The following is a 71,691-nucleotide window of genomic DNA, read 5'->3' as shown; positions in this document are numbered from 1 at the left end:
CGCTTTTGCTCTGGAGGAAAAAGATGCTGTTGATGTCAAGTTCTTTTGTTTCTTCATCATCTAAGATCATTCCACAGCAATGAAAAATTTGGACACAGTGACAGCATATGTAAAAAAAAATAGACCCTTAAAAATAAACTAATCACACATGGGGTAGAACTTCCACAGACAGACAGATAGATAGATAGATAGATAGATAGATAGATACCGCAGCTAGATTGAAGGTATAAAATATCCCAACCAACATGGGTACACCAAGTGACTGGGACAGAAGAGAGCCATAAGTTAGAAAAATAATAGAAGAGCATGTTCTCCCACACACAGAGCATGTGGATAAGCAGTAAAAACCAACAAGGATTTTTACACTGTAAGAAAATGAGTGCAGTGGAATAGTTCAGCTTCTAACCTATATTCCCTCCTGCCTTGACTGTTTCCAGTAACCACAGCCAATTCCACCGTATTAACTGCCTGCACTAAACCAAAATGCTATCTCTTACTCTCAGCAAAAGCCCATCATGTAGGCCTCCCCCAAACCCTGGCAGGCTTTAAAACATGTCAGTTTCGTCCTTCCTGTCCCCCTGTGACAGCTACACTTCTCAGTCACTTTGCAGTTGAAATGAGAAATAATACATGTCACCTCCAGATTGGGGCATTTAAAAGGTCCTGGGAGCGTCTCCACTCTCACTCTGTGCTAGAGTGGCCCTGAAAAGTCCTGTTGATGAACAGTAAAGATAAGATAAAAAGTGGGGGGTCCTGAGGGGAGCACTGCCATACACACCCCCTCCTCTGCAGACAGCAGCAGCTTCCACATGGACACAAACTAAAGTAAGGAAGCTAGATGGCACATGCCTTTGATGCCAGCACTCATGAGACAGAGAGACGAGGAGATTTCTGTATGTCTGAGGCCAGTCTGGTCCACATAGTGCTTGCCTAGCACAGGCAAGAGCCTGGCTTTGATTCCTAGCAGGGCAAAGGATAAAAATCAGTAAATAATAAGCTCTTAATACGCTAAATTGTTAAGAAAGGAACTTATGAGTTCATTCCTACTTTATTTGGGAGGGAGGAGGAGGTCATTGACGAGCTCAGAAGGGTGATACACCACCAGAATTGTCATGTGAGGAGTCATCTGGAAGACTTCATGAAATAGGCAGCTTCTGTGCGAGGCTGAAGAATGTCAAATAGAATGTGAAGAGGTCGCAGAGGTCACTAGGCAAGTGGCTGAAAAGGACATGGCAGATACACTTGCTCTCACTGGGAAATGTAAGGCTTCTTGTGGTACAGAACTCTGTAAAACGATGGTGATACACACTGAGTTCCATCTGATTGTTTTTCCAAGTGAGGAAGATCGAGCATGGTTTGTTTTTTTAGCAGACCATATTTTTAGTGGAGTCCATTATGAATCTTACATTTTTCAAGCTGTCTCAAAGCTTATTTTATGTTGACATATTTCAAAGCTTGCAAAATTCTTACTCAGGCGGAGATGGGGAGTTCAAAACGAAGGGAAAGTGCATAGACAAGAGCATTACTTCATAACCCATTTACGAAGAGAGAGCTGGAAGAAGCATCGTGGTGGAGCAGTACGCGTTACCAGCCCACTACGGTAAAAAAAAAAAAACAAAAACAAAAACAAAACAAACAAACAAAAAAACCACGTTTACAACAGACCCTGCCTGGGAGAACTTATGGCAAGCCATGTGGCCACCTTCTGCTCTGCCGCTTCCTCAGAACATCCCTCAAAACAAGTTACCAGGTCACCTGCCACTGGGAAGACTCGGAACCCGAGGCTACAGCAGGGACTCCTGAGAACTCATACCTCTATTCCAGCTGTGGTTCCACATACGCCAAGGCTGCTGTGGTTTGAATGAAAAATGCATGCCCCCTCCGTAGTCTCAAGCATTTAAACATCATCCCTGGTTTGGTGATAATGTTGGAGAGGTGTAATTTGTACTTGCTAGAGGAGGAGTGTCCCCGGGAGAAAGCTTTGAAATTAAAAACTTTCGCCACTTCCAGTTTGGTCTCTCTGCTTCGTGCTTGTATTTGAAGTCCTGAGCTCTCCGCTTCCTGCTACTGCCATACCTACTGAACACCGCCATGCTTCCCAGGCATGATGGGCTCTTAGCCCTCTGGAACTGGAAGCGCAAGTTTGCTCTTTCTTCTACAAATTACCTCAGTCTGGGGATTTTATCACAGAAACCGAAAACTAGCTAATACAAAGGCAAATATACACATATACACAAGCCTCTCGACTTGTTATGGTTTTTCAGTTTCTAATGCCTGCTCCTGATTCACTCATTTGATCATTTATTCCAACAGCATCCCAAGAGGAACCAGGGGCGTCACTTCCAGACGGAAGTACTTAAGAGCCAGCCTCACCTCCACTCTCTGTCTCCTGCGCTGCTCTGGACGTCTTCTGATAGAACACTGATCTGGCTGTTCCTTCCACTTGATCACCCTGGATTTTCACATAACTATGGTGCCAGGAAGAAGTTGTTCTCCCTACTGGGGAGAGTTTTCCTTAACCACGAACTAAGTCAATGAACAAAATCTATAACTAAGCCTGTCGGTCCTCACAACACTTACACGGAGGAGCACTATTACATACACAGGGAGGAAATAGTCCTTCCCAAGCCTGACAACTGGCAAGCTTGACTGTGTAATCAGAAGCAACAGGAGCAACTGTTTATTCCTGGTCTTCCATCCTGTTTCCAAGTGTATCTGACTCTGCTGTTAGCGGTGAGAGAGAACAGGGTAGGACCTAGAAGGTGAAATAGACTTCCCTTTAAAGACGTCAGCTCAGCAAATCAAAATACATGCTTATCATATAAAAGAACATTAGCTTTTATTCTCTAGAAGTTACACTGTTTTCATGAGCTCTATAAATCTATACATAATTTTTACCCAAACAGTAAAATACATTCATTGCAAACCCAGGTTGGCAGTTGAGGGTGACTAATGGAATCAAGAGTGATTAGCGGGGCCTTGATGGAGCCCTATCCTGCCTGAGTTCTCTGTTATACTTGACTTTGTTTTAGGTTGACTCTGATTTATTGGTAGGCATTGCTTTCAAAAGTGGAAAGAAGTCATTTGATTTTGTTTGGGGAAGAATTGCCTTGCAAAGCACACAGCAGTTCTGAGATATTTGAGCTGGCACTGTGTTTTAAAACATCACAGTGTTAAATAAACTTGACCTGTACCACTGAGGCATTCACTCTTCCCCAACTGTGCCATACCGCCAATGCAAACAGGAACGTGTGTCATATCATGACTTCTAGGAGTGAGAGTAACAGACTCTGAAAATAACTGGAACCCTCTCCTTGGGTGCCCAAATTTCAGAATCGTACCTCTTTTAAAGAAAAAAATCTTGCAATAAAAATGAAATTTTATTTACTAATTCCTCAGCAAAGTTTTTTCCCTGGAATTAGTCACTGGACAGTGAGTATTCATCAACAGATCTGGGCCTAGTAATAGCCTGGGGGGGTCTTATTGAATGTGAGGCAAAGTCTACAACAATTCTAAGAACCAGGCCTGGCTTTATGGGCAAAGGTGTTCACTATAATACTCTCCAGCAGTGTAGAACATGAGCTTCATAAGGCTGCCATAGGGCAGTAAGAAAGCTCAGCAACTGAGTCTTGAGCCCCATTTCAAATATTCTACAATATGTGAGAATTTTCCAAGAGAAAAAAAAGAATGGGGTAGAACAGATAATGATTTAAAGAGAAATATATGGTTCTTAAAAATCAAAAACAAACAAACAAAAAACTGGCATACCTGGTTTGTTGTGATATTTTTAAAAGAGGAAGAGAAGGAGGAGGAGGGAGAGATGGAAAGATAGAGATAGATGAGAGAGAGGGAGAGAGAGAGACAGAGAGAGAGAGATGGGGGGAGAAAGGAGGCCCTGGTGGTTACAAAAATCACATTGCTATGTTATGAGGACCAATAAAACTATTAGCTATTGGCCCAAAGCCAAGAATCCATTAATGACAGACTGGTATCTATCCAGGAATGTAAAATGTTTTACTAAATAAACAGGAGAGCAGGAAGCATTCCATTTCTGTCATTATATAAAACCCAAGTGTGGTTCTGCCCTGAAGTGGAGCGGCACACAGGCTGAATCAAAAGGCAAAGGCAAAGGCAGCAATAACTCTCCGGCACTAGAAGGAACTCAGACTCAAACCAGCCTGTGGTGTGACCTACAGAGCCCAGCAGAGCAGCTTACGGCCACCTTAGAGAAGACTGAGAGCAGCTTTGCAGAAGGAATCCAAAGAAGGAACTTGTCCAGAAGGAAGTGGAGTTAGCCACCTGGGATGATAGTTAGTAATTAAACTATAATGACTGGTATTTTTACAGCTTTGCAAGGCTGTGCAAACAAAAGATTAAGGCTAATTGAAATAGGAGTGTAAAATAACGATTACTATTTGTTACTTGAGGCTAACTATGAGTTTCTCGCACATAGCTAGGTATTTCTTCAGTGTAATGAAATCTTAGGAAAATTACCAGCAAATTCCCTGAAAGCATGAAATATCTAACAATAAATAAAGGCAATGGATGCCAACTTATCCTGACACTCTGGGACTCTGCATCTACCCAATGAATTTAGAGATTTTACCTATGGGCTGAATCAGTACTTATATAGTCGACAGGGGGTTGTTTTCAAACTGTATGTACTTAAACCACCCAAGACTTTTCACCAGGATTGAAAGTTTTATCTAGCAGAGGAATCCAGCTAAAAAAGGTCTCTCTCTGGGTTATACAAATGTAAGTGACATTCAAATATTTCAGACACATAGAATAGCTCCAAACAGGTCATTTTAACTCAATCATATTTTAATGAATAAGTGATGGCCCCTTGAGTGAATGAGTGATGGCCCCTTGAATGAATAAGTGATGGCCCCTTGAATGAATGAGTGCTGGCCCCTTGCCAGTTGTTGTCTTGCTTCTGGATCTGGTGAGCAATTTCCACATCCTCTGAGAGTCCTTTGGGGAGACCAAATAAATGTAAAATAAAATAAAATTAGACTCCTTAAAACAACTCAGATTGAGAGTTCCTGATGAGCCTGCTCATTGTCTGTGCAATTATTAGATCATTTTCAACTCCCGATGTCGGAGAAAGAAAGCTCAGCCACATACTCACCAGCGGAGAATGAAGTTGCGGCAGCCTTCAGATATGATGACAGGGACAAGCAGAAGACAATAGCTGCTACACGTCAAATTCAGCCATGGATATTTTCAGTATCATTTACACCTGTAGAGAACACAGACCCAGGCCAGTCCCTGGAGGACAGCAGCAAAGTGCACTAAAGGGTACTAACATCATCAGCACTCAGCCAAACCCTTCAAACACTATCCCCATCATAAAGTCATGTTGTTCAGACAAGACATGAACCAAGAGTTGCAGGAAAAATCCACTTTTGAAGCCCACATGCTAAACATGCCTTCTTAGCACGACAGTGACAGGTCAGCATTTTAACTGAAGGGAAGGGATTCTGAGTTAGTAAAAGTACTGAAATGATGCACAAGCTGAGTAAATGCATCAATTCTGAACTGAAGAATCCCTGTGAATTGTAGACCCACATTCACGGTTTCCAATACTCAGGATCTGTGTGGTTTGTTTGCTTTTGAGTGTTTGTCTGTTGGTGCGATCTAGACTTAGCTTTAGAATGAGTCAACCATAGTCTGCATATCTTTCATGAAAAAATGAAGAAAATCATACCAGCATGAGATTGAAAGGTGGTTCTTCGGCATTTCAATTGATTTTACTATTTAGTGAGAAAAATTTTTATTTTATTATTTATGGCATAAATGTTGAGGTCAGGGGAGCTTTTTGGAGGGAGGGGGCTGTGTGGCAAGTGCTTCTATTTTCTACTGATTGAACTGTCTTCCCAGGCATGAAATTTTCTTTTTATCCAGAATGACACCCTTGAGGTCAAAGAACACATTCATTGAATTCAACTACCATCTTTTTACATTGAAAATAAATTCTTCTCATACAATAGATTCTGATCACAGTTTTACCTCCCTTAATTTCTCCCAGATCTTCCCACCTCCCTACTTACTCAATTCCATGCTTTCTTTCTCTCTGTTTCTTTAGGAAATCTTTTTTTAAAAAGGAAAGACATGAGAAACACATACACATAAACACACACACACACACACACACACACACACACACACACACACACACAAAATCAGAAACCATATATACAAGGTAAGGAACAGTAAGGTTAAAGAAAAAGCAATATTAGGCAAAAAAAATCTCCAAAGATGTCACTGGGTTCATCTTGTGTTGGAGATAGCTTCTCTGTTAGGGATGGGAGTTTGTGTTCACAAGTCCCTCTCAACACTGGGACTCTAATTTGGACCTGTGCAGGCCACATGCATACTGCCACAGTCTCTAGGAGTTCATATGTGCATCAGTCCTGTTGTGTCTAGAAAACAGTTTTCTTGGTGTCACTCATGCCCTCTGGTTCCTACATTCTTTCTGCCTCCACTCCCACATATTTCCCTGGGCTCTGAGGGGAAGGATTTGATGAAGATATCCAACATAGGACTGAGTGCTCCAAGGTCTCTCATTCTCTGCACATTTTCCAGTTGTGGGTCTCTGTATTAGTTCTCATTTATTGAAGGAGAAAGCTTCAGTGATGATGGCTGAGTGAGACACTGACCCATGACATAGCAGAATGTCACGAGAAATCATTTTTTTAAATATGTTCCTTCAGAAGAACAACAGCATTTGGTTTCCCCCAGGCACACGGCCTATCTGGTCTCGAGTTTCTGGTTTCAGGCATGGGTTCTGTCTCATGGAGTGGCTCTTAAATCTAATGTGACAGAGCCGGTTACTCCCACAGGTGTTGTTGCACCGGTATCGCTCAGGCTGGCCACCATGGCAGCAGACTGCAAGGTTTGTAGCTGGGTTGGTATTCACCTTTCTCCTCTAGTTGCATGCAGAGTTCATCTCAGTACCATAAGCACTAGTCAGTGGGGGTGGAGGTTCTAGTTAGACACCACCTCAACTCCTCTGTGTTCAATGAGATATGCAAGTGTTGTCTTCAGTAATGGGGCCTTGCCATCAGTGTGTGGAGGGCAATCAATAGCCTGGACAACACTATGAGTTGTTTAGGGGCTTCCATGGGGCCCTTTGGCAAACAACTCAGTTAGATGTAACCATTCCAGGCACTGGGTGTTTCATTTAGTGGTGAAGGGTGTTGTTAGAGTTTTCCTGCCGGGCCCACAGTCAGGACAAATCTCTCTCATCCGCCAGTCCCAAGCTGCTTAAACCCGATCAAATAAACATAGAGACTTATATTGGTTACAAACTGTATGGCCGTGGCAGGCTTCTTGCTAACTGTTCTTACAGCTTAAATTAATCCATTTCTATTAAGTTATACCTTGCCACGTGGCTTGTGGCTTACCGGTACTTTACATCTTCCTTATCCTGATGGCGGCTGGCAGTGTCCCCCTCACCCAGCCTTCCATTTCCCAGCTCTATTCTCCTCCTTGTTAGTCCCGCCTATACTTCCTGCCTGACCATTGCCAATCAGTGATTTATTCATTGACCAATCAGCAACACATTTGACATACAGACCATCCCACATCACTTCCCCTTTTCTTTTCTTAAAAAGGAAGGTTTTAACCTTTACACATCTCCAAAGTCAGCTTGGTATAGCTGGGATTTTGGGCGTAGCTTCTCTTACTACTTCCTGTTGGAGGGGGGCGCTGTATCTTCTGGGGAAACAAAGAAAATTTTAGGATCATGGAGTAGTCTGTGAGGCTGTATCATCTGAGCCAGTTGCCTTGAAACGGTTCTGGATGTTGGATCATCTGAGCCATGGTGTCATCAGAGACCTTTCAGGTGGTCTTGGCTGGTCAAACCTGATGTGTCTTAATCTGGAACAAATCCATAGGGCGCCATTTGTTGTTAGAGTTTTCCTGCCGGGCCCACAGTCAGGACAAATCTCTCTCATCCGCCAGTCCCAAGCCGCTTAAACCCGATCAAATAAACATAGAGACTTATATTGGTTACAAACTGTATGGCCATGGCAGGCTTCTTGCTAACTGTTCTTACAGCTTAAATTAATCCATTTCTATTAAGTTATACCTTGCCACATGGCTTATGGCTTACCGGTACTTTACATCTTCCTTATCCTGATGGCGGCTGACAGTGTCCCCCTCACCCAGCCTTCCATTTCCCGGCTCTATTCTCCTCCTTGTTAGTCCCGCCTATACTTCCTGCCTGACCATTGCCAATCAGTGATTTATTCATTGACCAATCAGCAACACATTTGACATACAAACCATCCCACATCAAAGGGTATCTAGTTGAGGCTTTGACTCCTCCACCATTCAATGACTCCATTTAGATTTCTTTCATATATGCATATATTTTAAGGCATTCTACTGTAGTAGGTTTCCATAGTACCCCTCAAATGGCCCTAAGTGTTCATTGGCCCTCCCTGTATTCAATTACCATCTTAACTGAAATAGAAAAAAATAGAAGCTGTTCTACAACATTTAAAAGAAAAACAAACAAAAAAATGATTAAAATAATTAAAGGACCCTATGAAGATTGTACCACACCATAGTAATAGTCTCAAAACTAGTTTGCTGTCTACAACTGATACACAATACTGCTTGCTGGACAAATTCCTCATTCTATGTTTAAAGCAAATTTAACCTATTTCATACTGAATTGTCTCAAAGTCTACAACAGGAGTCTTGACTGAGTGGCTTCATCTCTATTTGGAAAACTCTACCCATAGTCTTTTTTCCTCAAAAAATCTGTATCTACTACTGGGAACAATCACAACCCATTTAACCCCAAAGTAGGAAGGGACATGTGACCAGTTCCTGTAACATCCATATAATGATATGTCCTCATGATTGTGTAAGAAATGGCTTCTTTGAAACTCAGAAGGAGAGGAAACATTTTTGACATGCTACCATAGTATAACATTGACATAATGGATAAAAGAAAAAAGATTAAGTTAAACCTGGAAAAGTTCTTGTTGAAGATGTCTGAGATTAGGGCTCAAAGCATCGTATCCATGTAAAATGAAAGAATTAAAACAGGAAAACAGGGGTTATAGATTTGGTAAAGGCCTAGAATACATTCCATTCTCTAATACCTAGGATATAGTTATTAGATAAAATTAGAACTATTTAAACAATTTCATAATATGCATCAAGAAGTCACTAAAATAGCATTGTTTAAATGGATTGTAATGCACGGTTATTTGCAATAAATTCAAAGTATGCAGGAAGCTGTGTGCACATGCTGTAGGTAGCAGTCTTTCTTGGGTCTTGGTGTTGTGTGCACACTCATACCAGCGACTGGAAACCAAATCCCACAAACAGATACCCGCTAACAGTGGGGAATGCCAGGGTGGGAAAGTGAGAAAGTCCTTAAGACTCTCTTAAATGGAGTTAAGACCTATTAGGTCAAATCCTGCTGGGTAAATAAACTACTCCCTGATGTCAGTTAGAAACTCTTGGAGGTGCATTAACTTTTTTAGGCCCCTAAGGTACCGTTTAGTAAATTACTATTCCAGTGAACTAAATGATACCCTAGGGGCCTGAAAGAGTTAATGCACCTTCAAAAATGTGTAATTTACTCTCTCTCACCAGTAGGATATCACACACCTGCACACCTCTGCCTCCCAGACTGAGTAAATTTAACACCAAGTACATTCCTTCCTCTCTTCGTTTACTCATTCACCGGCAGTTTCTTGAGGTCCGGTTTAGGTGAGGTGATTTTCCAGATATGGGAAAGCAGTGGAAAGTAGCAACAGATGTCACCAAGGTGCATTTGTGGCTGAGTGAAGAAGAAGGGAGGGATAGCCCAGTGGTACTTGCAATGAAGACAAAAAGCAAAGCAATGTGGTGGAAGGAAGCTAGAAAACAACCCTACAGAGCAGAAACTCTCCAGAGGAGCCCACACAAGCCTGATGGGAGAAGGACATGGACATGAGCATCTTTGGAAGCTGTTGTTAGGAACACCGCCATTCCCAGTGCCAGCAGACACATGAAGAACCTCCTCAGGAGCAGGATGGTTCGCACTCTTGGACAGAGGGGACAAGATTCAGGTGGAAAGTGGGGCCAGGCACATGTCAAGAGCTAGGACCCCTACTTCCAGTCCTGTTAGGTTCACTCTTAACAACAGGAGCCGTGGTGCCACACACGTGGAACACCAGCATTTGAGAGGATTAAAACAAGAATGTCCTGAGAGCAAGGCCAGCCTATGCCACTGAGATCTGCCTCAAGGATCCAGGAAAGGAAGAAATGATGGAAGGGAGGAGGAGATGGAAGAGAAAGAGGGAAGGAGGAAGGAAGGAAAGAATAGGGGAGAGAGGGAGGGTAAGAGGGGAGGAAAGAGGGATAATGGAAGAGAGAACAAAGGGAAGGGAGGGGAGGAAAAAAGGGAGGGGAGGAGAGGGAAGGGAGGGGGAGAGGAGGAGGAGAGGGAAGGGAGGGGGAGAGGAGGAGGAGAGGGAAGGGAGGGGGAGAGGAGGAGAGGGAAGGGAGGGGGAGGAGGAGGAGAGGGAAGGGAGGGGGAGAAGAGGAGGAGAGGGAAGGGAGGGGGAGAGGAGGAGAGGGAAGGGAGGGGGAGAGGAGGAGGAGAGGGAAGGGAGGGGGAGAGGAGGAGAGGGAAGGGAGGGGGAGAGGAGGAGAGGGAAGGGAGGGGGAGAGGAGGAGAAGGAAGGGAGGGGGAGGAGGAGGAGGAGAGGGAAGGGAGGGGGAGAGGAGGAGAGGGAAGGGAGGGGGAGAGGAGGAGAGGGAAGGGAGGGGGAGAGGAGGAGAGGGAAGGGAGGGGGAGAGGAGGAGAGGGAAGGGAGGGGGAGAGGGGGAGAGGGAAGGGAGGGGGAGAGGGGGAGAGGGAAGGGAGGGGGAGAGGAGGAGAGGGAAGGGAGGGGGAGAGGAGGAGAGGGAAGGGAGGGGGAGAGGAGGAGAGGGAAGGGAGGGGGAGAGGAGGAGAGGGAAGGGAGGGAGAGAGGAGGAGAGGGAAGGGAGGGGGAGGAGGAGGAGAGGGAAGGGAGGGGGAGGAGGAGGAGAGGGAAGGGAGGGGGAGGAGGAGGAGAGGGAAGGGAGGGGGAGGAGGAGGAGAGGGAAGGGAGGGGGAGGAGGAGGAGAGGGAAGGGAGGGGGAGAGGAGGAGAGGGAAGGGAGGGGGAGAGGAGGAGAGGGAAGGGAGGGAGAGAGGAGGAGAGGGAAGGGAGGGGGAGGAGGAGGAGAGGGAAGGGAGGGGGAGAGGAGGAGAGGGAAGGGAGGGGGAGGAGGAGGAGAGGGAAGGGAGGGGGAGGAGGAGGAGAGGGAAGGGAGGGGGAGGAGGAGGAGAGGGAAGGGAGGGGGAGAGGAGGAGAGGGAAGGGAGGGGGAGGAGGAGGAGAGGGAAGGGAGGGGGAGGAAAAAAGGGAGGGGAGGAGAGGGAAGGGAGGGGGAGAGGAGGAGGAGAGGGAAGGGAGGGGAGGAGGAGGAGAGGGAAGGGAGGGGGAGGAAAAAAGGGAGGGGAGGAGAGGGAAGGGAGGGGGAGAGGAGGAGGAGAGGGAAGGGAGGGGGAGGAGGAGGAGAGGGAAGGGAGGGGGAGAGGAGGAGGGGGAAGGGAGGGGGAGGAAAAAAGGGAGGGGAGGAGAGGGAAGGGAGGGGGAGAGGAGGAGGAGAGGGAAGGGAGGGGGAGAGGAGGAGAGGGAAGGGAGGGGGAGAGGAGGAGAGGGAAGGGAGGGAGAGAGGAGGAGGAGAGGGAAGGGAAGGAGGGAGGGACGAAGGAAGGAAAGATGTGAGGAGTCTGGGAAGCTGGGATAGCTGTAAATTTTCAAAACTAGAAAAGAAAAACAATGCCAGTGGAACTTGGGCAGAGCTTCCCGTGATGAAAAAATAACAAGCTACAGGCCGTTCTAGAAGAAAAGTTCACAATCATTGACAGTTTTAAAGAAAATCTGCACTGGGTAGGATCTTCTGTGTGAGACAGGGTTCTCTGGAGAGATGGAGCAAACAGTTGCTGTGGGGGCTTGGTGGGTCCCGTGTATGAACTTCAGTCGAAGTTCAGGCACGTGGCAATTCAATTCTACGGGTTATCTACTGGTAGAGATCTTTCATTGTTCAAGTGATTGTGTAAATCCTGCCCACTTGGTGGAGGCAATCCTAATTCAAAGATATTAATCTCACCCTAACCATAGCGGGTTAGCAGAAGGGAACATGAGGAGTAACCATGAGATACACTTCAGGATGCAGAGCAGGTGCTTTTTAAACTCACAGAATTCACACAAGTTCTAATCTTTTGAGCCTTCGTTTTTATCATCTGCAAAGGGTGCAATGATTAACAGCACTCACCATATGCTAGAGTCCCTTGGTGACACACGGGGGGCTTGCTCTGTGCCCGGGGCCACAGTGAGTGCCCAGTGAAGGCTAATTGTAGATATTCACCCAGAGTCTCTGAAATCCTGTCTGTTCTACTCCCAAACCCTTGACTCATTGTGTGTTTGTGTCCTTGCATAGACATTAGTGTGAGTGTGTGCACACGTATGGTTGAGCACAATAGTAAGGGAGGGCCACATCCATAATAAAATTCCCTTTAGCAGGCCAAGTAGTATTGGTGAAATTATTAAGGCCACTCCACGTAGTTAAAAGGAGATTTATTTAATGGCGTAACTTACAAATTAAGGGATAGGTAGGTCTCAGGGTCTGGGGAAGGTGTATCGCAGTCCAGCGGTGTTCTCTGGAGCTCTGCTTGGCCCACCTCCACCGTTCAGGGTCCTGGAACCAAGAGCACAGCCCATCCAGATCTCGGGTCTCCAGGCGTCTCCCTTGGCCCTGCCTTGTAGGCGTGACAGTTGCCGAAGTCTCAATGGGGGTTGGAACTTCCAGATCAAAGCTGGAATGGCTACCCACTACAAAGTAGCCAAAATCCTATTGTCCCATTCTGTTATAGGTGCTTCTTTGGGGGAAGGAGGAGCATGGAGACATCCTGTACACAGTTTCCTGCCCTTCTTCTTTCTCCCCTGCATCCCTCCTCTCCTGGACAGCCTTCATAGCCTCTTTTCTCTAAAGGTTTTGGGAAATTCGAAAGGCCAAAACAATTGTTTTAATTACCAGAAAAGCTTGGCTAGATTAAGTTTCTCAGTTGCTGAAGGAATAGGCTGAAGGTTTCTCTGACAGCTCTGCAAAGAAGTTGAGTCGTGAAGAACAGCTTTCTAAATATTTCTACCTAATCTCTAAAAAGCAGTTAGTAAATAGTAATTCAACCTTGCTGCTAAATACGCACATGTTTTATAGGCAGTCTCATTGTGTAACCTAACCACAACATACCCATAAAACCAGTATTTTGCTGTTAAAATATCACCAATAAACATGATGAGTTAAACCTTTCTGGTTACATGAGATATGACTGAATAACAACGGGGCACAGGTCTCTCCCCTCCGGGTCAGTGCATACTTTTCAGTAGCCAGTGCCTTAAAAGAGAAAAAGCTCTGGATGTCATGAGTAAATACACCCTTGCAAGTTGGGTCAAGTTGGGTCAGACGGGGAGCATTACCTGATCTAGCCTTGAAGCCAAAAGCGCCCACACACTGCAAGGATTGAATGTAATTGACCTGGCTTGCTTTGTTGAAGGCAAGGCAGCCTATTTAGAAAGCTGTTCCACTAAATGGGACAGCTTTCTAAACAGGCCACCCCATAAGAAAGTGAAAGGAAAGGGCAATTACTGGCCCAAATTGAGTATTTAACAACTGCCTGCAGGTAGGGTCAATTGAAGAGGCTACGGACAGCCAACTCATCACTAAGCAAAGATAATCTGATAAGATTTTTAAAAATACTCAAGCCCAGTTCTTTGAAGAAATGAGGGAAGGGGAAGGTATCTTGAGTGAGACTGGCTTGGCAGTTCAGTACCTCAGAAAAACATTGTTGCCTGCTAGATTAGCAAGGAGGTCCCGAGATCCTAAACCAGAAGGGGTTGCTTTGGGGAGCCATGTTTCAGCAACTGTGTCAGGCTCTGTGTGACTCTGAGAACTCCAGGTTTGTAGAGAGTAAAAGCCATAAACCACACATTCGAGCTTAAAGCCTTTTCCAGATCAGCTGCTCTGTGCATTCCCAATAATCCCCCAATGATAAAGGCAGTTCCAAGCCAATGCCCTGCACTAAACCACTCCTCTGTGAGTGATCACATTTCGAGTGCCAGAATCTCACAGTACAATCTGTCTAAGGTTAATATGTGTGCCTGTTTGGGCCCACGAATTCTTTTTTAACATTTAATTATTACTCTTGTTGGTTGGTACGTGCCACAGAGCACATGTAGAGGTCAGAGGACACCACCTTGCAAGAGTCAGTTCTCTCTTTCCACCATGTGAGTTTCCAGGGATCCAGCTCAGACCATCAACCTTGGTCACAAGCGCCTTTGCCCGACAGGCTGTCTAACAATGAATCTTTAGGGACACGATATCAAACATAGTCCAGGATAAGCAGCGATAAACAATTGTTATGAAACAAAAACAGTGTCCATGTTCACTGATTGGTGGCCAGCCTCACCTCTCACTATCACTGAAAAATAAGCCTTAATTTGCCTCATGTCTCTGAGTCAAACATACACAATTTCTTCTTTCAGCTCTGTGTAAACTACTTGATTGTTTATAGTGAACATAACACATCTTTATTGAAGAGTAAATGTATTCAATCATCATAACAAAGTAGACTGTTTACCTTAGCACACGTGGACAGAATGATAATGAAAGGAAATAAACAGCTTGTCTTAGATGCATGTGGATCTGATCTGTTGACTCTTACCTTTTTCAATATCAAGAACTTTTGATAGTCCCTAAAACCAACAAGCAAAGCAGCATTTGAAAGCCCCCTTTTAAAGGATGTATTCATTATTTTTAACTTTGTTATTTATTCTTTGTGTCTTTCACATCCTGCACCTCCATCCCATTCATTTTCTCCTCCCTTCGTGTCCACCCTCTGCCCTTGAAACTTCCCACCCCCCCAAATAAAATAAAATTTAAGAGGAAAAAAAGAAGAAGAAAAAGAAAAATCAATCTTGTCATGGAAGCTGTAGTGTGACAAAGTGTTATATTTCATATGTCTGGATGTTTGGCCTCCATGATGTCTAAGTACTCCCTGTATGTAGTGTGCACAGAGGCCAGAAGAGGAGTTACAAATGGTTGTGAACTGCTGTGTGAGTTCTGGGAATCGAACTTGGGTCCTCTGAAAGAGTAGTCAGTGTTCTTAACCACTGAACTATCTTCCTAGCACCTGAAAGCAATGCATCATTTTAAATTACTCGTTTGAGTTAATCGAATGGGACAACAATGTAAAATTCCAAGCCAATAAAAAAGCCAAAAGTTTTGATAAACTCTCACATATGTATCCATATGTTTATTAAGCTTTTGCAAAATACTTTTTAAAAAGAACTTGAAGAGCACCATTGTGACTTCAAAGTCCCCTCAGAAGAGCTCTGCCTGGGAGTAGCCAAACTAGCATGTTGACATCTAACGTAACAAAGTCAGCAGGCAGTCTTTGGATGGGCCACAGCATCCATGCTCTCCATGTAATGGGACCCACATGAAGAAAAGAACATAAAAAGAGTATTTACAAGCAGAAAGGCATAGTAATTAGCACCCCGAGGGAGTTGGATAATTTTGCTGTTAACCAAAAATATGTAATCCCCAAGATTTGGGGCTGATGAAATGACAGCGATGTTTAGATATTACAACACTTAATGGCTACACAGTCTTGAGGAAGCAGATATTCTCGTGCATTCCCTGGATGACCTGAAAAAATGAATTTCCTAGAGGGAAATTTTCTATTGTCTTAGAAAAGGAGGTCAGCACACCCAGAGTTTTTGTTCGAGAACTTCAACATCTGGCTGTTTTCTGCAGAAAATAGCTGTGTAGAGAGGAGTTTATGAAGATCTAAACAGGGGCTGTCCTCACAGATCTGTGATGATGGCAGAAACAGGATGTGACCTGGGGAGTTCATTAATGAACGCTGGGGGAGGAGAAGGGTACTGGGGAGATGGTTCCATGGTTAAGAGCACTTGTCCTTGCATAAGACCCAGATCTGGTTTCCAGCACCCACAGCCATTTTTAACTCCAGTTCCAGGGACTCTGACCCCCTCTTGTGGCCACCTTAGGCCTCAGGTACACATTGGATGCACACACATACATGCAAGCAAAATACAAATATACGTAAAATAAATAAATCCAAAAAGAACTTTTTAAAATGTATAATTGCGGGGCTGGAGAGATGTCTCAGTGCTAAGAATATTTACTGTTCTTCCAAAGGACCTGAGTTCATGTCCCAATACCCACATCAGGTGGCTCACAGCTGCCTGTAACTCCAATCCAAGATGACACAACACCCTCTGTGGCCTCTGAAGATATCCCACGTGCAGATGTACATACACACAGAGAGACACATAAATAAAAAAAAATCAATTCAAATATTTAAGAAGAATGTAATTTAATTGGTAAGATAAGAAAGTCACAAAAAAAAGAAAGAAAGAAAGAAAACTACTATGCTAAGCCTTACTGTTTTGGACAGACTACATCAAAATAACCAATTCACATCACTTAGCTTATCATGTTAATGGTAACTAGTTGTGTAATACTGTTTATTCTACCTGGTAGAGTTAAGAACTTCTTCACCATGAGTGTGCAAAACACTTCCAGGAATTTCATGGGTCTGGGGATGTAGCTGAAGTTTTCTCCAGTCCCGCCCAGCCCCATGGACCCTGAAGCGGCATATAAAATAGTCACTCAGAAGCTTATATTAATTAAAACTGCTCGGCCATTAGCTCAGGCCTACCACTGACTACCTCTTACACTTAAACTCAGCCCATTTCTGTTCATCTACATGTCGCCATGTATTCTGTGGCTTTACCCGTGTCCATTACATGCTGCTCCCTGGACGGCAGACTGGTGTCTCCTGACTCAGCCTTCCTCTTCCCAGAATTCTCCTTGTCTGCTTATCTCGCCTATACTTCCTGCCTGGCTACTGGCCAATCAGCTTTTTACTTACCAGCCAATCAGAGCAACACGTTCACAGCATACAGAACATCCCACAGCATGGGGGTCATAAAGGAGTTTTGAGAAAATGGGGAGTGTTTAATAGGACTGAACAGAAAATACATCTGATGAAGCTTACTTCAAAGATACTCAGCACTCTTCCCTAAGCTGCTAACTGTTCACTGATGAACAGCAGAGACCCACAGGCAGCTACTCTTTCCTTCATCTTGTTTATTGTATTGTCAGTTTTATATCACGTAAGATGCTTTGTAATTACAAAGAAAGACCTTATCTACCTCCCCTGTGTGAATGTCCTCCTGTTTGTGACTGCCAGATAGACATGTTCCTGGGCAGATTGCTACCATAACAGCTCACCACTGACTGCCTATGTGGCCCAGAAAGTCACTCTCCTGATCCTGACAGTGCCCATGTTTGCAAATCGTTGCTGTGGGTTGTCAATTGTACCCAGCCATCTGGGCCTTTCTTTACGTCTCCAGTTCTGATCCTTCCTTTTCTCTGGGCCTGGAATTGGCAGCATTAGGATGCCTGGCATGTCTCTGTGCCTCTATCTGGAGCTCCTTTGAAGAGGACCGCTTCCAAACCTGCTGCATTCCTGCCTACTGTTTCTGTACTGCTCCACTGACACCTCTAGCTGGGACCTAACCACTCATTTCCAGCTACATCCTGACAGGTCACTGTGGAATGTGCGATTACAAGATCTGACTTCAAATGACTCAGTCATGTCTGCTCCCCTGTTGTTCGGCCCAGTTCAGTTGACAGAAACCCTGTTCTTTGTGTTGCTTGGGACGAACAGCTTGGGATCACCCATAGTTCAGTTATTCTTCCACACATTTCTAATTCATCCAGAAACTCAATGGACTTTTTCTTCCCTTTTTAAACCTGGAGCCTAGCCACGTTCCCAAACTGCCACTGTCCCTCAGAGCCAAGGGACATTCTTTCCTTTGGATCCTTGTGGTGGATGCTGTTGATCTCCCAGTTTCCTCTGTCACCCACTATAGCCCTCTCTCAGTACAGCAGAAAGAGGATCCCATGCTTTTCTACAGCTTGGCCTTAGGGCACAAGAAAAGCCAAATCCTCGGGATGTTTCAGCATAAGCCTAGGCTTTTCTACCCTGCCTAGCTTGACTCTCTCCCCTCCTGGTCCCTTGGCCTTCAAAGATGCCAAGTCACTGTTAGGCACAGTCCTAGCTGCAGCCTCAGCCTTGCACACTCTTCCACTCTACTACCCCAAAACTTCACACCACCGTCACTCTGCTAGTGAATCTAATCTTAAAGATCTCATTTCAGGTTGCCTGGATACCTCTTCCCTGTCACTAGCTTCATTTTGTTTCCAGTGCATGCGCCATCTTCTAACAGTCACTGTTTACTAATTTGTTCACGTTTGGCTACATGTAGTAACAAAACTACCCATCTTAGTCCTTTCCAGTGGCTAGTTTGTCGTGGTATATTGTGTACTCCAGTAAAGCTTTCCTGGGGATCAGAGGACAGAGCCAGCCACTAAATGAGGCATAGAGGTCAGGCAATGGTAGCACACACCTTTAATCCTATCACTCGTCTGGATCTCTGTGAGTTCAAGGCCACACTGGGCTACATGAGAGAAACAGAATCAGGCAGTGGTGACACATGCCTTTAATCCCAGGAAGTAATAAGGCAGGACACAGAAAGGTATATAAGGTGTGATGAAACAGGAACTTACTCTCTTCAGGCTGAGGATTTCATAGAGGGAAGCTGGTGGCTGGCTGTTCTGCTTCTCTGACCTTTCTGCTTTCACCCCAATATCTGGTTCTGGGTTTTTTATTATAAGACCTTTCAAGATTCGTGTTACATCTGGCACCCAATGTTTATGGCACAAATTCATAAAAAAAAAAAGCCACTTGCCTGTGGCCTTGCAGGCCCCAGCTCAGTCTTGAGCAGCATGTGGCCAGAATCTCCATCCCATGTAGGCTGGAGTCCCTAACCAGCTGGATCCAGATGGCTAGATCTTTCATTTCTTCTCTCCTGGTTGGTGTGGGCTCTCCCTGGATCCCCATCTTGGACTGTTACCACACCAGGTAGCTGCCTTGAAACCCGCTTGGGTTTCTACTGTTCTATGCACAGAGTTGGTGAGTCAATTAAGATTTCTTAAAGGGAGAAATTAGTTCAAAGAGAATTTTTTTCCCACATTAAAAAATGGGAAACATTTTTACTATGAAGGGTGTTTTGTCTCTGTTTGATAACACATTAGGTGGTCTGAAAATGCAACAACTAAATAAGAGGATAATTAATGTTAATGGGATAGATATAATATCAATTATAAATATTATTTGTTTGATCATTTCCATTTTATCATTTTAAAAATTAGCTAATGTGAGTGCCAAGATAAAAATTTTAGAAAAACTTGTTAAAACAGATCATAGAGAAATTCAGACCCAGACAGAAGAAATTCAGACCCAGTCTTAGCATTGCATTATATGGTTACAGAGAAACAGTCTAAGGCTTTCAAACAGCCAACCTTAATCTATCTGGTATCCTTACAGGAACTGACAAATGCTCAAGACTGTGTAAGAGCTGACTGGACTCCTGTGCAAATGTTAGATTTGAGGAGATTTGAAGAAGCTAGAGTGTCATATGGCATGCATTCTCCGTTAATAAAGCAAATGTTAAATTCGTGGTCAACTTGTAATAGAATTATCCCTCAAGACTGGAGAGATTTGGTTACGGCTATCTTAGAGGCTGGTCCCAGTTATAGTGGAGGATCTGGTAGAAAGATGAGCCTAAGACTATTGAACAATGATGTAGGGCTAGAGGTACGGAAATTACCCAAGATCAACTTGGAAAAGGTGATTATGCTGATATACAAAGACAATCTTTATATGATGACCACACCCTAATTTTATGCCACATGGCGGCCTTGAAAGCTTGGGACAGAATTGAAGAAGTAAGAAAGAAAATTGAGTAATTTACAAAAGTTACACAGGGCCCAAAAGAAACCTTCACTGATTTCTTACAAAGACTGATTTCAGCAGTAAATAGAATGATATCAAATTCAGAAGCTAAACAAATAATAACTGAATCTCTGGCTTTTGAAAATGCTAGTGCATAATGCAAAAGGGTAATTAGGTAAAGGCAAAATCAGCACCCTTGGAGGAATGGATCTAGGATACAATATTGAATCTCCTCATGACCATGATGATGCTTGGATAGGAGAGCTGATTTCCAGAGGTTTGAAGAGAAATAGTAATGTCAATTGTTTTAATTGTGGTAAAAAAGGTCACCTAAAAGGGGACTGTAAACATGGTATTTCTACAAACAATGTTTTTTCAAGGAACAATGGTAACAGATCTCTCCTCCCTTCTGGATTATGCAGAAGGTGTGGTAAAGGTAGACACCGGATTAAGGAATGTAAATCAACAAGGGACAGGCAAGGTAATGCTTTGTCATTGCCATTGGGAAACTCCCTGAGGGACCTCTCTCAGGCTCCCATGACAAATTCAATTCAGTCCTATCCTGCCATCAAAGAAGAAACTCCTTCTCAGAGCAATTAAAGAATTTAATGCCTATTGTAAAAAACCATACTGCTCAGGGTGGTAGAATAGCTATAGAAGAGAGAACAAAAAAAATCAGGAGAAATTATAAATCAAAATTGATAAAGACTAGATTGGGAATCTCCCTAAAGTTAGGGTTGGGGAAGGGTTATGTTTTTGTCTTTCAGGAAAATGAAGGCTAAGGAATGCTGTGGGATGGTCTGTATGTCAAATGTGTTGCTGATTGGTCAATGAATAAATCACTGATTGGCAGTGGCCAGGCAGGAAGTATAGGCGGGACTAACAGAGAGGAGACTAGAGAGAGAACAGGAAGCTGGAAAAGGGAGACACTGTGAGCCGCCATCAGGATAAGGAAGATGTAAAGTACCGGTAAGCCACAAGCCACGTGGCAAGGTATAGATTAATAGAAATGGATTAATTTAAGCTGTAAGAACAGTTAACAAGAAGCCTGCCACGGCCATACAGTTTGAAACCAATATAAGTCTCTGTGTTTATTTGATCGGGTTTAAGCGGCTTGGGACTGGCGGGTGAGAGAGATTTGTCCTGACTGTGGGCCAGGCAGGAAAACTCTAACAACAAATGGCGCCCAACGTGGGGCAAGAGTTTCCACCTAAAACCTGAGAAAAAAGATTCTAAAACGGAGCTAAAAACAGCTTCCTAATTGTCTCTCTCAAATGAGCGGCAGCTGCCGGTTTGAGCTACTGGCGGGTTGCTGGCGTGCGCGCTCGACCTGCAGTATGGCGGGAATGAGGCCTCTGCAAGTGGCACATTAAGCTACATTGTGGATTTAGCCTTTGCTAGTACAAAACAAAAAAAGAGGTTTCTGGGCTACACGCTGCTTGGATAAAAGCATAGACCCACGATAGCGCCCAGAGCTGGTGGTAAAGTACCACGCCATGTTCGGAAGCTGCGGTGGGCGGAGCCAGCAGCCACAGCTGCTGCAGCTTAAAGCAATAGATTCACAATAAAACAGATTCAGATGTAATAGTTTAAAATGTGTGTAAAATATACGTAGGCTTGAAAGAGACTAAAAAAGGTGATATATACAGTATAGAAACAAATACATGGTTTTAAAAAATAAAGTCTTTAAAGAGACAGTAAAATTAATATAAAAAATAAGCCACGTAGAGATGACTATTACACAGAGAGTCTGGATTGTGTTGTCTTTGGGATTCTTAACTACAGAGAGATGTTTGATTGTAAAGGAAGCTGAGTTAAACCAGTACGTATATTTTAAAGATACTTTGACTTCAAAATTTAGATGTAAGGATACGTATATTTTAAAGATACTTTGACTTCAAAATTTGGATGTAAGGATATGTTGCTTTGGAAAAGAGTCTCTTTTGTTTTCACAGAAAACAAGAGGCTATGGATTTGTTCCAGAGTAAGATACATCAGGTTTGACCAGCCAAGACCCCCTGAAAGGTCTCCGATGACACCATGGCCCAGATGATCCAACATCCAGAACCGTTTCAAGACAACTGGCTCAGATGATACAGCCTCACGGACTACTCCATGATCCTAAAATTTTCTTTGTTTCCCCAGAAGATACAGCGCCCCCCTCCAGCAGGAAGTAGTAAGAAAAGCTACGCCCAAATTCCCAAATATACCAAGCTGACTTTGGAGATGTGTAAAGGTTAAAACCTTCCTTTTTAAGAAAAGAAAACGGGAAGTGCTGTGGGATGGTCTGTATGTCAAATGTGTTGCTGATTGGTCAATGAATAAATCACTGATTGGCAGTGGCCAGGCAGGAAGTATAGGCGGGACTAACAGAGAGGAGACTAGAGAGAGAACAGGAAGCTGGAAAAGGGAGACACTGTGAGCCGCCATCAGGATAAGGAAGATGTAAAGTACCGGTAAGCCACAAGCCACGTGGCAAGGTATAGATTAATAGAAATGAATTAATTTAAGCTGTAAGAACAGTTAACAAGAAGCCTGCCACGGCCATACAGTTTGAAACCAATATAAGTCTCTGTGTTTATTTGATCGGGTTTAAGCGGCTTGGGACTGGCGGGTGAGAGAGATTTGTCCTGACTGTGGGCCAGGCAGAAAAACTCTAACAACAAAGGAATCTGAAGAACACTGGACAAATGAGACATCTGAAGAAAAAGGACAAGTCATCCAGAGAAAATGTCCCAAGAAAAGAGTAAATTGGCCTATTGGTATATCACATATCTAACAGGATAAAATTTTATGTTTTCCTAAATGTTTGTTTCTACTCTTCTCTATAGACACATAACACAAATGGTCTTCATGTAGTCCCAGTTCAATTAAAAATTAAAGTTGGCTTTGGAGTTGAAATGTGGCTCTCTCCTTCTCTAAACCCAAGCATGCTTGTTAAAAGAAAATGCAAAATCTATGTATCATATCAGAAGCCATCTGATATGGGACAGAAGAAAAAACAAAAATCTCATAATTCTTTGATTTTATTTTGACTCTTTAAAACTTTTCTTAAGGTATGAATTTTTATCAGAATTTATAAGATTAATAGATATATATTTTTAAACTTTTGTCATGATATTAATAGTCATATAGAGTACTAACTGATTCTAGAAAAAAAGCTTCATCTAGCTTCCTGTACATGATTTTGGGTTTGAGTCTCTATCAGTTTTCTGCAGGGAACCATGACCTTACCTAACATTGACTTGGAAGTCTCCAAAAAGATGATGGGGCCCACAAGGACAATTCCATCAAGACGATAATAATACCAGTAAGCTGACAAATACCACCCAAAGATTGGCTTTGGACTATAAACTGCTCAGACAATTTCAAGATGGCTAGCTGAGATGATTCAGTGTCACAGACTACTCGAGCAATAACTTGAGACAAGCCCTGCACTTTTGCATTATGTGGACTGGACAACAAATGATACAGCTACTTCTCTCAGGACTTGACAAATAACTCAAAATTTTCTTTTCAAGATCCCCTAAAGGTGCCTTTGCCCCCAGAGAGTAGGAAGTAATTTTAAGAAAAGGACACCCACATTCCCAAGGAGGTGGGGTGGGTGGTTTTTCATCTTTGAATGGGTTATGGATAATTGTCGTTGTTTAGGATGGTTGGTTACAAGTTGTTATTGATAATGGTCAGGAAAAACAGCTAAAAAAGGAGCTTTGATTTAGGGTTCTTGTTTGAAAAAAAAGAAAAAGAAAAAGAAAAAAGAGGATATAGATAAGAGGTAGATTATTGAATCTACTCTGAAAAAATAAGATATAGAAATAATAGGATAAAAGGATAGATTATTGAAATTACTCTGAAAAAAGGGGAGGATATAGACTTGATAAGATGAAAAGGTAGATTATTGAGTCTACTTTTAGAAAGCAATACTCATTTTAAATATTTTGCATTGGATTGGATTTTTGTATACTGTATACAAATTATGTATATTGATACAAATTTGAGATTAATTTTGTTAGAAAATACTGTACATATATTTCTAATCTTGTTCAAGGTATTGTACCTATACAGTAATGTAAATTGCTAGTCCTTGAAAGTTATTATTACCAACTAATTAGGATATAAAAAATGCAAGTTAAAAATTAATCATTACAATCAAACTTGTAGTCATATTAGGTATGTTTTCAAGGTTAAACAGAAATATATTTTAGATAGACAAGTCATCTTCAAACACTTCAGAGATCTACAGAATATGATATTTAAGGTATTTTAATAACATAGATTTTTTTTCTTTTTTTTATGACTGTGAGACATGTCTGCTCCTGGCAGCACCAATTTACTTCAGAGAAGGTGATGGGCATTGAAGAAACTCCATATGGAGTTTGCTTTCTTTGTGTTAAAAGTTAGCCACTTGGCAAGAAAGTGTCCTTACGTCAACTACTGACAATATGCTGTCCAAAGCGGACAAGCAAGACACAAAAGAAAGGACTACTGATCCTTGCCAAGACAAGGTAGGAAGGCCCGTTAGAAAATCCTGCTTCACTGATGAGTCTGTCATATATGCTAGGCCTGTAGGTCAAAGATGGATGCCCCAGCATTGCAGAGGCTGTCCAGGCAGCCAGCTTTTTCTGTCATTTCTCACATTTTTTGGAAGTCGCTTGTTTGCACTTCCTGCTTACTCAGTTAATATTACTTCCTTCTCTGGTCTCTGAGGGAGGTGAAGATTAGATAGTTACAGTTATAGTTTTCCTTGTTAACAAATTCAGAAAAGAAACTCACTAAAGAGGTGTAAAGTCTATAAGTTTGAAAGACATCCAAAGATAGTTTGGGGTTGGTAATGCAAACTAGGATAGAAGGTGAGTTAGATACAATCCTTTGGATTCACAAAGATAGGATAGATAATGGAGCATTTTCTCTGAATTTGTCAAATGCAAATGGACTAGACATTGTTGATATATTTATTGCCTGTATATATTGTATATACTTATTGTACTTGTATATAATTTTTCTTATATTAGTTATAACCTCTTATTATTTTAGACAAAAAGGGGAAATGTAGTGATATATCGTGTACCCCAATAAAGCTTGCCTGGGGATCAGAGGACAGAGCCAGCCACTCAATTAGGCATAGAGGTCAGGCAGTGGTGGCATATACCTTTAATCCTATCACTCTGGAGGCAGAGATCCATCTGGATCTCTGCGAGTACAAGGCTACACTAGGCTACATGAGATAAACAGTGCCAGGCAGTGGTGACACATGCCTTTAATCCCAGGAAGTAATGAGGCAGGACACAGAAAGGTATATAAGGTGTGATGAAACAGGAACTCACTCTCTTCAGGCTGAGGATTTCGTAGAGGTCAGCTAGTGGCTGGCTGTTCTGCTTCTCTGACCTTTCAGCTTTCACCCCAATATCTGGCTCTGGGTAATTTATTATAAGACCTTTTAAGATTCGTGTTACAGTTCACCAGTGTTATGTATGTTGACTTTGCTGTGCGGTCTCCAGACTCCTTTCATATTAGAAGACCCCAAATCTTACCCTATTAAACAGCAGCTTCCCATTCACACCTCCTTTGGCCACTGGCAACTACTAGTCTATGATTTGGATGAACAAATCTGATACTAGAGATAATTCATATACATGGAAATGGATTCTGTTTTGTTTTGTTTTACAACTGGAGTTTCTCACTTAACATACTATTTTTGAGGTCAACTCTACATTGGATCATGTATCAGAATTTTCATCTTTTTAAAGGCTGAGTGATATTTCACTGTGTACATACAGCACATTTTGTTTATAGATTTGCCCACTAACAGATACTTGCTTTGCTTCTCTGTTTTTTTGTGTGTGTGTGTTTGGTTTGGTTTTGATACACAGTCCTGGAAACAGCTGGGGCTATCCTCAAGTCATGCTCTTTCTGCCTCAGCCCTCACATGCTAGGATTATCCATGGTGCCACCACACCCAGGGATTCTGCCTTTGGCTCCTGTGAACAGGTTATTCTCATGGACTCCTGTGAGCCGTGTTTGTGAACATGGAGTGACAAACTTCTCTTTGAGACCTTGCTCTAAGTTCTTCTGGCTGTCTGCCCCATAGTAGAACTGCTGGGATATGTGATCATTCTAGTTTTACTTTTTATGTGAATCTCTCTATGCTTTTCCATGGTGGCTACCCAACTGGACAGCCCTTCCATCAATACCCAATGGTTCCAATTTCTGCATGTCCTTGACAACACTTGCTACTACCTGTCTTTTCTTGTATAGTAGCCATCCTAACTGGTGTGATGTGTCACTGTGGCTTTGAATTACCTTTCCCTAATATTGTTAAGCATCTTATCCTGTGCTTGTTGTCCAACCACATATTTTCTTCTGAGAAATGTCTATTTGCCCACTGCTAAATTGGGGTTTTGTTTCTCTTTAGTTATTGGAGTTCTTTATATACTCTGAGTCGTAACTCCTGATGGTATATATGGTTTGTCAACATCTCCTCTTAGGGCCACAGTCTACCTTTCAGTGTGATGATTGTGTCCTTCAATACACAGAGTTTAATAATTTCTCTGTCACACTTACTGACTTGTTTCCTGTCTCTGCCTCTAGAATGCCAGCTCTATCTGAGTAGCCAAGCCTGTTTTATTTACTGCTGTAACTACCCTCCTCAGAGCAGTGCTTGACACTTAGTGGATTGCAATAAATATTTGCAGAACGAATGTATGCATGATCAGACAGATTAAAGATACGCAGGCTCTCAGTGCTTCCTAAATCCCTTAAACAATGCAAAAGTGAATAAAACCTGAAGCATAATTAATAGTCTTGAAAATATATAATTATCAAGTAGATTTCCTGAATAAAGATGTTTTTTGAAATTCTTCTCTCCAGTACAGCTAGTTTCCCAGGCTAGATGGGGAGCCCGTCTGTGCCTCTCTTTGGAAATCACTAAAGTGACAAGTCTGGATAAGTATGGGCTCCCTCTTGCTCTATTGTGTCCCCCCACCACCAGATTATTGGCTTTCCTGGCCCCCACCCTGCCCTCTGAACCTGGCTTCTCTCCCATCCTCTTCCCTGGCCGGAGCTGCTCCCCAAGGCCTCTCTAGTGTTGCCCCATATCTGCTTTATGTCTAAGGTCCCCTGGCTCTGTCAGAGATTACTTTGCTTCCATTGTTCGCTGGGGACCACACACCAGGGCAGGCTCAGGTGCTCTTCACACTAAGGAGGCCTGTGGGAATCTCAGAGAAAGGAATGAGAAGGCCAGTGATTGAACAGTACTTAGGAGGGGGCAGTTCAATGTCAGCCCCGATTAATGATAATGGTAGTTTAGAATCTGCTTATGGTTTCCACAAGGAAGCTGTGCCAAGAAGTTTGCAACGTGTAGCTCAAAGGGTGCAGGGGCTGGCTGATGCTGTGGACTGGCTTTTCACAGCAGGGAGATCAGCGAGCTGGATATGTGTAAGGCATAGGCATGCCTGACAGTGTGCCCTGTCATTAATGAGGTCCTGTCTGGTCAGGTGTACCTCTTCATTCATGTTCACTGGTTGCCACCCTCCTCAGGGCAGCCATTTAAAGAGATTTTGAGCATTTTCATTACAGAGGCGGATTGTTGAGTTTGCCTCTTCACTACTCCTTCTGGGTGTCTATGTTTACCCAAGACAAGAAAAAAAAAAACTATCCTTTCCAACTGAGGACTTTGTTGTCCAGAGGTGAGGTGTGAAGAATGGCCTCAGACTACGAAGTTCAGATTCTATCCAGGCTGCTTTCTTACACTGGAACTTCAGCAAACCACTTCCTCTCTTAAAGTCACCTTGTCTGAAAAATGGGAGGCTTCAACGACTGCCTTGAAATCTGTTATAAAATAAAAAAAATGAGACTTGGCATGTGAAACCCAAAGAACAGGGTCTGGCAGGCAGTGAAGGCTTGACAAATGTGTGTTGTGGCTGTCGTTGCACAATTAGGGCAAGGTCAGAGGTCTCTTCCTTCAGAACAGGGTTTCTCAACCTCAGCCTGTTGACGTTGGGGCCTGATCCCTCTTGCTTGTCAGAGGCGGTCTGTGTGTTGAAGGATGTTTAGCAGCATCCCTAATTCCTTGCTACTAAATGCCAGTGACAATCACCCTTCCCTAACTCTCCCCCCTCCCCCCCCCTCCACACACAAAATGCCTCATGCAAATGTTCTCAACATAGGAGTGGGAGAAGGCAAGGAGAATGAAACTCACAGTCAAAAACCACTGGACTAAAAACCACTGCTCTCTGAAAACAGCAAAATAGACATGGACATACCAGCTGGCGAGGGGTAAGGCAGCTTTCCATAAGCTTGGAGTTTCAGTGCTCCCACAGAGGCTCTGAAGGCAGAAAGCCTAGAGAAAGAGAGCTTAACACACTTCCCAGCCTTGTGGTCCAGAGGAGCCGTTTCTAGCAGGTGTGCACAGACTCCACCCCTGCCCTCCACTCATTGACTTCCACCTGACTCAACAGCCACCTAAGGAGGAAAAGGACCATCTGTATCAGGCAGCTGAGTAGACATGTATGCACACATGCACATCTGTGTGTGTGCATCCCTGCCGAGCACAGCACCTGTTCCTGCATAATGAAATCTTACTGAATAAAAACAAACGGGCTGAGTCTGGCTGCTTTAATTCTGTTTCTTTCTGACCTCCATTTTTCTTTTTGTTTGCTTTGGTTCGTAAAACAACATCATCTTTCAAAAGAAGCATATTCCACATAAAATAGAAATCTAGGTGGCCAAAGAGGGAGACAAAAAAAGAGGGGGGCTGATATGGGAGGAACATCATAAAACATGATGAAGGGGTTATGATAAGCTGCTCTCACCCCCAAACTCTAGGAACGTTTTTATTTTCGTTTTAGCTGCCAATACATTTCTCTCTGCACTTGACGGTTTTAAGGAACAAAGAGAGTAGGAGAAGGAGAGCGCGTCCAGGGGCTTCTATAACCAGATACTTCACTGCTCTCCTGCTTCTTGGATGCCCAAGAAAGGAGTTGAAGTATGCGGGCCGCATTCACAGAGTAGGACAGGGATAAAAATGGTCATCTAGAAATGACAGCAATAGTAATGGCAGCCTGGAACAGATCATGAGCTGCGTCTGGCATTGGAGTGGAAACCTTTCTCAAATGCTGAGGCAGTCAGAGGTGAGAACTCCCATTTTCCTAGCCTGGTGAGTAAAATTCAACTCAGTATAAGCAGGTGAAAATGAAAACTAAGGACAATGCTAATCATGAAAGTCAGCCATGAAATGACCAAGGAAATGGACCTAGACTGTCAAAAATAAGATGGCTGGAGTCACTGTCTCTTTGTGGACTCAACTTGAGGTTTCAGGAGTTAATAGAGTGCTCCGTTCTTCTACTTTTTGTGTGTTTGGTTGGCTGGTGTAGCTGGAGTTTTCCTGCCTGGCCCACAGTCAGGATAAATCTCTCTCACCTGCCAGTCCCACAGCCGCTCAGACCCGACCAAGTAAACACAGAGACTTGTGTTGCTTACAAACTGTATGGCCGTGGTAGGCTTCTTGCTAACTGTTCTTACATCTTAAATTAATCCATTTCCATTAATCTATAACTTGCCACATGGCTCGTGGCTTACTGGCATCTTCACATGCTGTTTCTCATCGTGGCAGCTGGCAGTGTCTCTCTGACTCAGCCTTCCACTTCCCAGCTTTATTCTCCTCCTTGTCCCACCTACACTTCCTGCCTAGCCAATGGCCAATCAGTGTTTTATTTATTAACTAATCAGCAACACATTTGCCATACAGAACATCCCACAGCAGGTTGGTTTTTGTTTTGCTTTGCTTTGCTTTGTTTTGTGATAGGGTTTCACTATGTAACCCTGGCTGTCCTGAAACTCACTATGTAGACTAGGCTGGCTTTGAACTCTCAGAGATTCACCGGCCTCTACCTTCCAAGTGCTGAGATAGGTGTGTGCCACCACTGCCAGGTAGAGTGCTCAATTTTTGATAGTTTCCATCCACTACTAGACACAGAAGGTGGTATTGGCAAAGATATGTAAGACTTTTGGTGAGGACACTTTGTTACAGGTTGGGATGAAATGGTCAAGATCCTGGTCATGAATCTTGCCAGTGAGAAGGTTACCTATGTCAAAGTCCATGTCCAGTGAGTAAGTCCTTAGGAGGCAATGAATTCTGTAACAGCTCTAGTTGCTTTTTAATAATCAGTTATGTTGGTTATCAGATAATATCTCATACCAAATCATAACAGAGCCTCTTGGCTCTTCCTGGTTCTTTCTGTAGCTCTAGTCTGCTCTAGACTAACTAAGGACAATGTGTCTGGCCTGAAGATATAGCTAAAAGGATCTGAGCAATGCATTCCATAGTCTTTGGTTTATGACAGCTCTGGAAGTCACAATTCAACTACCTTTAGCTTCGATGCAACCCTGGATACCTGGCATGGTCATGGGTCCCTCTTCTAAAGTACATGCAGACAGAGCCCATGCTAGCTCAAAACAGTATTTGCCATAATGGACACCCAATCAATCTTCACACTTAATATTTGAGCTATGCAAGATTCCACTCAGGAGGAGTAGAATTTATTCTTGTTTCCCACTTACATCAAAGGAAAGAGAGCAGCTTTTCTGTTGTGCTTAATGCACACTTTAGAGTAGATGGGCCAAGATGTGATGCCTAAATGCACAAATCGTAAGGTTACTGAGGCTCTGGTTCTTGGAATTAGCTTCTAATTCTTTGTGCTCATTTTCATTTAGGAGCTTCTGAAACACGAAATGAAAGACTGCCTCCTGCATTCTACTAAATTGCCACTGCTTGTGGAAGAGTGTGCAAGGCTGGCCCACCGTTCAACAATAAGACTGACTTAAAAGAAAAGAACTTTGCAGCTTGTCAACTTGACAGATCTCTCCCGTGGTCTTCATTTCTCAGATGTGACTCGTGGGTGACTTGGCTGAAGAGAAGAACTCTTGTGGTATCGGGAACAGCGATTTTTCAGGCCCCTTCATTCTCTGTTGCTCACTTGTTTTTGTCAGAACTGAAGAAGCACCAGCCCCACATACATCAAGATAAGAGCCATGCATCCATTAATGCAAAGGGAGGCTTTGGCAAGAATTGAGGCGGATTTTACATTGCAGATGGTAAAAGGGAATTTGTTCCAGGGCCTTATCTAACTTCTGATCATATGGACAGGCCTGCAGAAGGAGAAACATTGGTATTTATTTTAAAGACAAAAATTGCTACTTCACTACATCAAATATGCGCTGCAGCTGCTTAGATACATTGCTGTTCATAGATACATTGCTCTTCAGCCTCTGTACATGAGACAGGCAGTACACTACAAGGAGACCATACAGAGGCAGTCAGTTAAAGAAAGGCAAGTCCACATCTGGCTGCCTAAGTGCACAGCATTCTACAATAACCAGAGGGTAACACAGTTAACAAGCAAGTGTCTGTTCACATTAAGAGAAACAGAACAGGAAAACATGGAGAAATGCCTTCATCTGGTTCCTCTTTTCCAATGTGAGACCAGGTCGACAAAAGAGAACAAAGCTCACCTAGACCACTAAAGCCAAAACAGCAGTCACTTCTGGAAGCCATGGACTGACAAGCTACAGGAACTTGCTCTTTCTGCCTGCTTGTCTGATGCCCACCTGAGCCATACATGCCCTTTCTTCTCTTATTCGCTATTGATTCTGACCTGGAAACACATCAGTTCCATTTCTCTTTCTAGCTACTCTCTGCCTCCTTGGAAATTTCTCTTTTCCTTTTTTTTCTCTCAGTTTTTCCTGGGTTCCACCTCACCACCACCGTCTCCAGGAATCAGAGTACCTGCTGGAGGTAAGCCTGAGCCCAGAACCACAGCATCGGCTGGGAGTGTTTGCTTTCTCTGGTGACCACAGAAACTCCCTCATTTTTCATCAGCTTTTTCCTTCTGTTTCTATAACCCCATCAAAACCAAATATACCCAGGCTTCCCCATCCATCTTAGGAGCAAGACAGAACCACTCTCATTTAGCCTTGGCAGCCTGCCCACCCCCACCTTTCTCCTTCCCGTTCCCTGTCCCCTCCCAAACATCAGATTCTCACTCCGTCTAAGCCCTCCCTCCAGGCTTAAGCGCTCCCAACTTGTCTCTGCTTTCTTTCACCAAACTCATTTCTTACATCGCTGAAGTTCTGTTTCTGGGGCTGTCTCCTTTCACGGCCCTCCCAAAGAGTTCCTCATAGTCAAAATATTTGAGTCCTCTCTCTCCCTCACCTTCTGTATCCAAATTGCCATTTAATGGATCTTTTAAGTGTCCCTGAAATCTGGCTACTCTTTCTAGTCTGAATTTTGTCACGTGAGGGATTCCTACTCTCTCATCATCATCATCATCTTCTTCCTCTTCCTTCTCCTCCCCCCACCCAGCTTCTCTGTCTCCTTCATGCCGTCACTCTGCCCATATTCAGGGTTTCTCTAGCCATACTCCATCTGTAAAACACGTACCTTTCTGAGTGGCTGTGTGCACAGTGAACCATGGAAGAAAATGCACTAGCTGCATGCAGCTTTGCGGCAGGGCCTCAGCCACTGCCACAGTCCTGCAGAAGCTCTGACTCTGGCAGCACCTCCCTCGGGGTGCTCAAACTCATTCTGCCTGGAGCAATGCTCTTCCTCACCTGTTCACCACTTGTGCAACTGCAAATTCCTTGTTCTTTCTTCAGGACCTCCATCAACCATCTCCAATTTTTTGACACTAATGTATTTTATATTTTATTTCATTGAGTTGGACTTTCATTGTCTTGCCCAGGCTGATCTCAAGCTCATGGGCTGCAATGACTCTCCTCCTTTAGCTTCCTGAATGTTGGAACTGAAAGTGTGTGCCTGTGTCTAGCTTTGATCCCAGCTTACACTTTTCCAGAAGGACCCCTCTCCCCATTCTGAAACAGAACAAGTACTTTGCTGACTGTAACTCCCTACTGCTTATCACTCTGATTTTAAGCACTTGTGATGGGACTGGAGTGGTGGCTCTGCAGTTGAAAGCACACACTGCTCTTGCAATGTGTCTTGAAGGTTCAGTTTCCACCACCTACGTGCTGGCAGATTAGAACTGCCTGTAATTACAGCTCCAGGGGGATCCAGTGCCTCTGGCCACAGGGACACCTATGCTCATATGTATCATATGTACACACATTCACTCACACACAATTCAAAATAAAAATACGTCTTCTTTTTAAATGCTTGTGGTTGTCATCACCCTCCAGACCAGAGGCTCCTGGGCACAGTCATCTCTTCTCCCTGCTTTGCCCATCACAAGTTAAATCCTCGCCACCCGTCTGCTCTTCGTGTGTGTGTCTTCTGCTCTGTCTCTCTTCCACTCCCTAAGCCCTCCCTCTCTGCTGTCCTGCCTGCCCCTTGAGCTGAACCACAGGAGCTTCTGCTTGTGGTTCTTCTCCCAAAGCCTCGGCACTTCTTCCTAGATGTTGTTTTCCCTGGACAGTCTGTTCCCAAGCTCGGTCCCCAGACACTGCTCCTCCTCCTCATTGTCACGAGCTCTGCTTCCTCTGCCTGCGAGCAATCCCATCCATCTCGTGAGTGTTAGCCCTTATTCTCTGCCACACCCCTGGTGTCTCACCTCTTCCTGAGGTCTCTCTCACCCATTGTGCACCGCCCTCCTTTGTCACAAAACACATGCATTGTGGGTCACTTCTCACTCATCCCATGTCATTAATTGACTAACAGTCACCCTTCCTAACGCTCTTCTTCTCCCTCTCTGGGCATTAGCTCTTCACCACCAGCCACCTGCGATGATAGTGTGGCTGCAGTTCACCAACAAACTGAGGACACTTGGGCAGTGAACAGGGAGTGATCAACAGTTCACCCGGGCACGAGATACGGACTGGGGCCTTCCCTGTACTTGAGTTCTGCTCTACAAGGATCCAGCACTCAGTGCATTACCATTGTGTGGTGATCATTCTGGCCTCAGTACTGTGCAGTAAGTCCTGACTGCTTCAGCTTTGGATTCCTGTTATTTCTCCTGGAGTTTACACCAAGACTTCTTGGTCCTAATTTCTTGTCCCCATCTGTTGTCTCTTAGTGTTAGAGATGGGTGTTATTTTTAACCTGTCTCTTCCTCCATCCAATCCTCACCTGTAGGGAGCAACTCTACTTTCCCAAGTTCAAATTGACTTCTGTTCTCCTGATCAAATCCTACTCTAAGTTCATCCTCATTAGAAATTCTTGCCAAGACTTTGAAGACTCCAAGGAGAAAATATCCTTACCCAAGGTAAATATTTAGCCCCTCAGTTTATTTTCATTATGCATTACTTAGAAGAAAAACCAGCGAGGAGGAAATGCAGGTGTTTTCCTCATCATGCCCCTTCTGGCCAGAATTCACACCTTCTGTATGTTTCAAATTCTATTATCTGCATTAGTATAGGGAACTTTTCTTCTAAGAAAGAAGGAAGGCTCGCAGTTTGAGAGGCTCATGGTGTCACCAAGCATAATCTGTGCCTCTGGAGAAGGTGACACATCCTGGTCACTGTGTGTAGCTGAGAAGTTTTTTTCAGCTCAAGCCAGGAACTGATAGAAAGAGGCAGGAATCCCACAATCCCTTTTGCGGGCACACCTCCCCAATGACCTACAGACCTCCCATTAGTCTTCACCCTTTAAAGGTCTGCACTACCTCCCAATCTACCCATCTTTGGAACCAAGCCTTTACTAGTAGACTGTTGAGAACGCTCATAAAAACCAGGGCAGGCGCTGAGAAGACAGATGTGGAAGCTCCTGGCTGGGTGAGCAGGATGCTGTTAAGGACAAACGCAGTACTAAGGATGCTAGGAACTTTCAAGTAATTAATGGATATTTGGTTAAAGTTTTTTCCTACACAATTAAAAGGGCTTATAGCTTCCCCAAACCAAAAATTGGTATTTTCTGTTCTCAATGATCGCTTTTAGTTTTAGCAAGTGTTGGTCCTTAGAATCAGCGATTTGGGAGCTAGGTGTCATTCTCAGACCCTTGTGAAAACTTCATCTTCCCACTGAAGCTGCTCCCTCTTCTGGCCAACCCCGAGAGCGCGGGGAGAGACAGGCTCTAGTCTCCCCGGCAGGAGCCACCGGATGAGCTTTGGAAGACAAAGGCGAGGATGCGGCGTCTGCTCCTCTTCAAGACAATTATCACATTTGCTTTAATCGGCTTTGTGCGTCTCCTAGACCGAGTACACCCAACCTTGTTCCTCGCCACTGCTCAGTGGGGAGCAGCAGCGTCCTCTCTCGCCGCCGGACGCAGCCAGAGCGGTGGCCGCGTCGATTGTATTCCGATTGTATTCCGCCCGCCCGCTGTCAGCCCCAGGCCCGGAGCCCTGCCAAGCCGTGGAGGAAGGAGGCGGCAGTTCGGGTCATTACAAAGAGTTGCCAAAAAACGCTCCGAAAGTGTACAATTAATTTCGGCTGTCAAAACAGATACTGGAGGAGCGCTTTTAGATTGCATGCATTTTTTTTCTCCTCCAGCAAATCCAAGGCTTTGTCAGTGATAAGAGATGGAGCAGATTCTGGGGATGCTTGGGAGACCATATTACACAGTGGTTTGACTGCCGTGGGCAGTGCGGATTGCATGGCCTGCTGCGGGGCCAGCTGGGCCTTTCTCTGGCTCTAGCCACAGGCCTTTTATTTAGCTTCTCAGATTAGGGATACAGCACAGGTAGACAGAGGAAGTTGGGAAAGGCGTGCGTAAAGAGCACTTAATATGATAAATCAATAAATGATTTACCAAGGCTGGGAAGATGCCTGCGGCCCAAGCCTGAGTTTCATCCACAATTCAACTTTAAAAAAAAAAAAGCCACGGAGTGGCCTTTGCTGGTGATCCCAGGCCCTCTGCTGGGAGGCTCCCTGGGGCTCCCTGGCCAGCTAGCCTCGAGATTAGGAGAACTCAGGCTACTGAGAGCCCCTGTCTCAAAGTGGGAGGGGGGGTGTTAATGGACGATTCTAGTTGAGAATGAATGACACCTGAGGTTGACCTCTTTCAGAATGACTACTGGCTGGCTAAATAAGTAAGTAAGTAAATAAATACATAAATGAATAGATGACATCTGAGGCTGGCCTCTTTCAGAATGACTACTGGCTGGCTAAATAAATAAATAAATATTGCTGGTGATGCCATGGGTACCCTGCTTCTCTTGGAATTCAGTCCGTTGTTTGTTCCCTCTTTCCGAGTGTCTAGTGCCTTGACCCCCCACCCCCAAATTTTTTCTGAAGATTAGTTCCTTTGGGGAACACTTGCTGGTAAGCAGTAATTTATGAACTCAGTAAAAGTGCTCCTTGTGTATGTAAAACCTCAAAGTAAAGAGAGTTCTTCTATGGCTGCTCTCCCCCTGTGAGGCTGTAGTGTGGACAACACATACATAAGTAAAATGGAATTTGGGAGAGCAAGGAACAGAGTATTTTGAAAAATTAAAAGTTTCTTATAAATCTTTAAGGAAATGCATCTGTGTCAACACAATAAAAATAATATCCCAGCCTACTGGTTTTCATCTTCTAGCCCCAGGGAGGTCCCACACCCTTAACCCTTTCCCTGACACTGCTCTTTGGAAGCATAATGACCCAATGGACTCTGCTCCCCACAGATGGCAGGGACTGTGCCCTCTTATCTGGTCGGGATTCCCTAGTAACTCAAGGAAGAAATCTTAGAGATGTACTGCACAGTAACAATCATCCAGGATAACTCTTCATAACTGAGAGAAGCATGTGTTTGTTTGGTTGGTTTTAAAGACAATGAAAGCCCCCTCCATGTTCTTTCTGTGTTCCCATTGATGTGTCCCATACAGGTAGGGACAATTTATGTCAATCCTCTTCTGACAGACTGCAGAGCTGGGCCATGGTCCAGGCCTATCATCCCAGCTACTCTGGTGGCTGAGGCAGGGGATTGGGAGTTCAAGGCATGCTGGGACTATAGAGTAAACCCAAAACTGGTCTTTGTATCTTAGAGAGACATTTTCTTTAAACAAAAAGGAAGGAGGTGGTGTTGCTCATTTGCTGCACATGGGTGAGGTCCTGGGTTCAAAAACCTGGAGACTGGCAATGCATGCTAATCTTGTTGATTCTCAGACCATCAGCACCACACACACACACACACACACACACACACACACACACACACACACACACACACACTTTCATTTTCTCTTTTCTTCATGATCACAGAATCTCTATTCAGAGAAATTTTGTGTCCAGGAAACTAATGACGCTGTCCACTTTCCTCTGTAGCCAGCTGAAGCTAAAGACAAAAGACTAACCAGTGAGATTGAAGTGTGTCTGGTGGGCTTTCCAGAAAGACTCCTTCAAGGCCGCCGCCGACCCTGCTGGGCTGGGGACGTGTCCTCCTCATGTCTTTCCTCTTTCTCTCTCTTGCTCCCTCCACCGCAGATGAGATGACCAGAACTCCCGCTGCTATTTTGGACCATGTGGCAAACTTAAAGATGGAATCATGCAATTTAATTTAATTTAATTTACCTGGCGACTAAGAAATCACCACAGCCACCAGGAAATGGTGAAGTCCAGGCTGTGCTCTTGGTTTTTATGAGAGGAATAAAGAATGTTGTTTAAGTTGCTGTTGTTTGCAGGGTTTCAGTTTTAAACAGATGAACTTGATCCCATGAGCTGTACCTACTTTTTTCTTCCATTTTGGTCCTAATATGATTGTTCTGCTTTGGCTTATATGAGAATCTATTTCCAGAGTTCACTGTTCCAATGTAATGTAGTATGACTGATTGCTATGGCCATGCCCAAACTTTTAAGACAGTTTATTAAAACATACAAGTCTAAGTGAGTTTGCTTTGCAAAGTTAATATGATGTATATATCACAAACCAGTTCTCAAAGGGCACCACTATTTTACATGGAAAAAATAATTTTGCGATCACACACTATTACTCAGCTTGGCAACTTGTCTCATCGATGGGAAATTAAATAATGAGAGTAAATGGGCCAGTAAAACTTGGGGAAATGCCATGTCCTTTTGTATAAGGGAAACCTGCCTCCCTCTCTTCAGCATGCTGTTCGGAGTCAATAACATTGCTAATGGCACTGGGCAATTATTTCAACAACTTTCTTTCAGAGACATTCTTACCTAAATCTATATTCATTCATAGTGCTGAGCACCAAACCTGCCAAATGGTAAATGAACAAAAGATATACACAACTATGTAATGAATGAATAATGCTTTAAAATGAACGTTTTAATATTACTACACCACCAGTCAAAAACATATGTTAGGTCTGGAGAAATGGCTCAGCTGTTAAGAACGAATGCTGCTCCCTCAGAGGACCACAGTGGGGTTCCCAGCACTACATCAGGCAGCTCAGAACTGCCTATAACTCCAGCCAGCTCTAGGGGATCCAATGTTTGCTTCTTGCCTCCACAGACATCTACATGGTGATTATTTATAATTATAATCATCATATAATTAATAATTGCTGAATATTATCTATATGCTGGGTCACTGTGAATTTTTTTGAAATCCGTGAGTGTGTGTGCGCGCGTGCGTGATTGCACAGTATGTCAACATCTATGCTGATAGTCCTAAATGATACAACTCTAAAAGAACCCATTTGATCTAGTGTCAGATCCTTAAAGGCTCTCCTCCCCGCTTCCCTCATTTCTATTCCCACCCCATGCCCCATCCCTCACTCTCACTTCCCAGTGCGGTGCCTATAAAGGCTGAACTGGATTTGCTATGTAGATTTTCTAGATAGAGATTTTTCTATACCTTTCTTACATGCTTTTTGGGGAGAAACACTTTGATCTGTTTCATATCTTTGGGGAGATCATATATGTGGTTGCTGTGCATGCAAAGTCTGACCTGAGGAAGGACTTTGCTGCTGATCAGGCGTTATTTCCCCTTAGACCAAAAGGTCACAAACAATGGAGAGCTTTTAAATGTGAAAAAAAAAAGGTAGTAGCTAAGGCTTCAAGACACACACCCAAATTCAAACTTGAAGGTCATCTAGAGGGTGCTAAGAGCCAGAGCTGCTCAGAGCCAACACCACAGGGGTCTCTAACCACTGGACAGGCCCTTGCTCAGCCTGAGTCATTCTCATTGCCAGCTAACAACCCCTACCCCAACCCCAACAGGCTAGCTAAAGGTCACTTTGTAACCAGTATAAATAAACTTGCAAAAACAGAGCATTGCTTCCTGTAAGACTGTTAACCATTTGTTGGAAAAATCATTTTGTTCACTGGAATGGCAGGGTTCCAGGTACCTAGGAACTCGGCACCAACAAACCCCAGCAGTAGGTTTCTAGTAAAAGAGAAAACCTGAAGTGAACACACAGTTTTGTGTAAGCCTAAACCAAAAATTCTTATGAGAATGAAGTCTGCTCACTCTGAACAGAAATTTCAAAGTGAGGAAAACAAAGCTCTTCGTTGTGTAGCTAAAGTATGAGCTGAACCATCAACCCTGAAGGGCCCTGAATCTCCTTCAACCTTGCTCTGCATGTCTTAGCATCCAATGAGCATTAGGCGCTAGTGAAGGAGAGATGGTAGCGTGTCTCAGAACAAATGCTCTCTGTAGTTCTCTCCACTTCTCCCATGCTGTGGGCACAAACCTGAAGATAAAGATATTCCACAGTTGACCCTGGACCTCTAGGATTTTGAGACTATCACAACACAGACAACTGAATATTCCACTGTGTAGATAATCAGGGTTGTCTGAGTGATTTCAAGGGACAGGATTGGAGACTCAGCAGCCCCAAGTGCCATTTTCTCCAGTGAACTTGGCCTATCATCTGCAGTGAACTTTTGAAGGAAGGAATAAAGCAGGAACCAGACTGAACTTTGAGGAGTTGGGAGTTGGAAAGAATAAGCTGTAACAATCAGAATGCGGTAGAGCGGGTGGCTTCTAGGAGCCTGGGAAATGTTGGAAGTTCAGCTTTAGATTTGCATTTCTTGATCTTTTCTTCTACAGGGGCATTTCCCAGAGCCTTGAACAGTGCCTGCCACACAGTGGTAACTCACAAAATAGCTGCTGAACTCCTCAAGTACAGGGCCATGTCTTCATGATTACAGCTTTAGAATGGAGACCATAGAACTAGGCAGGAAGTGAGCAGAAAGCGAGCGAGTGGTTTCCCTTTTAATATCTGTGAGCTTTGTAGTTCTTCTTCAGAGGAGAGGGGAAAATGGAATTCTGATTAAGAATGTTTGGTAGTAAGTTAGAAGAGATATGTAGAACTGCATAAGAACTGTCTAATTCAGTACAGTAAAGCCACCTGGAAGAACCCTAGACGAATCTGAGAAGTGTAACCGTCAATTAATCAGTGAGGAAAATTAGCTCTTCTCTTGGTACTGAATGTGGAATGTTACTCGAAACAGGAAGAAAAGTTAAACTGCCTATCTGGAACCTTGGGGAGGAACCCCTGAAAGACAGGAGTTTGGGGGTTCTTGTTCATCTAGTGACTTTTAGAGGAGACTTGATTTGTTGATTAGAGGGAAAAGTCACTTCTTCTGTTGACCAAATCCACAGGCAGGTCAACTGCTGCTGAACTGGGCTTTCTTGGGCTGTTTTAACTCTTTAGTAGTGGCCTAGTTGGGCAGTCTGCATTTGCTTGTTTACAGGGTCTTGAACTGTGTGTGTGTGTGTGTGTGTGTGTGTGTGTGTGTGTGTGTGTGTACATATGCACGTAGTATATGTGAGTAAATCCATTTGCTGACCGTACAGAAGCCAGAAGAGGATATCCGAGTGACCTGCTCTGTCACTCTCTGCCTTATTCCCTTGAGACAGTGTCTGTCACTGAAGCCGTGTTCCATGTTTCTCTGACTGAGCTGCCTGGACAGCAAGCCCCAGCCATCCTCCTACAGCCGACTGGATCTCCCAGCCCCCACAGCACAGTTGTAGGCTGGTTTACACACGGTGTGTGCTTGGGGTTGAATTTGGGTCCTCGCGCTTACACAGCAAGTCCTGGGATCCGCTGAGCCACCTCTCCAACCCCTGGCCTGAGCTCTTCCTCCCCCTTCCTCAGCCCCCAGAGTGATGGAGTCACAGGCATGGGCCCCCATGTCTAGCTGGTTAATGTTTTTAATTCAAAGAAATTTCAAATTGTAGTTTAAAAAATTAGGTGAGATCAAAATAGTCATACTTTCACACTAAATTCAAAAATGGTTTTGAAATTAATGGGACAATCTGTGTATATTTGGTACTTAAAACATTTTTAAAGTACCATGTGTGTATAAGAAGTGGAGTTCTCAAAGTACATAAAGAGTTTCCTCTCTCATGACTCTAAATGAGTAATTGAGTAATTGGGCTTCTGGTGTCCAGTCAGAAGATACAGGCAGAACTGGAATACTTGCTGTAACTTATAAAACACCATCCTTAGAAACTGACTGTATTAGTTTTACATGAAAAGTTTGAGTATATAAGAAGGTTTTGTTTTGTTTATTCTCCTGTTAGAAAAAGTTGAAGGATTTTAAAATAAAATTGGATTATACGATTTAAAAAAGCATTCTACAAGATTTAAAGGGCATTCATTAGCTAAGTTTAAAACTAGAATTAATTTTTAAGTTTTTTTTTCAAAATTGTGTGTGTCTGTGTGTCTGTATGTGAGTACAGATATTCCTGGAGGACATAAGAAGGCATTGCATTATGTGGAGCTGGAGTCACAAGAGATTGTGAGCCACATGATATGGATGTGAGAATTTGAACTCAGGTCCTCTGGAAGAGCAGTACATGCCCTAAACACTGAGCCATCTCTCCATCCTCTGGAATGGAGGGAAGATTGACTCATTCAACTTGTGTTGAAGAGACATTAATCACACATTTCCTTGAATGTGACTACTATAAGTAGATTTGTAAACAGAACAGAATTTGTGAACATATTTAGTGTATTTAGTATTAGAACATTTAGTGTGTTTACTAAGTGTCTGTTAAATGTCAAATATAGCATTGAACGCTAGGAATACGGCCATGAACAAAACAAGGATCAAAAAAGCCACTTTTTAAAGAAAAAAGTCACTGTTGAATATTTTGCTTTTATACATTGGAAACTAATGTGAAATATGTTGATCAGGAAGCCACAGGGACATTTGCCTGTCATCATAGCCTTTATGAGGCTGGGGAAGGAAGATCACGAATTCAGGACCAGCCTGGGCTACATAATGAGACCTTTTCCCAATAACAAGGATAAAATAAAGTGTTCATAATTCATCTTTTCATTACACAAAAATTCCCCTGTGACAAGCATCTCCATTCATCCATGTGTCATCAGTGACTAACTGGCTTACACATTGAAGCTTCTATGTGTTGCATAGAATTTACTATTATATTATTATTATTACTCAGGAAATCAAATGAAGTAAGATTTTTCTCAAAATGCAAATATCTATAACATTAAGGACTAAGATATACGTACATCTTCAGATAATCCAATCAGATTGTGTTTCTCCTAAGTTAAGGCAGGAACGTTCTGACAGAGGGAAAAATGGAAACCAATTTGTCCAGGGAGGGGTGTGTATAGTAAGGCTTGGGGCTGGAATTAGGAAGTCAGGGGAACTGGGTATTTTGGTAGACGGAGTGGTAAAAAGGCAAAGAATTCTCAGCTCATTGGAAAACAACCTGCATGGACATTGATTCTGTGAGGAAAAGTGCAGACAGCCTTCTTATACATAACCAGTCTTCTGAAACATCCTACTTGTGAATTGACCATTATTGTGATATAGAGAACTCACAAAGATCACAACCAGGGCAGTGGCAAAGGCTAGAAAGTGACAAAGCCCAGCAGTGACCTCAACAGCCCCTCCTTCTGGACAGTCCGGAGCCAGCAACTCTGTGTGACCTCTTCATCATTCTCCAGCGGCCTTTGTCTGAGCTGTACAAACCAGTTGAGGTAACATGTTGCAAGATTGCAAGCATTGCTGCTGGTCCTTGTGGCAGGTTCTGCTCCACCCACTAGCTGGCGATCCCTTAATACTGTGGTAACTACACATTCTCACACAGGCATATGGAACCAGTAGACAAGTACTCCTTGGGTTCTATAGTCCAGAAGACTGAGTTTAACAGCCCTGGCTTGACTTGATGGTCAAGGCAGGCTTCTTAAGTTCTCTGCAACTCAATTACTCTTTTGTAAAGAGTTTACAGTGATACCTACTTGGTAGGGTTTCTGAGTGGTTTGGGTTAACATGGGTTCAACAGCCCTGTGTCTGACATATCGTGAATTCTCAGACTTGAACTTATACAAGAGTTTCCCAATGCATAGCAAACAAAGAAAAAAACACATTGTATGTACTGCCTGTGATAAATCATAGATGTGAGCAATAATCAGTAATTAAAGGAGCTGAGCAGGGCCCAGAGATGCAGCTGGCTGTATAGCACATGCTTAGCCTGCAGGAAGTCCTGGGTTCAATTCTAGAGACCATGTGATGGGACACAGGGTTATCAACAGTGTTAACAGTGGGCCGGGATTTGGCTTTAATTTTGTGAATGAAAAAAATCTTTTCAACAGTTATTGAACAGTGTTGAAGAAAAACAATGCTCATGATAGTGGCCTTTAAAATAATAGTATCTCCAAATAGTCTGGTACTGGAACAAAACACTGTGGGCAATAATTCCTTTAGAAAATGATTTCTATAGATCCAAATAAACCAGGCTGAATTATTAAGGGGAAAATGAGTTTAATAAGATGGTATTAACCAGATTCTATATCATCCAAGAAAATATACCATATAATGTTTTGAATATCAATCGACCTCTCATACCTTTAGTGTTGTCAAAATTTGTATTATAGTGAGGTAGACAGTTTCAAAAAACTCCCCATTAGACAGACTTAAATTTTTGTAATAATATTTAAGAAAACGATAATATTATGAAAGAATGAAATATCTGATTAATGCTTAACTTTGTACAACTCAAATATAAACTTTAAAAATATTAGAAATTATAACATTTGAGTGCATATAACGTTTTGTACATTAAGATGATTGCATGTTTTCTCTTTGCACTTTCAGTCATCTTAAATAAACAAATATATACAGCCTCAACAGAACAACAGTGCATCCAAAGCAAATGTGCATTTAAGTTATTTCTCCTGGACAAGTCTTGTCTTTTCTCGATTACCATTTTATATTACCAAGCATTAGCATTTCCACCCTTTCCTTGACAGTCTGTAGATCTCTGAACCAGACAAGCAACAGATTTAGACAGGGAGAGAACAAACCAGTCAGGGTACCCCCCAAAACATTCTGCAAACATTAACACACCTTTCTGGGTTTAAACTATTCCACAACAAGGCTGAGGAAGCCTACTTCTCAAAGGGCCTCTGCATGGGTAATGTTTGAAAAGAATCCTGGTCCAGACTGGGGGAAGGATGAGGTCTTGACCACCTAGGAACAGGTATTTTTCCCTGTGTGCTTTCTCCTGCTCCTTCTGGTTTCTTTCCTTGCTGCCTGTACCCCAGTTTCCACCCCAAGCTCAAGGTAACACTTGACTCTTCACAGTATCTCATTACTACGTTTAAAAAAACACCACCTAACTGGTAATTACAATCTAAAACATTTCTCTAGGGGGAGCCCTGGGCTATTGCTGGCTGTTAATCTCTCAGGAATGTCAGAAAGAGGGGAGGGGTCTTAATTTTTTAGAAACTTCAGAGGCAGAGGCTCCTGGCCCTTTCATCCTTTCCCTGCTTGGGGCCTGGCCCTTTATCTCCATCCTCCTGCGGGGCTATCATCTCCCCTCCTGAGGAGCGCTTCCACTTTTTAGGTCCTTCCCTCCTCCTCTTTCCTTCTTACCTTAATTATAGAGTTCCCTCCCTCGCCATTAAAAAAAAAAAATCTTTGCCTTAGAAGGAGGTGCTGGAATTTTTGACAAATTCTGTTTAAAGAAATCAATGAAAAACAGACATGAATGGCAAAGATCTTTGGGGTGGGCTACTTGCAGCCTTGGGTACTGCACCTCCCTGTCACCCGGTCAGAGCTAGGCCTTGCGGTTTCTCATTATCCTTCACGGGGTTCCACAGGGACTAATTCCTGTCATTCCATCCATACCGACTCCTTTCCCCACCAGCAACCGTAAAGGCATCCGGAGACCTGAGTCCACAGTGGTGGCAACTCCCAGTTCCCTGTGCTGGTTGAGGCCAGCACAGAGCTGATAAATTCATGGGAATGCACCAAAGAGAGAAGGGGGCAGCTTGGCTCCCGTCCCTCAAGCTTCTCTAAGGGCAAGACCCCTCCTGACTCCCTTATTCTTTTAGCCAACTCCCCTAATACTTCCTGTGCAGAAGCCAAGGGCATCAGCTGTGACTTGACTGGAAAGGCCCAAAGACCCTACTTTCTTACATAGGAAGAACCAACCAGTCTAAGATCTGAACAAAAGTGATGGGCTCTTTCTCTCACGTTTTCCTTCCCCCTCCCCAGTCCACGAAACACTTGTGAACAGATACGCATCTCTCCTCCTTCCATCTCCTATCAAAACCAAGGAGACACAAAACCCAAAGCCACAATAATAAAGAAAAGAAAAGAAAGAATCCTTGTCTAGTCTTTCCAGGGTGGCCAGGCAACCCTTAGCTGCTTCTGGGTTGGCGAGTGGAAGATTCTGGGAGGGCTGGGCTGCCTCCTCTCCCACTGCGCCTACTTTCATGCCCTCCCCCACTTGTGGCCTTTTCCAGGCCAGCTCCTGCTCCGCCTCTCCGTCTCTCCGCAGTCAGGCCTCCCTCCATGGTCCCTGGCCCAGGCAGCGGGCGGCACCGCTACCTGCAGCCGCAGGACTCCACCACCATGTCCTCGTACTGCTTGTAGACCACATTATTGCCCGCGTCGATGTACAGGATGCTGATGGGAGTCAATTTGGTAGGAACGCAGCAGCTGGGCGGGGTGGAGCCCGGGTCCATGGAGTTCATCAGCGTCTGGATGATGGCATGGTTGGTGGGCTCCAGGTGCGAACGCAGCGGGAAGTCGCACACGCCCTCGCAGTGATAGGCCTCGTACTCTAGGGGAGCGATAATCCAGTCGTCCCAGCCTAACTCCTTGAAATTCACGTGCAGGGGCTTTCTGCTGCAGCGCAGCCTGGACTTCTTGCCGTGTCGCTTGCCGTGGCGGCTGGCGAAGGCGGTGCGTCGCCGCCGGCGGCCGGGCGAGGGCAGCCAAGGCCCGGCGTCTGGGGCGCCCGACGGCGCTGGCCATGACCCCTCGGCTCCCGCAGCCTCCGCAGAGCCCAGCTGCTCGCGCATCTCCGCGAACAGGTTCTTCCGCTGGGATCTGGTGAACACGACGAGCAGGGCGCGCTCTTGGGGCGGCCTCACCCTCCGGCCGAAGCCCAGACTCCGCAGGTCCAGGGGCGGTGGCTGCTGGGAACCCCTTGCTCGTGCCTCGGTGTCCCCGGCGTCCAGCTCTCCCCAGGCTGCCCGCAACTCCAAGCACAGCTGCTTCCACGGCTGAGGGCGCAGGCCCTGCCACACGTCGAAGACTTCCCAGCCGGCCTGGGTTGGCCCCTGAAGATCCAGGGTCCTGGCGTCCAGCAGCAGTGGGGACAGACAGGGGAAGAGCTGCACGTGCAGCGGTCGGGCCGGTGGCCCCCAGGGTACTGGGGACGCCTGGCGATAAAGCCTCAGCTCTGCGCCCACCAGCTCTTCTTTGTCTGAGAGTGTGGACACATCAAACAAATACTTCTGTCTCCGGAGAGGAGTGTGCGAGAGATCGTCTGCGAGATAAAAAATAATTACAGTCAGTTTCACTTACCGAGAGATCAGCCCGGTGCTCTTCAGCAGTCCCCAAGAGGAAGTGGGAAGGAGGGGGCAGGCAGCCAGGGAGTCCAGTTCGGCCGCCCAACCACCCCCAGGCTCACCGCCTGGACCATACACTGCGTGGGGAGGAACCCCACCAGACAGGACCCCTTCTTCAGCTCAGCTGCTGCCTGGGACCGAAGTCTGTACTCCTGTGCCTAGGCCCCCCCTCAACAGGGTGTGTAACCACTAATATACCCTTGTGGTCGAAAGCCTGGGCTGCGCTTCCCCAGCACTTCTGTCCACGGGATCTCATCATTACTGCCTCAGATGTTACCTCTTCCAAGTGGCCATCCCAGACCACCCTGATCCAAAGCAGCCTCCCTGGGCCACTGTCTGGGGACCTTGGCTTATTATCTACAATTTCCCCATCTATATTTGTGACGAGGTCTTTCTTCCCCAGCCACCAGACACCCTTTCACAAGCCCACAGAAGCAAAGACAATAGCAAGACCTTGCTTACCCCAGACCCAGGGCCATGGGTGACCTAGAGTATATGCAGGTCAATAGGTGAGAAACTTGTAGAACAGCGATTTTCAATTTGCCTTTAAAGTGACAGAGTCTGCTTATCTAATTGATTAGGTATCTAAGAACAGGACCTGAGCATGAAGCGTTTGTGTGTTTACTGTGAACCTCTTTCCTTTAGACTCCAACGTGATTTATAGGTACAGCCATTCTATAAACCCACTAGTCCGGTCGTGTTGCTACCCCCCCCACACACACAGGGTTGCTGGGACATTTTAGGCCCAGCATGATGCAGACTGAATGAAGGGTTGCTGTGTCACTCCTCTCTTTTCCAGTCTTCCTCCCTCCTTCCAACAGATGAAAGAGTGACACAGCTTTCAGAAGTGGAGACTAAGCGATGAACTAGCCCGCGGGACTTAGACCCGCTGAGATCTTCAGCACTAGGGAAACAGGCATTCCTGGAAAGAGATACCCTCAGCCAGGGATACCTAGTCACAGGCGTGGCACGCCCCACCCCCTGCCCCACCATCCAATCTGATACTCTGTTTTACAATGAATCACAAAGATTCATTCTTTGGTTACAAGTGAGAAAAAGATATTTGTGACACACACAGACTGGCAGACTTTAAATTCCAAGGCAAATTCTTTAGGAGGAAGGGAAAATTAGACTCCTTTTCTGACACATTTGTGCATGCAGCCAACATCACTTCAATGTGCAAGGCGGAAAGCTAAGCAGATTCTCCTGGGCTGCCTTCCCACAGAATGTTTACAACCCAGCAATACAAGAATCCCCAAAGCCCTCTGCTCTCCCCAGAAGCTAGTAAAGTTTGCATCAATTTCAATAGAAAAAGTATGACCCGGTCCAGTCCAGCCCTCACTGCCTGTCCAGATGTAGCCTGGGGACATATAACCCAAGGATGCTGGCTCTGGAACCTCAGCCACACCCAGCCAGCACTCTGGGCTAACTGCTGGCTTGCTGCCTCTGCGGCACAGGCCTCCACCTGAGAAGGAGTTGTGAAAGGGGTTAGAGGGGTGAAAAGGGGAAAGCTGCTTCAGGAAGTTGATTTATGGAAGCCAAGACCTTCAAACCAACCAGTGGGAAGTTAACACACTTTCTCTTCCTTCGTAGAAAGCTGTGTCTGACAAGGGTGCTTAGCCACTACCCAGATCTTTGTATTTGTCACCCTGGGCTTCATTCACTTTCCTGCCTCTCTCCTCGTCCAGGCTGTGATGAGAAACACACACTGCAGACACACGCTGCACAGCTGAGTGTTGTGAGGGCTGATACCGTTCTAACCTTGCTTCCCACGCACAATTTGATGGGGTAGGTAAGTACTGTTCCCATTTCTATGGTAGGAAAATCAAGACCTGGGGGAATTAATTATCTAAAATAAGTGATGAAGTCGAGGGCAACGTTTAAATCTACTTAGTTCCCAAGCTTGAGTGTTTAGCCATGAGCCCCATTGCCTCAGCACTAGGGGTCAAATATGGAATTCTGGAAGCAACCACGAGTGGTTAGGGGCTAAAGGGAGGGGGGGTACCGACAAAACTGCATTCGTAGAGTTTGTTGGGAATAAATCCTGGCCTCCCTTGGGAAATGGTTTCCATCTCTGTTGTCATAGTTTGATATACCTGGTTGCTGGCTAGAGAACACAGGCAGTTACAAAGAATAATGACTTATTTCTTTACCTCTCCTGCAACATGGAGAGATCATCCTTCTTTTGCTTCCCTTATTTTTTTTTTTTAAGAGTAAGCTAATAAATGGTTAGTCTGTACAGTTGAGTCAAACTGAGGTGGGCATCTGTAGAGACCTGAAGAATCTGAAGATGCTTCAACCTTGAGTTGTCTGGTGACCTCCCTTACAAAACTATCCTACAAAGACTATTCTAAGACTCAAGAAGGACTGCAAATATGGCCTTCAGTCTCTATCTGTTCCCTTTTCTTCTTGTACTAGTCTACCACAAATTGGAAGGGTCCTACCTGGATACTTACAGTCACCCCAGTTCACAAGTCACACATCCCAGGCAAACACACACATGAGAGGTGTGAGCCTCTCTTGAGAATGCTGGGAAAGAAGCTGCCTGGACCATCGAAGTGGGTAAGGACCAGAATTCTGGGTCCAGGAACCTGGAGCTCAGTCTAGGTCAGTGACTGTTAATAACACACACACACACACACACACACACACACACACACCAAATACCAAAAAAAAAAAACAAAAATAACCTAGCATTATGAATATTTCATTGGACCTTGTTAGATACAAACATCATCTCAGGCTTCAGAGGCTTGGGGCTGCCTTTCTAGAAACATCCAGATGATGCTGATCCTGATGATGGCTCAGGGACTCACTCTGAGAACCACTAATATTGGTAGGGATTGGATTTCCCATTGTGTGGAGAGAAGAATCACTGCAGTAGAGACAGAGCAAAGCACCCAACTGTAGGTCGGGATCCAAGGCACTGCCACTAGACCATGCTATCTCTCTCTAGAATCCTTCTAGTTCATATAACCACTCTCATATTCTTGATAATTTCATCCACATGCCTTCTCAACAAGTCTCCAGAGCCTCTCTCTGACTCCTAAGCAGAGGACTCAAGAACGTAGCTGCTCTCTACAGATCCCCTCCAGTCCACATTCCCCACATGTTTGAACCTGCTTTGGAGCCCTATGCAGCAAAGACATAGTCAAGAAGAGACATACCATAGGTCTGGAATGTAGAGACCACCATACACAGTCACTCTACAAACACTTTACCAACTGACCTGGCAACCCAAAGCCTGGCCCAGCTGCCATGAGTCACCTGTGGCCAGGAAGCCTGTCCTTTGCACTGCCTTGCACACTCCTCATCCCCTAGTAAATCTTATATAAATACAGGTGATGTCATCATATAATTCCATTCCATGTATAAATGTGCACTATTGGTTTCTAAATCTATGGCACTTTCTCTCCTAAAAATGAGTTCTCTGCTTTAGTCTCTAAATTGGAAAATGGTCAGTAATTCACCACAAGACACTTCATCAAACTAATCTGTAATAGCTCAGCTCCCACTTCAGTTAACTCCGTGTTCTTGAGTATTGGACTCACAAATCTTTCAAGATACAACTGCAGGATTTCTTTTTCATTTTTCCCTGGAACATGAGTAGAAAAGAGGAGGAAGAAGAAGAGGAGTCAGATGTAACTGAAGAAAGTCCTTCACACATAGCAAATTGGCAATAATACAATAATTCAATAACACAGGCAAACCTCACACTGATGCTTCCCGTGTGGGGTGTTTGGGGCTTTGTTTGTTCATCTAACTGTTTGTGAAAAGGTATCCTTTGTAGTCCAGGCTGGAGTGGAATTCTCCATCCGCCTACCTTCCCCTGGGTAGTACTGATTACATCATCAATAGCTCCTAGTACAGAAGTTTTAAAAATTAAAATAGAAGGAGGATATTGGTTAAAAGATGTATCTCGGTCAGAATAAATATAAAAAGACGGGGCTTATAATTTAAAAAGAAGGATGGGGAGCAATTATAGGAACGGACTTCTTTCACAGTAAATGGATGAAGGACTCTAGAGGCAAATGCTAAAATGAAGAGGAAAAGATGGGGCCATAGAGACCACAGGCAGCCTGAGCTTGGTATACAAGGCAGCACATTCTTCCTTGGTACCCTCAAGTTACTTCTCCCTAAGGGGTTGCCTTCCAGCCAGCCCTCTAAAAACTTGCAGAGAGGAAGGGACCAGAACGGTGTTTTCCCAAGACATCACTGGAATCTTATACAGCTTAGGTCCCTCTTGAGGATTCAAATTGGATTTGTTTTTTTTCAGTGACCAGAACCAAGAGTGTATGTGTGATTCTCAAAGGTCCAGCAGGCCCTTCACACATTGATTGGTTTCTCATTCTCTAAATTAACTGAGACTCTGGATGGTTGTTGGTCAGACTCCAGCAACCTCCTCCATGGCCTGGCCATGTCTCCTGTGTCTTGCAGAGGCATAGAACCTGTAGTTAGTCTACAGCTCAGAAAGCTCAGATTATGTGGCCTTTCCCACTCACACACCCTAAGTAGGATTAGGTCTTGGGGTGCACAGATAATCAATAATCCATCTCTGCAAAGAACACTCCAGTACTCTTTGAGACTAAGCCTCTTTCCTGACCTCCAGCTTTTTGCAGACCTGGAAGTAGTTTTGGGTGCTAACTCAACACTGCCTTTGTGCAAAGCTCATGGAACTCATAAATTTGATGGCATCTCTCAGGCCCCTTCACCAAGCATTCAAGCTCTACTCCACTGTTCTATTCAGTTACAGGGAACAAACTTCAGAACACCAAGACTTAGCTTAACATCTTGCAACTGGTAACAGATCACGCTAGTTCCAAGAGAAGCCTCCAGCTCTTAGGACACACCCCTCTACATGGGCCTTATTTGTGCAGTGGAAGAAGAGGGAGGGGGAAGCCTGCCACCATTCATTTTTGGGCCTCAATGTGATCAACACTTGCCTGGGCTTCAGTTTCTCCAGGATGGGTCACCTTTTTCTTTATTAAATGGAAAATGTCCAAGCTCAGACTTCACAGATGTGTCTGGAGTCACTTCTGAGGGTCTGAGATTCAGCACCAACCTGAAGTATCAGGGTGTACTCAGGAAGTCCCTCCCTATGGTGTGAGAAGGCCTGTGGGGCAATCTATGCTTGGCCTAGTTACTGTGCCCCTACGATACAGTTGCCTCCTTGGCAGCTGAGATCTCATCCTTGCAAACTCTGGCCCTTTGCTAAACATTCCCATTAAGAAAATGTCTTGGGGGCTGGAGAAATGTCTCAGAGGTTAAGAGCACTGGCTGCTCTTCCAGAGGTCCTGAATTCATTTTCCAGCAACCATATGATGCCTCACAGCCATCTATAACAGGATCTGATACCCTTTTCTGGCCTGCAGATATACATGCAGACAGAGCACTCATACCAAAAGAAAGAAAGAAAGAGAGAGAGAGAGAGAGAGAGAGAGAGAGAGAGGGAGGGAGGGAGGGAGGGAGGAAGGAAGGAAGAAAAAAGAAGAAAAAAGAAAATGTTTTGGGAGCAACTGACACAGATCTTGTGCATGTTCCCACTTGAACTATTGTAGACCACCCAGAACAACAATGGTTATAATAGCAGACACTAGTGTAGTACTTACTATGTGCTGGGCACAATCTCAATCCTCAGCTTATGTAATCTTCATAGCCATCTGTGAGCTGATGGTTACACATTGTGGGGTGTGTGTGTGTGTGTTGCATGTACATATGTAAGTTAAGATTTCACATTGTACCTCATAAATATATGTAAATATTATGTCAACTAAAAATTTTAAAAATGTATTTAAAAAACCCACCTGTGAGGAAAAGCGATAAGCAGGAGAAGGTAATGCCAGGAGAAGAAGATAAATATTCCATGTTTTCTCCATTTCTGGAATTTATAAAGATGTATCTGAGGCATGAGATGGAAAGAGGGCTGCGTGTATGGAAGGGACAGGCAAGTTGGAAATACAGGACAAGGGGACAAGTCTGAGGAAAGTGCAGTAGTACAGATATGAACGTCACTGCAAGCCCGTTATTCTGCACAGTAAAATAATAATAAAGTGACTTTTCTAAATTCACCTCTGAAAAAAGGATTATTACAAATCAAAGCCCAGGGAGCTTCACAGAGAATGCGAAGCTGGCAGCTCAGTTCCTGTACCTGTGTCACCGCCTTAAACCCAACCCTTGATCTCTGTGCATGGTGAAAACCCTGAGAAGATTCCAGCTCTTCCTCACTGCTCATACCGGGAAGGAGGGGGAAACACTGCTGTCCACGAGCCATCCATCTCCTAAGCAGTACAGCTGAGAGATTACCACCACCATGACTTTCAGAAGACTATATCCAAAAAAATCTTGTTTCTTTTCTACAAAGTGGACATAATGATGGCAGCCCATAGGGCCACGGACAGACACAAGATGTGAGAAACCTCTGAAGATGTTATACAAATGTCAGTTACTACTGATGATGGGGATGTGTGTGACCATTTAGAGTCTGAAAGGCAGTTTATTTCAATCCTTATCTGTGACTTAGTGTTTTGATCACATGACTGACCAGCCTCAACTACAAAGTGGGAGAATCACCTATAGATCTGGCAGGATCATTGGCAAGCTCGGAGTCAAGGCACCTAGGCATCACATGGCACGTGGGAACTTACTACAGTGGCCTGCATTTTGACAGGAAGAGATGTATTTATCATCCTCTCAGCCTCCTTGAAGAACCATGGTCCAGCCCTTTCCACATGATTTCTAGGAGTAGAGGAGAAACACTGTTGGGCAACAAGAGGAATTTCTTCCCCTGCCATCTGAGTTCTAATGACAAGGCTTCTGAGACAGTGGCCTTGGAATGCATCATAGTGACCATTCTCTACCTTTTCATGTCACTTACAACACCTTCTCTTCCTCAGTGCCAAACGGCCACTGCCCTCCATTCCAACCTCACTAAAGACTGAGCCATTCTGTTCACAGGCAGCAAGGCAGTGTTGGGCTGTGCATTAGTCCGTAACTACCTGGCTGGGCAGATACAGCCCTGAGGAGCCTGCACTTCCCTCTCCCTGGTACATTTTGTAGGGTGTGATCTGTCTGCAGAACCGGTTATAGGTAGTAAGGTAAGGACACTCCCTGTGTGTACCTAAAAACAAACAAACAAACAAAACTACTCCCATGTAGAGGGAAGGAGGCATAGAAATGGACTCCTGGGTTGCAGCACTCAGGGTGGTATGCAGAGTCTGTCAATAGTAAGACCACCTGGGCGGCTCTGTCCGGAGGGAGCTACTGCTCACACTCCAACTGGCCCATCTTCTCAGTCTCTTCACCTCCTTGACGTCTTCACTGACAACTTGCCCGTTTTTCAGCTTTTTTGCCCCAACCCCCAGAACGCTCTGGGAACCATTCACAAATTCTCTGATTTTGCATAGTAGATCTATGCTTTTCTTCTCACATAAACCTAGGTCTGGTAGGCTCCTTGGTTAATGGTCTGGTCACCTGCCTGGATCCTGCAGAGAACTCCCAATGCTGGTACCAAGATCTGTTTCAGTAAGAAACAGTGAAGCTAAGGAGGGGAGCCTTCTCTCACCGGACTGAAACTGAGCCACTGATCCTCAGCCCAGCCTTAAAATGTAGTAACTCCAAACTCAGTCCTGCTCATTTCTGGGCAGCTAGGAATGCCAAAAAACCAGCTCTTTTCTGAGTATTGAGCACAGCCAACAGAAGCCTGGTTTTGTCTTGACAGATGAAACATATACTTTGGAGCTAAGTTGTTAAAATCTCTTCTGGTCACAGACTTGACTTACCAAAGTCAAAGAAACTTGCCCTGGCTTTTGTCTTTTCACCAGTATCTTACCCTGGGCTCCCAACCACAGCAGCTCAAATCTTAATTTAACCACATACAGCAGATCAAAACCAAATGGGTTTCCAGCCAGCTCTCCCAGCTCCCACCCCTCTTTTGCAAACAGTGGGAACAGCCAGTGCCACAGAGACCCAAGGTGCACCTCTTTCCTGAGGACCAGGGCTGAGTTGATTCGGTGGAGCAGGCTTTTCCTGCCTGTGAAGGAGTGAATCTACAAAAGCCCAGTGGAAGTAACACATCTCCTGGTATGAGTCCTGGGGCTTGCATTCCTGGTAGAATCTGGAACTCGACCCAGGTCCTAGGACTGTGGGCTTAGGCTCAAAAAGAGAAAGATAAGTGGATGTTTTATGCAGTTTCTCTTCCCAACTGACCCTGTAGCTGTAGGTGAAGGCCAAGGTTCGAAGAGGCACAGGATGGTGGGCAGACTTTCGCATTCCCAGTACCTAAGCCTCCTGCTTTGGAGAAGCCTCCTTAATATTCTCTGATGTGCTGGGCGAGGTGCGGTCTCTGAAGAAGAGATTACTCAAGTTGCTAATATTGCTCAAACTTTCAAATTTGTAGCAAAATGAGATTCCTAGCATCCTCTGCAGGCCACAGTCGGGTTTTTTTTTTTCCAGGCTTCCTCCCCAAGGAGCTTACAAGCTCAGGTATACTGGGAAGTGGGCAGCAGCTGGACTACTCATCTCCCTTAGAGACCAAACATGAACACTGCTTATTCTTGCCCTGTTCCTGCCTTCTGCCTTCCTCCTCATTCTCAGCGGGCATCAACTGTTGCCACAGACCAGCCTTTCTCTGTTCTTGTACTGCCCACTCTGATCCTTAAGCCTTGCCCAGACGCAGACGCCAGGCTCTAACTGCACAGCCCAGAGCTTCTCTCCACCAGATAGTATCCAGTCGTCTTTTAAGCTCCTGTAGTCCCTTACTGGAAAGTGGCCCTACTCTCCACCCTGAGCAGTACCAATGGGTGTACCTGAAAATAGAATGTGACCCTGGGACCCATTAGACCAACTGGAACCTATTTAATTCCAGTAGTCAGAAGACAGCATTTAACCCAAATTGAACTTCAAAAACATACAGGGTTTAGACTGGGTGTGTCAAAGGATCCCTGCAATGGGTCCTCATTCCTGCTTTCCATACCCAAAAGACTTCACACCATTCTTGTCCCTGATCCCACAAAACAGTAGTTGGTGCCAGGTTATTCAATAGTGAAGGGGTTATCGAACTAATACCTTTTATCGTACTTGAAAGCACCCAGGAGTTATGGTTGGATTGTCCAAGGTCAGTTGATGCAAGCAGCAGTCTGTCAAGAAGCAAAACTTCCTGTATCTGCCATATTTCTATCATTGCCCCTACCCCAAAAAACCACACAGCCCCTAGAAGGCATCTGTCTATGGATGAGTTGTGCTATCACCCCAGAACTCCTGGTGGGGGAAACAGGTTACACTAAAGTTCCTTTTGATACAAGACCAGTGTTCTTAGTTCCCAGAGGATCCAGGGACAGGTGCTCTGGTCAGAAAGGATGGTTTTTGGGTTCTGATTCATTTAGGAAAGGGACAGTTCAAAAACCTATAGGGTCCATGGCTCAGAAAAAATTTTTTTTAATGTGTAGAGATGAAGGAGGTGTTTGAGCACGTTTCCCTTCCCCTCCCCCACCAGCCACTGCACCCTGGGCAAGAGCCCCGAAGCCTCCAGCCTCCAGAGGGGGTGACCTTTGATGTCCTCAGATAAGCCTTTCTGGCCCAGAATCCTCCCGCAACCTGCACTCTGGCCCCACAGGATTCTAGGTTTTTTAGCATCTTGCTTTTCCCTTTTGGTGGCCTTTAAGCACATGGAGACAGTAACAGAGTTGAGCTACAAGCCTATAGGTTGGCTTGTGGCCTTAAATGTACCTGAATCATTACAACCAGAAGAGTAAGACAAACTTTGGAGCTTAAAACTTCCTTGTCTTCCCCCCGGGACTTTTCCCAGAGCCTCTGGTTAACCCAGCTATGGAAGATCCTTCAGCCTGAACCACAAAGCCAGCCTGTGCCCAGTCCTCTGCTGGCACCCCTCAAACACACACTTGCACGCTTAGCAAGCCCTTTCCAAGGCTGTTCTCTCTTTCCGGGGAAATAAAGCCTAGATTGGAACCTTCTGCCCAGCTTCCTCACTTGGCCGTCTGGTATGAATTAGTGTTTTTATAAGGGACTCAAACAAATCGAATACAAGGTCACCAAATAATTAACAGTTGCGAATTCCCTCCATCCCCATTAAAATACTTCCCTGCTTATATTTCATTTTCCGTTTGCCAACGACAACAGGGTCCAGGCAAAAGTGCTAGAGCTGCCGTGTGGATGACTGCACGCAGAAACCCACTGCTCTGCATCAACAGGATGGGACCGGCGGCGGCAAACTTCAATAGCAGGAATCTCCGCAGCTCTACAATGCCCCCCTCTCTCTGAAGTCTGTGCCTAGCACACCGCTGCCTCCTTGTAATCTTTGAACTGAAGATAACCAGACAAACTAGTAAGCAACCCGAAGCAGACTCGCCTGGACTCACCTATAAGGCTACCCAGCCCCTAAAGATACTTCCCTCTCCTCTGTGGTGTTATCTGTTCTTTGCAGTCTTGTTTCTGTAAAGGGGCTCGTAACAGCAGCACAACACTAGCAACTGTTCTTAATTCAAAGGCTCTGGGAAACCTGGCCCACAGAAGTATTCTTAGACTCAATTTCTGCCTTTCCCTCGTCTTTGAATCCTTGAGCGTTTTTTTCTTTTTTCTCTTCTACCTTGGCACTTACAAGTAAATTGCAAGGCAGGATCTCTCTCTCTCTCTCTCTCTCTCTCTCTCTCTCTCTCTCTCTCTCTCTTTCCCTCCTTCCCTCCATCCCCCCCCCGTGTGTGTGTGTGTGTGTGTGTGTGTGTGTGTGTGTGTGTGTGTGTCTGTCTGTCTGTCTGTCTCTCCTTTTTGCCTTTTCTCCACCTTCCCTCCTAAGTTCTAATTGTCTGCCTTGCCCATATCCCAGGGCTGGGAGTCTAGGGATTCGGAACTACTGATCTTTATGATACCATGATGTCTAACCTGGTTCATTCTGATCCTGTGTTCTCAGCTCCCCACCAGTGCACAGACACACTTTCTCTTCTCTACTTCTCTAAAATAATTTTTGAAGTACGACATGAAAGCATGTTAAAAGATCATCCATAAAGTAGTTAGCACTTCTACTAAACAAACACAAGAGGAAGCCAGGCATGATACGTATACAAATCCTTGCATCCAAAGTTCCATAAGAACTACTAATTGGATCTTTAAGGGCCACAGAAAGACGTTAAGCCAAAAAAACAAAATCTTTCATTTATTTTTTCCTTCTGCATCTCACCACAGTTCTTAGAAAGCCCCTTGTCCTTACCCTGTGTGTACAGTGTCCTGCTTTAGTGTTGTGTCTAGAATCTCATCTCTCACCAGCTGTGTGACGTGAGCAACTAAATTTCCCCGTCTTCCTTAATTCACCTCTAAAGCAATGCAGCAGCAGTAGGCGAGAATTAAGTGAGCTCATTCATGGCATAGCTTTTAGCACGGTCCTTGGCCCACAATAAAAGGTCAGTCTATCTTGGCTATTGTTATTTACCCTTCCAGGGCATTTTCAAAGCTTGCAGTAAGGCCTCCTTCGGGACTCCAGGAACAGGGAGCAGCTCTCAGGGTAGAAGGCCACGCTGTTTCTGTGGAGGCACCGCTCTCTTTCCTCACTTGGCGCGGGGTCTGTTACTGCCCTCCAATCTCAAACACCAGCTTCAGGTATAACTCTTAAGTTCTCAGGTGAGCAAGATCTTTAACGAATTCTGTGTGAGTCTCTTGGAGCTTGTGAATCGACTTCGAGACTCCTCCCCTAGAGGGACCCTGGCTCCTCCGATCCCAACCTACCACTCTGTGGCGATTTAAACTTCCCCTAGGCAAGGCGCCAAGTTAGTACGACCGGCTCCTCTCCTGGCTGGCCTTTTTTTTTTTTTTTTTTTTTTTTTTTTGCCTACCCACTCAGGGATTGGGGGAGGGGATGCTGAAGAGTTTGGCACGTTAAGAACCCCCGCGCGAGAGGGGCGGAAGTCCTCTCCAGAAGCCGGGGATGCGCGGTTAGTGGGTCCCTTCCATCACGGGAGACTAGACACCGTTTGATGTGTTATGACATGAACCCTCAATTAGATCGCTGAGTCGTAACACTCCAATCAGGGGCCCAATGCTAAGCAAGCCCCGGAAGGTCCAACCCGAGGTCACCGCCGGTGACACATCAAATCAAAATCAGGGAGAGGGAAAGTGAGGTTTTCCCTTTATCAAGCTGGGGCTGCAGCCAACAATCCAGCCCCTCCTCCGCGTACCCCTCCAGTCCCTCTCTGCCCCCCCCCCAGCTCCTTTACACCCGCGCGACTTGCCACAAGCAGCATAGCCCTCCAAGAGTCCTCGCTGTCTTCATAGTTTCCTTCGAACTTAGGGGGTGAGGAGGGGATAGAGCCTTTGAAGCTACGGTCCAGGGTCTTGGTGCTCTGAATTCGGGACCTCTGGCAGCCCTATGCCCAACGCATTCTGAGGTTAAATCCACAATCCTGCTGGCCTCACAAGCGTGGGTGGCTAGGGAAGAGTGTTCCTCCACTCCCCAGACCCCATCCAGTACTCAAGGAGCCTGGGGGCTCCCAGCACCGTTCATGGACTCTAGGTTGTCTGGGTGTCACAGGGCAAACAAGGGTTGTTGAGTGCTCCAGTCTATGCAGGTCTAGGGGCCCCAGAGACAGCCTTCCATGCTTGCCGAAATTCCAAAGTCATCTATAGATACCTTGGAACAGCCTACAGTACCCCTTGGTCCCGTGCCAACTCTCAGGGAGTAGTGTGAACCATTAAGGGTGCCTGCCTGAGGTAGGAGAGGGGCATTTGTCACTTCCCGGGAAAAGAAGAGAGTACCAAATCGCCTGCTCGTTTAGGCCTCTCGGATTTCCTCCCTTAGCACTGTTCTCTGACTTTCTATCGCCTCTGCTTTGGCGATGGTATTAGAGGCACTAGGAGGTTAACTGAGAAGTTGCAGGGGGAGAACCGCGCAGCAACGCTGCAGCGTGATAAGGAGCTGGCGCTGCGCGGTAGTACCCAGGTCCAAGACCTAGTAGCAGCAATACGAAGAAGCCACGTGTTTTTGGAAAGGTGACTTTATTATTCCTAAAATCATCATAAAATACGGCGGCGTTAATTTGCCGTCGAGACCTTTCAGCAGCTCATAACCCAGCTGACCTCGGATTGCAGCTGCGTACCTGGCGGGGCCAGAACCTTGGCTGAGAAGGAAGCAGCTTCGAGGGAAGGCTGGTGGCTGGACACGGAGTAAGGCTTGGGGCAGGTGGGCGAGGGGGACATTAGCCTACTCTGGAAAGGTTCGAGAATGTGAGGGCCATAAAGGTGGGTAGATGTAGCTGAGCAGTTCCCTCTGCCCAATCCCGGGACTTTTGGGTTTCTGGATACTTTCACTGAACCTGAACCTGCAAGTTGAGGAACAACCGAAGCTAAGTCTGGGAGTATGGGAAGCAACTGGCTGCCTAAATCTCTTAGCGCCTCTCACCTTCTCAGTACCCTCCTCTCTGTCCACCGTCCCTTCCCTTTTCTCTCCCCCTTTCCTGCTTTTTCTGAATTTTTTTTTTCCTCTCTGGGAGCCGGTGGAACTTTCCCCAGTATCTGAGGTTTAATCAGAAGACTTTGGTCATGCCCTGCATCAGCGATGAGAGCAAGAGGGCACGCTCGGAATCCCACAGACCCATGCATTCTGTCTGGCACAGAGCATGAGGGTTGGGTCCCCTAGATGCTCAGAGAGAAGAGCGTTGTCTGTCTGAGGTGGATGTGTACACTCCTGTAGTGCTTTAAGAACCCCACACTTTCAGCGGTCCCTGTTTGAGCCCATCCTGTGGGCTGTGGCTTGAGAACTATCAGGTGTGTGGAGGGGGCGGTACCAGAATGTCCCCCACACCCTGCGCAGGGCTGCAGAGGAACCCACAGGACTGCGGGATCAAGGCACTGCCTGTCATTGATCCTAGACTCGCTGCCTTGACGGACTGACCACCATGTGCCGGCTTTTCCTTGAGAGACAGGAGGCTCCAGGCTTTCTAACGCCCTCACAGATGCTCTAGGGTCAGCATCCCTCACAAGCTTTGGCCACAGGGTCCCCCAGTCCTTTCTCTTAACGTTCTCCACCTTCTTTTATTTGACCGCCTCCTCTCTTTCGCTACACTTCCTCCTCCGGCTACCAGAACAGTGACCACCACGATGCTTTCGGCAAAAGACGAGAAAACAAAGAAGAAAAAGGAGGGAAGAAAAGTAAGAGAGTAGGGAGGACTACAGGCTGAAGAAAATCTGCAGCTGCACTCAGAATTTGGGGCTTGAGAAAAGAAAAAGGAGGAGGTGTCCAGAATGGGAAGGGAATTCACAAAAGCAACCTCCTGCGGGAGCCGGGGCAGCGCTCTGGCTGAGGCGCTCCAGCGGGAGAGGAGTCGGGCGCTTTCTTTGCCACTTACCCAGTCCTCTGTCTACAAAGCTAGTGATCGTATTAGCTGACTTGGAAGACTGGAAAAAGCTGGCATTGATGCCCAGCTTCTCGGCAATGGAGTAAGTCCTGTAGATTGACAGCATGTACTCGTGGGGTACCACGCGCGGGCCCCTGCCCGGAGGCTCCTGCCCCTGAGACTGTCCAGGCGGCCGCCGCCGGAGTTCGCTCTGCCGCGGCTGGTGCTCCTGGGGCGTCCGGCCCTCCTCACTCTCCTGTGCCGTCCGCGGCATCTTCCCTTCTTTGCGGCTCCGCGCGTCCTTGGTGGAGTCCAGTTCAGTGGAGGAGGACGAGGAGATGGAAGCCTGTTGGAAACCCGGCAAATCCCAGAGGAAGCTGATGAGGAAGATCGCCGAGAGCAGGACCCTAGGAGTGTCCATGGCGAGCGAGTGGCTGAGTTTCCCGGAGAGACGGCGGCGACAGCGGCGGCGGCGCTGGGCGCGAAAGGCACCGAGCAGCTGGACAGCGGCGGGGGCCGCGTTCCTCCTGCAGACTCCGAGTGCGGGGAGCCGGGTAGCAGCTACACAAACCCCGGCCCTGCCACGCCCCCTCCCGCCCCTCGACGAGGCGGGGGGGGGGGGGAGGGGAGGGAGAGCGGCCGGGGAGGGGGGGTGAGGAGGGCGGCGGGTAGTGCGGGCAGGAGGTGTGGAGTGGGGGGCGGCGGCGGGCTGGGGTAGCGGCGGGGCGCAGCGCCCCCGCGGGAGGCGTGCGAGGTGAGAGCTGGGAGCGCCCCGCAGAGTCGGGAGCGCAGGCGGAGCGAGCGGGAACCGAGCGCCGCTGTCTCCGGGCTGGGGAGCGAGAGTCCGCCCGGGCTGGGGAGCGAGAGATCGCCCGGGCTGGGGAGCGAGAGTCCGCCCGGGCTGGGGAGCGAGAGTCCGCCCGGGCTGGGGAACGAGAGTCCGCCCGGGCTGGGGAGCGAGAGCCCGCCCGGGCTGGGCAGCGAGAGCCCGCACGCAGCACCAAGGGCAGGCTAGCAAAGGCGGGGAAGCCCACCCTCCGCAGCGCTGCGCAGCCGACCGTTCAAGCCGGCTGGCTGCCCGCACTTTCCTGGGAGTCAGAGGCCTGGGAATCCAGGGACCCGGGGAGCCGCAGAGGCGGTGGCCAGAGATGGCTCGGAGCGTGTGCTTCTGCTGCAAGCTGCGCGGTGGTTCGCGGTGATGGCACCTTCTCCTCCCCTCCGGTCACCCTCCTAGCGGGCCGTTAGCACTCCTTCAGGGCTCAGCCCTGAGCCGGGGAAGCCAGCGCAGGGGCCAGCCCCACACAGCTCCATTCTCTCGGTAGGATGCTGCTTTCCACAAAGACCAGCGTCTATCCCCAACCTTCGAGGTCAGGCAAAGGCCACCAGTCTTCAGAGTTTGGACCGGTGCTCAGAGCTGCTACGCTCCCCTGCAGGCCCCAACCTCTCCTCTCGTAGACCCCAGCCTCTGGCGCTTGCTCCAGCTGCTTCATTTCTCTTTCGTGTGATCCCCGGTTTCTCTGGCCCCTTGGGGGCTTGCCTCCCTCTTCTGCACCCAAACTTCCCCGTTCCTCTTTCGTATTGTCTTCAGGACTTCCTTCTTCCCCAAGTTTCTTCTCCACCCCCATCACACCCCCACCACCCCTCGGTCTGCTTTTCTTCTTCTGGTGTCCTCCCAACTCTCTGTTTCCCACCCTTTCTCTCCCCCCAACCAGACCCCTCCCTTCGCAGCTCTACCCTAATCTGTTTCTTTTCAGCCCAGCCTCGCCCCATCACGGGTTTCCTTTATCTGTCCCCAGATTCCCAGTGTCTTCCCCGCCCACCGCCCCGCGGTTCCCGGAGCCTGGACGCCGCTACACTTGGCGGTGAAGGGTTGAATTCTCCCAGACTGCACTCCAGACGGGAGTTGTCCAGAGCCTCTATGGGCTGGGGTGGGTACTCAAGCACCAACCTTAAACGCCCTCCTGCAATCATCCCACTTTCGTGGATTTAAAAACAAGGAAAGAAAGAAAAAGACTCAAAGAGAAGTGACTTTTCCAAGGCCATTCAGCCAAGGATAGACCCAGGGAGGAGTGGCTCTGGTACCACCCCTTGGGATGCCTGGTGTCCAGCTGGAAAGCTGTCGGGTTTGGTCTGAGGTGACTGTTTCTCTGTGGGCTCTCCACTCTGCCCCTTGCCTTTTTTTTTTTTTTCTTCTTTGGGACCTTAAAGGCCTGAGAGCACGCTAGGGGAGGCAGTTTTGCTCTTCCTGTCTCTTTCCTCTGACTTCCTTAAGGTCAGAGGCATGCCTCTCACCCTGGGCATCTGCCTCCACGCCTCGATATAGCAAAATACCCACAGGGAAGCTCTGTGTCAGGCATGGCTCTATGAAGTTTGCAAACAGTTTTCACTTGATCTTCATAACGAGCCTGAGACCAGGGCTGTATTATCTCCATTTTACAGGAAGGGAAAGTGAGGCCCAAGATCACACTGCTTCAGAGTCTGTACCCTTAATTGCTAGGCTACTGAGTGTGGCTGCTTTCCTCTTGGTTGCCCACCCATGGTTAGTTAGCTCCTGAATGCCAAGCCACGACCTGTCTTGGACTTGAAGGTGCTTCCTCTAGTTCTGTCCTTTTTTCTGGGATTTAGATGATTTATTGTCATTTCACCAGCTTAAGGATGTGAAAGGAGAGGAACGGGAATTTTAAATAATACTTGGCAGATATTTATCTACGTTGACAAAATGACCTCTCTGCTCATGCTCCTTCATTTTCGGTGCACATGTTCTTCTCAGAGTACTGCCATCCAGAGAGGACACCCTGGGCACCTAACATTAATAGCAAACCCATACCCTTCAGATACCTGCCTCTCCCTCCTCCTCTCCCTCCTCCCTCTCTCTTCCCCTCGGCAGCTTCTCACCATTTCTCTTGGAAAACCACAAGTCACCCCTGGGTCCTCACCTTTCCTTGTGTCCGGCTGCTTCCCTGCTCTCCCTATGTCCAGCTGCTTCCCTGCTTGTGCTGCCTATTGGCCGACATTGCCTCTTGCTCCTGTACACTGACCATGAAGTGACATCCAGGAGAGTGGATGACATCCTCCTGTGGTCTGTCTGCATCCCTTCCCTCTGCGAAATGAACATTCGTACTTTATGTTGTCATGATTTTCACTTCTGGTACCACAGTGTCTGTTAATGACGAGTCATGGTTTTAGATCCTTCTGGTTCAGTAGCCATGTTTCCTGCTCGAAAAGGCAGCCTCCATCTCCACTCACTCTGCCCACAGCAATTATCTGCTGCGAGTTACCAGTAAACAGGAAACAAGGCAGTGCAAGCCAGCAGTCCCATTGCCTATGGCTTACAGCCCTTCAACTGACTAGATGGTCATGTAGAAAGGCAAGTCAGGGACCACAAGGAATGTGGGTGGGCTCCTGTCTTCAGGATTACCTCAGGGCAGATGTTCCTCTCACTGTTACCAGCCTTGGATCTGTGTGAAGAAAGTTCTCTTTGCCAAAAAGGCTATTGTGATCATTTTACAGGTGAGTAACACACTGACAAATCAACCCGAGGACTGGAGGTCACCAGCAAGTCAGAAATACAACCAAGAGTCAAGCCGTTCAGACTCCTAAGCCAGCGTTTCCTATAGTTAAAACGTCCTCTAAGTATGCTTTAAAAAGAAATCCACCCCGTGTTAACAAGGCTTCACTGAGGCCATTGCTCCAGTCTCCTCCCACCACCCCCCTCCCGTGTGTGTGTGTGTGTGTGTGTGTGTGTGTGTGTGTGTGTGTGTGTGTGTGTGTGTGTGTGTGTGTGCTGTGATGGTAAAACTGTAAGGAGCAAACTAAACCATTGCCAGATCTGCTTTTAGGTTTCCACACTACACACTGAGTCTTTGAAATACTGCTATGGAATTTTAAGTTTCCAGCCTAGTCTTAGATTCTCTAATCACTTCTTGGGCACTTTCTTCTGGGAGGAACATTTTGAAACAGTGAGAATTTCTTGACATGCCGTGAAGAGAGTCTGGTGGGAGCTTGGCTCTGATAGCTTTCAGACCAGAATCAGCATCAGACACACACCTAGCTACAGACATCTGTGGGACACGGTATCTCCTGCCCCCCTGTGGATGCTGGGAGAATTACTGCTCATAGACAGAACTGCTTGATCAAGGACTAGTAATCCCAACTAACATCTTTCAAAGAAATTATTTAAAGGAATTGGGGAATCACACTTAAAGTGTACGTAAAATTTGGCAACAAACATTCATAGATTATAGATATGTCTACAGAGAAATACAAGATCAAAATCAAATAAAATTGCCACATTTATTATCGTCTTAAATTTGTGTTCTTACAGTTTTAAATGATTATTTCATATTGGACCAGGGAGAAAAATTTCTCTTTAGTAAAAAAAAGGAGTCTTTTCTCAGTGAGGATGGGGTAGGTGGATAAAGCCTCTAATCCCAGCAGTCAAGGAGACAGAGGCAGGGGGCTTCTCTGAGACTTTGAGGCCTGCCTAGTCTAGTAGCAATTCCAAGCCAGCCAGGACTACATGATGAGACTCTGACTCAAAACAAACCAACACACCTTCCCTTTAGTTATTTAATATTTTGAAGTATTATTTGAAGAGCTGTTTCTTTTCAAAAAGTGTCTGACCTGTTAGTATAGTGTAACTCCAACCCCATAGGAAGGAGCCCTTATTTAAGGGGCCCAGGAAATGCACTCCTGGAAGGTGTCAGGAAATACCTACAGGGTCATGTGAATGGGATCACTTCTTTGAGGTACTGTCCTATGAGGACAAGAATAAAATATAAACACTTTCTGGTAGGATCTGAATTTGTGTTTTACTATCATACACTTCTGAATAAGTTGATGAACTGGCAACCCAATAAGAGCAAATACTGGAAATGGCCCTCAAGAAATGAGATTTTATATGGGTAAGTTTTGATTATAAGAAAGTAATTGAAAATGACTATGGATAGCTGTGGCTTTACAACTCAATGTCTTTGTGTTCCTGGAGCTCCAGGCACTGGGGTTAACAGGTAGGGCTGGTGTGTCCTGTGTTTGCTTTAGCTTGAACATTCCTGCTTTACTATGTTTTTGACATTTTCATCAAATCCCATTTTTAGAAAAGGTCTTTTTTTTTTAAATGGGATGCTTCATGAATTTGTGTGTCATCCTTGCACAGGGGTCATGCTAATCTTCTCTGTATCATTCCAAGTTTAGTATATGTGCTGCCGAAGTGAGCACTAGAAAAGGTCTCTTAAAAAAGTAAAAAGGAGTCGAGAGATGGCTCAACAATTAAGAGCACTTCCTAAGGCTAGGTGGGGGAGCACACCTTTACTCCCAGCTCTTGAGAGACAGAGGCGGGTGGATCTCTGTACGTTCAAGGCCAGCCTGGTCTACACAGGTGGATCACTGTACGTTCAAGGCCAGCCTGGTCTACATAGGTGGATCTCTGTATGTTCAAGCCAGCCTAGACTACATAGGTGGATCACTGTATGTTCAAGGCCAGCCTGGTCTACATAGGTGGATCACTGTATGTTCAAGGCCAGCCTGATCTACATAGGTGGATCGCTGTATGTTCAAGGCCAGCCTGATCTACACAGGTGGATCACTGTATGTTCAAGGCCAGTCTGGTCTACATAGGTGGATCACTGTATGTTCAAAGCTAGACTGGTCTACATAGGTGGATCTTTGTATGTTCAAGGTCATCCAGGTGACTCACAGTTACCTGTCACTCCAGTTCCAGGGGATCTGATGCCCTCTGACCTCCTCAGTTGAACTCCTGTACACAGGATGCACATGACCTCACACAGGCCTATACACACATATTAAAAATCATTTAGAAAGAATAGTATTTGCTTTAAGTATAGCAAATGAGGACCAGGGAAATGGCTCTGTCTGTAAAATGCTTGCCACGTGAGCAGAAGGTCCTGAGTTTGATCCCCAGCACCATAGTAAAAACTTTACAATAGAGTAAAGCTCTAGATTCAACGGCAGACATTGTCTCAATGTGTAACATGGAGAATGGTAGAGGACTCCACGTGATTGAGCACACAAGTGTGTGAGGTCCCTTCTCCACAAGTGTGCACACACATGTGAATACACACACACACACACACACACACACAAATAATTCAGAAAGCGATTGATTGCGGTGGATAACTGAGCTGTGCAAGCACATCGCACACACAAGAACAGGTACACACCAAATTTTTTAATTAAAAAAACCTAAGAAAAAGAAAAGCTATTGGTGTAGAGTGAGGGTGGCATTCCCCGGGGCAGGTCAAAGATGAAGTACAGTGGGGTCCTGAGCAGCTGGAGGGAAACCTAGTCTGTGTTCATCTTAGGGAAGAGAAAGGGCAAAAAACAAACCATAAAACATCTCAACGTAAGCTGGGAAGCCATGAGCCTCATTGATTCTCCTTGCTTTACACACTTTATACAGTCTTACTATTCTATTTCTTTTTTTTAAATCCAGAGTTCTTTTGCATAGGATAATAAACATGATGTGATCTTCTTCCCTCCCTCCCTCCCTTCCTTTCTCCCTCCCTCCCTCTTTTTAGACAGACTCTTGCTATATAGCCCAGGTTGACCTCAAACTCATAGCAACCCTCCTGCCTCAGCCTTCCTTCCAAGTGATGAGATTTTAGTATGAGCCACCACCCCAGCCTTAGTGTATTGTTTGTATACTTGACAGGTTTTTTTTTTTTTTTTTGACCAAGAAATTTAGCGAATTCAGATGAGTTGTGCTTGGTAGTATGTCTTCATAGGCTCAGTCTCCTACTCTGCTGGCTAAGCAGTCTTAGGTCAATGAGGAATCAGAACTTGTGGTGAGTATGATGTGGCAGATGGCAGCCTAAGGTGGGTGGGAATTTGGAGTGCTGCATCTGGATACCAAGTCTGTATTGAGGAGCCAGGTCAAGCTGTCCCTCCTCTCCTACTGCTCTCTTGCAGGTCATGTGACAGCCAATCCAGCTGTAGTTTGCCCATCCCAGCAGCTCTCAACAAGCAGGGCTGACCTGGAAGCACCAACTTTACCACCTGCCCTCCTAAAGGTCTGCTCACCCAAGCTGAGACCCAGCAGTCTTCATTTAACAGGACCGATGCGGGCATGGGTGTGTGTGTGGGGGCAGATTCTAATGCATGCTCAGATTTTGAACTAGTGACCTACACCATCAAGTAGGGGTAAGTGACCTGCCGAGAACTTCAAGAAATGCTTTGGCTACTCAGAAAGAGCCCTGAAGAAAAAGTGTAGTAGAAAATCTTATCTCCAATTAATGATTCTCATTCCTAAGGAGAAAATAATTTTTATACCCAATGTGAACCAGGTGGATTTAATTGTCTGCACACATTCCAAGCTATAAATGGTTAACTCATACTGATCTCTGAGAACAACTGGGGTCAGGTCTGCTTTGAACTTGAAGGGTAGAGAGAGAGAGAGAGAGAGAGAAACAGATATATATATATATATATATATATATATATATATATATATATATATATGGAGAGAGAGACAGAGAGACAGATATATATATATATATATATATATATATATATATATATATATAGAGAGAGAGAGAGAGAGAGAGAGAGAGCACATTAGGAGGAGGAGTGCAGGTGCCTCCTCTGCTCTGCTCTGCGATGGAGGGATCCACGGAGGGACTTGAACTTGAGCTCTGTCCCTTCTCGGCTTTTGAAACTCAAAATATTCTCACTTTACTATGGTACTCCATAGCTACAAGTTTTAATACGAACAAAAAATAAAATTTAAACAACTCCTAACAAGGTATGTCAACCCAGATGAAGGAGAAAATATGTATGTCCTCAGTCCTTTGTGCAGATTAGATCAAAATACATCAGAAACACACACAGGGATGGCATAATGAAACCCTCAGTACAATTCATACAGAGAAGAGATTAGATTCAGCAATGAGTATAATTCACATAGATATGAGGATGGTGATAATAGTTAAGTAGCCAAGTATTTTGATTTTTTAAATACCAAAAAGTTCTCTGTTAATTTTAGCCACTCTCAATCTTTATGCTTTTGTTCTGAAATTACATCTAAAATTTTTTCATTGATCTAGTTTTCATTTTCTCTTAAAATGTTCCTTTTGGTAACTAACTTCTCTAAAAGGGCTAAGTTTGCTTGACACGGGGAGTTTTACTGTATTTCACTGTGAATTTGTGGCAACACTCTCTTTCTGTAATGATTCAACATGTTTTATGTCTGTCCAAATATTCTAGATTAAAACCACATTGCCGCTTGCTAATAGGTCTGGGGATATTCAGTGGGGTGGACCAAGTGCCTTCTCAAATGAGCATACAGGGTTCTTACGACAGTCAAAATGATTAAGTTCTAGGAATGGTTTGATTCTTGCCAAATATTGCATCGAAAAATTACAATTACATAGGAAGTTGTCTTTCCTGTTTAGGATCAGATTTGGTTTGAGAAATTACTACCAACTTTGTAAACATTAAAATAGAAGCAATAAAGATGTGAAATTCCACACAGGGGATCTACAATGTTTGGGTAATTATAAGCACATGGCTACTTTACATGAGATTCCTGTTAAAAAGTCTATTTACTAGGGCTCTGGGAAAACAGACGGTCTTGGGTTAAGGTTTATTTACATGCACTGAAAATTCAGCATTTACTATCAATTCCTTACAACCTAGTTTTGTTTCAAAACTCTAACCAGTATTAGCTGAACGGGCACAGTCTGTGTTGTTTATGCGGTCTTGTCTTTTAACATATTGGGTTTTACTAGAGGTGTGGAGTATCCACAGAGCAGTAACTCTCAAAAGTGTGAAATGCTCTTCTAACAACAACAAACAAACAAACAAAAAAGCAAATATTTTATGTTAATATTTAGGACAGAAGTCTGCACTTACAAATTTTAATATATCCTGTTAAATATATCCTATCACAAACGGTTGATGTAGCATTTTAAATGCATGTGCTTTTTTGATTTGTTTTGTTTCCATTTTTTTAGACCATCTCCCTGTGCAGCCCTAGCTGGCCTGTAACTCAATATGTAAACCAAGCTGGGCTCAAACTCGTAGAAATCCTACTGCCTCTGCCTCCCAAGCCTTGGGATTGAAGTCCTAAACCTGCCTTTTAAAACAGTACTTCAGGGCTGGAGAGATGGCTCAGAGGTTAAGAGCACCAACTGCTCTTCCAGAGGTCCTGAGTTCAATTCCCAGCACCCACATGGTGGCTTGATCTGGCGCCCTCTTCTGTATATATAATAAATAAATAAATCTTTAAAACAGTACTTCAACGTATCTGTTCCCAGGAGTCATTAAAAATAAACTCGGAAATGTTGTGGACTTAACAACAATAAGATAAACACTTTAAATCTGAAAAAAATGGTTAAAATTTTTTATTAGATAAATAAACACAAGATTTAGACATTTGAAAAGTCAGTGTAAACCCTACCTTGCCTCAAAAAAACCTTCTGCTCACGACTTTGCTTCTCAATGCTAGGATTATGAAATATCACAGTTAAAAACTAATAAATTAGTCTCAAAAACAAAGCACAGACATGGGAAGAAGGCATCTGGTTGCCAGCGGCTATGGAGAGGGAGAACATGGAATTAGAGTTTAATGGGTACAAAATTCCAATTTGAGAAGATGAAAAAGTTCTGGAAGTGGGTGGTAGTAGTGGTGTCTGACATTGCAACATCCTTCACGCTGCATGACTGGGCACTTTAAAATGGTTATGATGGCCAAACTGAAATTGTATCTAACCTTAGGGGAGGGAGGGAGAGAGAGAGAGAGAGAGAGAGAGAGAGAGAGAGAGAGAGAGAGAGAGAGAGAGAGAGAGAGAGAGAGAGGAGAGCACACTTTACCTGGGCAGTAGGTGCACACCCATCATCTGGACACTTGGAAACTGAGGCAGGCGTCTTCTATTCAAGGCTAGCTTGTGCTTTATAGTGAGTCACTGTCTCTAATGAACAGAAAGTACAAAGGTTTAATAGAACACAGCTCAAGAAATACCCACTTGCCAGACAGCAAGCATGAGTTATGAAAGGGATCTAAAGCTGATTGCTTTTCTAGTTCTAAACCTGTTGTGGATTTTTCTATTTTGGTGGTGACTAAGTGTATAAAAGTATATTTGATAGTGAAAGGGTAAAATCCAATGTGAAACACCGTAACTTCCCTCTTGAATGACTATGCTAACCGTATGTTAGCATAGTTTAACCGTAGTCTTTTGGTTAATTGGTATATGGTTAATTTTAGTATGAGATGTTATTAATTTGCAACATTCTTTTAACAATAAAGTTGAAAATAAAATAAGCCGTAATGTCCATTTGTTAGAATAATGTGCTGAAAAGGCAAAGCATCGGATTGTTTTGTTGACCGTTCGGGCTTTATCCCCATAGCAAACGGTTAATACATGTGGATTTCTACCTAGCTGTACAAATATCAAGGGAAACTTTTTTAGCCCTACTGAGGTTAAAAGCCAGTCCTTCTGCACTCCTCTGACTATGTGAATGTGAAGTATCCCCAATTGCCCATTTTTTTTGGGTGCAGTGAACTTTATTGATGGTGTTCAAGAGAGTAGGGCTCCCTAAGCCCCTCCTGTTGTTCTGGGGGTCTGGGATGGAAACTGTGAGGGAGATGCTCAGTATCGGGGACTGAGATGGGACAGGAACTGCTCAGCAGCCGAGGGTCTCTCTTGCTGTCCTTGCTGGGGTGGGTGGTCCAGGGTGGGCTTCTTACTCCTTGGAGGCCATGTAGGCCATGAGGTCCACCACCCTGTTGCT

The 71,691-nt window shown here is 45.2% G+C and overlaps 2 protein-coding genes and 1 non-coding gene across 3 annotated transcripts in view; all 3 read right to left on the bottom strand.

Moving 5' to 3' along the window:
* Positions 1-43,601: 43,601 nt before the first annotated feature.
* On the bottom strand, positions 43,602-61,470 carry Gdf6 (growth differentiation factor 6). The gene is made up of 2 exons (XM_052717303.1): positions 60,958-61,470; positions 43,602-46,530 (listed from the first exon to the last, which is right to left on the bottom strand). Exons 1-2 carry the CDS (start codon positions 61,364-61,366, stop codon positions 45,581-45,583), a joined length of 1,359 nt encoding a protein of 452 aa, XP_052573263.1. The 5' UTR covers positions 61,367-61,470; the 3' UTR covers positions 43,602-45,580.
* A 4,585-nt stretch (positions 61,471-66,055) lies between these two features.
* On the bottom strand, positions 66,056-66,162 carry LOC128097990 (U6 spliceosomal RNA). Its single transcript, XR_008214042.1, has one exon. It is a non-coding gene; the product is annotated as a U6 spliceosomal RNA (small nuclear RNA).
* A 5,280-nt stretch (positions 66,163-71,442) lies between these two features.
* Positions 71,443-71,691, bottom strand: part of LOC128097598 (glyceraldehyde-3-phosphate dehydrogenase-like) — a 1,218-nt gene continuing 969 nt past the window's right edge. Inside the window, exon 1 of the mRNA XM_052718198.1 lies at positions 71,443-71,691. This exon is cut by the window's right edge and continues 969 nt beyond it. Coding sequence (XP_052574158.1) covers positions 71,644-71,691 — 48 coding nt within the window. The 3' untranslated portion in view covers positions 71,443-71,643.

The sequence above is a fragment of the Peromyscus californicus genome, unplaced genomic scaffold (assembly GCF_007827085.1).
Source record: "Peromyscus californicus insignis strain IS unplaced genomic scaffold, ASM782708v3 Scaffold_5__1_contigs__length_169319896, whole genome shotgun sequence".
In the NCBI taxonomy this organism is placed as follows: Eukaryota; Metazoa; Chordata; class Mammalia; order Rodentia; family Cricetidae; genus Peromyscus; species Peromyscus californicus.
The sequence above is the reverse complement of the archived record's forward strand: the minus strand, read 5'-3'. Positions and strand labels throughout refer to the sequence as shown.

Coding starts and splice junctions, on each gene's coding strand:
- Gdf6 (XM_052717303.1), bottom strand. CDS start 61,366: ATGGACACTCCTAGGGTCCTGCTCTCGGCGATCTTCCTCATCAGCTTC. Junction 46,531..60,957: donor CTTTGTAGACAGAGGACTGG/GTAAGTGGCAAA, acceptor TTTATCTCGCAG/ACGATCTCTCGCACACTCCT.